We start from the raw sequence: 70,732 nt of genomic DNA on the forward strand, positions 1-70,732 counted from the left end.
CAGTATCTGTTGGCCGTTATCTGGTGCTCGCCATCGTCACCTGTGCCTACAGGCATCACCCGGGATCCGTGGTGACCGCCTCGGACCTACGGGTCATCACCCAGTGCCCACCGTCATCACCTGATGCCTGGGGGTTGTCACCGGGTGCCCACGGTCACCAGTGCCCCGGGGACCAAAGGCTCACAACTTTGGAAGCTTTCCCCCGGGAATATTTTTTCAGGATGGAGTTTCGCTAGCATATACTGAAAAATTTTAAAACAAAAAGCCCAGCTTGCCGCGAGCACCTTTTGTGAACATTGTTTGAGCAGAGTCCAAGTATATTTTATTTAAAACCCCAAATTCCATGCATTTTACAAATTACTTTTTGTTGTTGTTGATGTGTGTGCTTTTTTTTTTTTTTTTTTTGGTAATTCTTAAGCATGTGGTTCCCTCTATAGGGTTTTTCTAAACCCCAGTCCCTTCAGCTGCCAGAAATTAAAACAAAAAGACTGTATGATTCTCTTGTTCTGACTCCTGAGGTTTCAAAAAGGCAACTATTGTTAACTGCAAATTACATTGAATAACTCACTCGGTGTGGGTTTTTCACTCAATTCTAATTATTAATAATTACCCTAAAGTTTGGGAGCTGGGTGTAAAAAGAAATTTCTTGTTCTGCACACCAAAAGGCCATGCCCCCTTCCTTCTTACCCCCGGTGAACCTTCCCAAGGGAGAGGAAGGGGAGGAAACAGCCGTCCCTTGTTTTGTGAAGCAGATTCATGGGCCACCGTGCCAACTCTATCTGATTTCTAGCGGACCAGAAGAGTTAACGGACCCCGGCAGCAAGCACTTTGACACGGCGAACACCCTCCATAAATAATCACCCTTTCATTTCTCTGGAGGTTTTTCGTCCTATCTTTGTGTACGGGGTTTTAGTACACAACCATAAAATAGGACGACTCTGCGATGCAGCAAGGATATCGTTTACCAGGCGACGGTTTCACTTCGAAAGCGTAGGCCTCGCGCAGAGGTTTGAGATACAGGCAGGTGCCCCCACAGACGGGCCACCAGGCCGTAGTGTCTGCCTGTAGGCGGAAGGTCCAAGAAACTGCCCTCCTGAGGCTGGGGTACACTCGGCCCGCCCCCCGGGCCCTCGTGGTGCCCAGCAGCCACATCCTTTAAGACGCGGACGCCTCTCGTTTCAGATTTGGATTCCATAAAAACGTACACAAGATAGAAATAAAGCTGGATGCACAATGTTCGGTTTTCAAAATTGCCTTTCCAGAAGAGAAAAAAGACTTGTATTGATCAAGTATTGATGAAGTTTACAGATCTGGGATTTTTGCTTCACTGTGGTTTCTCCCTCCTCCCCCCTCCTCCTCCTCCCTCCTTCTCTTCCCCCTCCTCCTCTCCCCTCCCCTCCATCCTCCTCCTCCTCCTCCCCTCCTCCTCCTTCTTCCTCCTCCCCCTCCTCCTCCTCTTCTTTGGGTCGATTGACCTAAAACACATAACGGGAGGGAAACCCGAGTGGTCCCTCACAGCTCAGTCACAGCACTCGGAAAGGCATGGCCAAAGGTGGCAGCCGTGTTGCCATGACAATGACAATAACACCAAAGAGCGTCCTGTTTGGAGATCCTGGTGGGGACAGAGGGCAGAGAAGTCACCTCTGAGGGCCCGAACCTTCTGTAGGAAACTACCAGCCAGGTTATGCTGCCTCCTGGAAGCTATTTCAGGGACAGACAATGAAAATCAATCACCGCCCCTGATGAGCAGAATCAGAATTCATGAACGTGGCGGTGGGGCACGTTGACAGAGCCGCTGTGCCAGAGCCCGACAGGAGGAAGGGGGCCGAGCGTCCCCCCCGCCCCTCCCACGGCTGCGGCATGTACATAATTGACTTACAATTTTTCCCTAATATAATTCTTTATGAAACCCTGCCTTGAGCAATGGATCCGTGATTGTTCACCGAGGGCTGTGCCTCATTTGTTCCTGTAGATTGTGCCTAATTAACGCTAACTTGTCTGTACATAAAAAGTACAATAGGCTGTCCTTTCCAATTTAATTCCGACAGTTTAATCGAATCTGTATTCTTTCAAAAATAATTAGATCATTTACACTTCATTAACATGTAATGTAATGTTGAGACATTCATCATAATGATTTCTTATTTTTCTTGTGCAATATTATCTCCTCTAATGAAACCGTTAACACCATGCCTTAATTAGCTGTATCATATCACTGACAATTTCTGAATAAAGCCGCATTTTTACGGATGAAATTGAATCATCTCGGTAGGTATATTTTCTGCAGAATCTGTTCTTTGCTTGTTGAAAAACACCTTCCCACCACCCCGTCTCCGACCATGGCGGCCTCATGCTGGCCTGCTTACGAGGCAGGTTCCACAGCTCTCCCGCCGGAAAGCTGGGCAGGAAACCCACTGAAGACAGACACGCGGCCCAGGTGGGCGGGGCTGAGGGCGCTGGCCAGGCCGCATGCAGCTGTCTCTCCAGACGCAGGGACAAGTCACCCTGGGAAGGGTCCCCCCGATCCCGCTGAGCTGTCAGCTGGCACTGGCCCAGCAGGACAGGTGAGTGGGTGGGAGGGGCCACGTGGCAGGTGTCCTCCTGGGCGCGCGTGACTCCCCAGGGAGGAAGCAGCTCGAACCGGAGGAAGGGGAGAATGGGCAGGAGATGTGCCCTCCCAGGGAGGGGTAGCTGTGCCCAGTGGGGCTGCTGCTCTTCTCGGAACCCCAGGTGCATCCACAGCCCGAACAGCCCCAGAGAGCCGTGCTCTCTCTCTCCCGGGAGGCCACGCACAAATCCACAGCTTAACTGCTTCTACGCAAGTGACGCCCGACCCATCTTCCAAGACCCAGCGCCCCCCACCCACACTCTGCAAGAACTACCTGTGCATCTCCCGATGCCCACCCCACGACCGCGGCTCCACCTGGTGAAAAGCAGGACCATCCCATGGTCCCGGCTGGGAGCCCAGCGACACTGGAGACGCTCCCCTCCCACCTCCGGGCCCTGTGAGGCCTGGCCTCGTCGTGAACCCGCCCCTCCTGCCTGTCCAACCACGGCGCCTCGTTCTGCACCGGCACCTGCCTCCTGCATCCAGTCTGGCCGGGCTCCAGTCACACCCATCAGGGGTCTGTCAGCGGCTCCTCACGCCCTCCAGGATGCAGGGTAACCCCTGGCATTAGCTCTGAAAGCCCCCTGCCCACCACTAGCTCATCCACATCAACACTTGGCTCCTCGCCTCTGTGCCTTCACAATGCTGTTCCCTCTGCCTGCAATGCTTGTCCTCAAGTTATTTACCCAACTCCTACTCATCCTTCGAAACATAGCTTCATGGTGCCTCCTCCAGAAACCTCTTCCAGACTTCAAGTCTAATTCCAGGGATGCCGTATTTCTCCAAAACAAACTGTTCGACAAGGTCATTTACTGCCCACACCTCCAGACAGGAATCTGTAGATTCTCAGTATAAAATGCGCTTCTGGACTCCGCAGATCTTTTCTCGTGAACTGGTAAGAAGCTAGCGGAGTGCGCAGAGGACGGGGGAGAAGTCCCCATCCTGCCGGCGACCGCCTGCTGTGGTCCCTCTGTCAGCCTGAGCCCGTCTTCTCACGTGTGCCCCGTGGGCTCGTGAGGCTCACAGGGGATCGCTCACCTGAGAGCACTGCGCAGGCTGCAGTAACGCCCCGTAAATAAGAGCTGATACCCCGGGAGCGCAAGCATCATTTGCAACGAGAATTCACCGCGCACCGGCGGCGTGGGAGGCGTTGGTGGCAAGAGCACGAAGGAGACTCGCGTGCCTGTCAGTCTAACTTGCGGGACGTCCAGCCCTCCAACATCGTATAAAATCCCCGGATCTAGAAACAGGCTCCTAGACACAAACGTTCTCCTAGCTCCTTCTTCCGCAAGGTCTAGCTGCACAGGGCTGCTCGGGGCGGGGGGGGGGGGGGGTGGTGGACGGGGGGGGGGGGGGGGGGGGGGGGTCCTGTTGTGGTCGCGCGACCCGCGTGTAGGGAACCGCACACACATCCTGGTCCACAAAACTGTGTCCCTCCCTGTGCCACTGCCCACTCGGCTGACACAGAAGCCACGGCCAGAGGGCAGGCGGGAACCTGCGAAACACCAGCCAGGTAGAGACCTGCGCACGCGCGGTCTTTACTGTTCTGGAAATGGTAGGAAAGAGGAAAGGAAAGGCATCCGTGCAAACCTGGGTCTGCAGGCGGCACGAGTCCGTTCGAGGCGCTGCTCTTGTCCTAAGACACGAATCCTCCGCCTTCATCCAGCGGATGCTTCAAAGGCACAAAAATGAGAAAGCCCTTAGGGCCATGTGATCGTTGCGAATACATCCGCGTCCAGAGAAATGCGCCATCCCTGTAGGGGGCGCACAAACAGCACAACCCCATTGGCTCATCCCATGGCGCCTGGGGCTCTTGGCTGCGGGGTCGCGGGACAGCCACGGGGGCAGCGCTCAGGCCGGTGCGCTGCTCTGGCCGCCGGTCTTGTGTCGGAGCGCTTCCCGGCCCCGGGGCGTTCTGTCTTCTGCCCACCGAGAAACACACAGAGGCCGGAAGCAGATTTGTATCTGGGCAAAGAAAACAGGGCGGTGTGGACGGTGACACCTCCCGTGTCATTCCCCAGCGCACGAGGCATAAGCTGGGGGAACACAGGACGGTGAGCGGAGGTAGAGAAATACCGCCCTTAAATGCAGAGCCTTTTGGAAGCAGCTCAGCGTAATTGTCCTGCGAAACATTTGGAGAAGCCAGGCTACTAATTAGCCGCTAGTGCATCAATTAGTTATAATAGCTGTAATAATACACAAACAATGGTGTGAAGTTATGTGCGGCTCGCTGGGCCTCTCTTGCCATTTGGTAAGCTTTTCCTTCTTTAAGCTTTTGCTTTGAAGATTTAACTTAATAATTTATCCCTAATGAATTTGGTCTTTCTGTGTCCCCAGTACGTAGGGCATTTAAATGGCTGCAAGAAACAATGCCGTTAGCACAGTTTTGCTTTGAAGAAAACTTTCAACATGAAGAACAATATTTTCAAATGAATGTTCCTGTTCCCGATTTCCAGAGACGTCTCTGATAAATTTAGCTAGTTTGGCAGAGACATTGGAAACAGGCCAGAGTGGGCCAAAATTAGACAAATTTGCTTTTCCTTTGGTTGGTCACTGGACATTTCATGAAAATCTGGTTCATCCTCTGTAAGATATATGAACATAGGCAGCACATTGATGATCTATGAATAAAAGTGATCACAATAAAGGAGAAGGCCTAACTTCTTCCCCCCTTTTCTCTGACAGGGAGAAAATGATACACAGAAGTAAATCTATTTGCTGAAACAAATTCCAAGTAGTAAAATCCCTTCCAAGGCGCATCTCCAGCTGTCCCGCCCTAGACAGATGTTCTCATAAACAAAGAGCCGCGAGCCACACGCGTGCCTCCCTCCTCCCAAGGCTGGATCCGACAGCAGCGCGAGGCCCCCCAGGCCCGCTCCCTCGGTGCCTGCAGACCCCTCGCGGCCGCACCCCCTCCCCTCCGACCAGACGCCCCGTGAAGGCAGCCCCTGGCTTCCAGCGCCCTCGGCGCAGGGACACACAAACCCGCTCTCCCGTCGCTCGCGAGAGCAGGCCTGGCTGGAACTTAAGCAGGCAGGGTGTCTGCGTTCAGGAAGAAAGGGACTTGGCGGCATTCACATACGGATATTACCCGATTGTTTCATCTGAGGAGCAGTTTTTAAGACAGGGAAGTGTTCACATGAAAAATACTAACAGGGTCAAAATGCTTCAGTATTTTTAAAATTTTTTTTATTAGTTTTCTTTATTTTTGAGAGGCAGCGAGAGAGAGACAGAGCGTGAGCAGGGGAGGGGCAGAGAGAGAGGGGGGGGAGACACAGAGCCCGAAGCAGGTTCCAGGCTCTGAGCTGTCAGCACAGAGCCCGACGTGGGGCCCGAACTCCGGGACCCGTGAGATCATGACCCGAGCCGAAGTCGGATGCTTAAGTGACTGAGTCACCCAGGCGCCCCTAAATGCTTCAGTATTTTTGAAGCTTCGAGAAGGCGAACCCCAGGTCCCCACTGATTGAGCGCCCCCCGCCCAGACTTCAGACTCACAAGCCACGACAGCCCCGAGTCCTGACTTGACAAGCAGACCGATGCAGGCAAAATAAACGCAGCCCAGGTGGGAAAAGTATTTTTTGGTTGTTTACACTTTTGGTTTGGAAAGAGTTACAGCTTCCCGAAAGGTGGTGGAGAGCACGGCCGGCGGGGGGCGGGGGGGGGGGGTGATCTTCACGCAACTTCCCCCAACGGCTGCGTCTTCGTTCCCAGCTGCACTGAGACATAATGGACGCATACTGAAAAGGGTTTGCTAATGTAAAATCTTAACACGGGAGAGTCCTTCGAATCTTTTAGTTTCTTTCCGTACTTTTTTTTAATTTTAATGTTTTGTTTGAGAGAGACAGAGACAGAGCATGAGTGGGGGAGGGGCAGAGAGAGGGAGACACAGAATCGGAAGCAGGCTCCAGGCTCCCAGCTGTCAGCCCAGAGCCCGACGCGGGGCTCGAACCCACGAACCATAAGACGGTGACCTGAGCCGAAGTCGGATGCTCAACTGACTGAGCCACCCAGGTGCCCATCTGTAATTATTGCTTTTTACTAATGATTCATGAGACAGTTTTCTGGGCACCTTCTTTGACCAACTCTCAGCTCTGAGCATTAGTTGTAGAGAAGGAAACAGGGTGCTGAGTGAGGCTGGGTCCCACTGTCAGGTGGCTGGGAATCCAGGACAGACAGACAGCTGTCTTTGAGTCACTTGAGTCACTCAGATACCAGCAGAGTGGCCCTGGGGTGGGGGGCGGGGGTGGGAAGGCGCACAGGAGACCCGCGTGGATGTGGTGCTGACACCTGAGGGGTGTCCAGGGACCGATGCACAGGGTGGGTTTTCAGAATCGACGATTATGGGAAGGATGTTGCAGGATGTCCCCGGATAGTCGAAGGTACAGACCTATGACGAGGAAAAAAAGAGCAGGTTTAGGAAATCACGGTGACATGACCATCACCGGGCCCAGGTCACCGGGCCCAGGGCAGCAGGAGAGAATGTGCCGGAGACCAGACGGAGCTCTCACACTCCGGGCTCTGGGGAGGGGTCTCGTGCACACACAGCCCGGGGGGGGGGGGGGGAGCCTCCAAAGCGCCTGACCCAGAGATAACGGCAACGAGGACCGTTTAGACTCAGACCACGGACGCCGCCTGCGGGAGCAGCGGTGAGGGTGGGAAGGCGTCCGCCGTGCACTGTGGGCCCTGACTCCAGATGCCCCAGGCCACCACCTGGGCGGGAGCCTGACGGGCTAATGGCCCTGCTCCCAGCACTGCACCTTCTGGGTCCAGTGTCCCCACCCTGTCCTACACATTTGGGAGAGGCTGGTTCGGCCACTGAACCGGTAAGCGCTTATCTGCAAATAGGCTTTTCTCAGATGGGAGTCTCCACACACATCACCTTCTTTCTATTGGAAAGAGCGGCTCCCGGTGGTGTGGTCGAGGCACGCTGGTGTCGCTGTGTAGACGCGGGGTCTCACTTTCAGTGTTGAGGAAGTGGTGTGATTTCAGTGGAAGAGGAGCGTTCACCTACAACCATGGCGCAGGGAACGGTGTTGGCATTTGTCTCCCGGGGCCGTACGGGTGTGCGAACTCATCATACCCGCCTTCGTGGGATCCTGTGCCTCCTTTCTAATTTTCTAAGGAATGTGCATTATTCGTGTATGAGCCGTTTAAAGGACTGGCGTGGGCCTCGGGAGGAGAGCCATGCAGGGCGCAGGTGCGCAGGGACAGGAAGATCGGGCGTCGGGCGCCGGCTGGAATGTTGGTAGGGCATGCTGGGTGGGACCAGAGTGCAGGTGGGTACAGAGGACCCTTGAGCAGAGGCCCGTGTGGGCGAGAGTGGCCTGAGCTGTCGTGCGGTCCCGGTGCCTCCGGGTCCCCAGCACGGCCCCCGGCACACGCGGCCCAGCTGGTCACTGGCTGCAGCCCCAGGAGCGAGGGGCAGCGGAGGCTCTTCGCCCCTTTCTGCCGCATCCTCGCCTGCGTCTTAAACACGCGAGCCTCCCTCGCCCGCGGGCAGGCCTCCTGTGGGCGCCGCGCGGGTGGGATGCGGCCCAGGCCCGGCGGTCGGGTGCTCCGTGGGCGCTGCGGCAGGAACGGGCGCGACGGTGGCGGTCCTCGGGGTGAAGGACGACACCTCCGGGGGCGCCGACGGGGACATCGGGGACGGCGCCCGCCACCGGCGAGCCTGCCGGACGCAGGTCGTAGCCACATTTGCAGGACAGGGGGTGACACCAGACGCAGATGGCCGTGGGCGCCGGCCCTGCAGGCAGGTCCCTGGGAGGTGGGGCCCCTCCGTCCCGCCTGCCCTGGCTGCCCCGCTGCCCGACCTGTGACCTAGGGGCCCGTGACCTATGAGCCTGTGACCTAGGGACATGTGACCTCCGGACCTGCGACCTGTGACCCCGGCTGCCGGCATGCATTCCCTGCACGTGACCCGACAGGACCGCGCTGACTGCGAGGGGCTCAGTGTGACCCCATGTGCTGGCCGCACAGGCCCCACAGGCGGGGGAGACGGGGAGCGGGCCCTTTGCCTTAACCCGGCGGGCGCTTTCCACGCCTGTGCAGCACCCGAGCCCCAACACGGCCGTGGGTGCCAGCTCGCGCTCCGGGGGTGAAGTGTGGCCTGGCTCGCCCACGAAAGGACACATTCTGGGGGTGCCGGCCGCCCTCTCCTCGCCGGAGCCTGGGCCTCAGGCCATGATGGAGAAGCATGCCTGCTCTCCCTCGGTCCCTCCCCCGGGAGGGACCCCGAGGCAACGTTTAATCCGGGTCACCCCTCACCCCACCGGGGATCATTACGGGGTACCACGTGGGAAACTCGGTCCTGTGGCTTTCTGGAGTGGGGGCCAAACTTGACTCCACACTGCGGGCTGCAGTGAGGTGCTGTCCACGGTGCCCAGACCGCCCGGGGTGGGGGGGGGGCGCCAGGAAGAGCCCGGGGGTCTGCGGAAGACCCACGGCTGCCGTGCCTGGGCCTCGGGCCGCCGAGCTGGCCGCCGGAGGACGTGGCCGCCCGAGGACGTGGCCGCGCTTTGCTGAGTGCGGGGCATTGATTCTGTGTTTGATGTGAAAAGAAATTAAAGCTCTGGTCTCATTAGATAAACCGGTTATGGCTGCAGATCACAGGGAGACGCTCACCCCTTTTGTGTGACACGAAACGGCCACAGCAGGCAGCTCCTTGCACACAATTGATTTCAAGCAGAGTTTTGTCTGAAAGATGCTTCTAGATTATGGCAAGAAAGCATTCCATAATCCTCCTGCCAATGTCGTTATGTTTAACAGACGTGCGGCTCTTATCACTGATTGATAACGCTTAACTCCCAGCCTGTCCCGGCCCTGGGAACGTCGAGGTCTGCCTCCGAGTGGGCTGACCCCACGCTCTGCCTGTTTGCTAAGTGTGCGGCGTGCTTGCTGGCAGATTTGTGAGGGTGGCCGTGTGGGCCGGCTGTTATGGATTTGCTATCTTAGCCTGAAGTGTTTGCTGCCGATTATGTGATTAAATCAATAATAATTTCTGCGTGGACCCGCTCCTCCCGACTCGTCCGTGGGCCCCCGGGTTGGAGCAGAGCCGTGGGCCCGGCACGGAGGCCTCGAGGGCTTTGTTGCAGAGAAAACGCTGAAGGTGTGGCAGGTGGCTTGCAAATCTCTCTAGAAAGCACAATACCGTAAGGGCTCTGCAGGTAAACAAGCAGGCAGGCCTCGGCCGTGAGGAGGGAGCGTGACAGGTAGGGGACGGGGGCTCCGGCTAATCGATGTGACTGTTTATTCTGGCTTTACCTGAGGTCACGCAGACCCTCCCTTCGTTCCGTGCAGGAAACAGGCGTGGGGGTCGCTCCCGTGTCTGGTGGGTCTGCCATCCAGGCGGTCGGGGTGCCGCGACCCAGGGCACACCTGAGCTCCCTTTTGTGACCCTCTGGGGTCCAGACTTGGGTCCAGCAGATTTCTTCGTTGTACTGCAGATGGCTTCGAAACTGCGGTCTGCTGTCTTTGACGCGTCAACGTGCATCATGTCGGCAGACCCCGGGCTCCGGGGGAGTTTTCCCCTCCCCCCCGACACCCCAGGCGCCCTGGTGGCTAGAAGGCTTTCACATTGCCCGTGACCATGGCGCTGGCCTGGTTCTCCGCGGGGAAATCGGGGACAATTCAACCTCCCGTTCGAAATCGCAGGGACACCGACAGATTTTTTTAAAGCGCGGAACATCTGGTCAGTCACCTTCTCCATATGGGCAAACAGAGCTTTGTTCGCAAGCCACGTTAGGAAACCAGCCGAGGCGACGGTGGTGGCACCGGGTCCCGGACGGCCGCCCTGGGAGAAGCGTGTGTGCCACAGGCAACGACAGGGCTAATCAGTTCCTTTAAACAACAAACCGTTTGTGGTGGTGTTAAATATGACTTAAAAAAAAAGGAAGACAGCCCCAGGGATTGTGTTCATCAGTTTGTTTGTAAAAGGCAAGTTTCCTGAGGTTCCTGCATTGAGAACCAATTCAGCATTTATTAGGCGTATGCAGTCGTAATTGTAATTACTGCTTATCTATCGGGAATTGGGCTTTCAAAAGAAGTATTATTTTGTCGCAAGAGGGGGCCGGGGAAGGCAGGGCGCCGTCTGCATCCCAGGAACCCAGCTGAACCTCCACGTGGGTGACCACGGAGCCGCGCCTCAGCCACGGACGGGCCACGTGTCCGGCCTGCCTTCTGAACTGAGCTGGCCTGCTGGTGGGCGGGCCTGAGAGCCGGTGCCCTCCGCTGGTGCCCGGTTTCCAGCCGGCAGGCTGTGTCCCAGGGATACGCACACGCGGGGCCCCGTGCCGCCTTCACGCACTGGGCAGAGGCCAGAGGACGGCGACTTTGGGGAACATGACACGGGGGGACACTCTGTAGGGCGAGCGCTGCAGTCGGAAGCAAGCCCCCAAACGCCAAGGAGGCCCCGAGGCCCTCGGGCCCTCGCCCTGTGCTCCTCGCCCGCTGGCCCGATGGCCGCTGCCCACGTGGCACCCTTCTGCACCACGCCCAGCTAGCCCCTGAGAGTTAACCTGAGCGCACCACCGCCTGCCCCACCAGGGTGTCTGCCAGGGTCACACGGAGACACACAGCCCTGCCCGGGGCTCTGCAGCACCTCCAAGTTCACTGCAGAAGACTGATACCCCAACAAAGCTCCCGCCCTCTGGGGAAAAGCCTGGGCTAATGTCCTGCAGCAGAAGAGCCCAGGTCCTGCGGCGGTCGGAGCCGGGGTGGGGGACCCAGGATGGGCAGGCTGTGCACGCCCCCCAGAGCACCCCCAGCTCATGCCCCCTACCCCGACCCCCTGCACACACCCCCACCCCCTGCTTCCCTCCCCACCCAGCACACGCACGCCCCCCTACCCCAGGCACACACCCACTGGTGCACGCCCCCCAGCACACCATGCACCCCACCCCCCCCCAAGGCGAACGGGCAGTCACACCCGCCTCTAGGACTGGCCGTACCCTCGTATCCTCCAGGAGGAAGCTCACCCGGCACACCAAGCCCAGCGGTGCCACAGGCCCCTGAGGAGGTGTGGCTGGAAACAGGCTGTTGTCCTTTATTTTTAACTCGGTGACTGTCCTCCGGGCACAGAAGGGCAGCTGCTCAGAGCTCAGCTCTTTTCTTTCCTTACTTCTGCCCTCCCTGTGTGTGGGGGACAGGCAGGTACTGATTTGGGAAGATGAATTTTCTCCACCCGAGCAAACCTGGTGCTGCCCCCGTCCAGCCCCTGACCTATCGGTGCACTCCCGGGGGCACATCCTTGATCCAAGGTCATGGCCGGCAATTCACACGCTCCGTGTTTTCCTATTTTTAAATGCATTCGAGTTGCATTTGGGACACTTTTACCTCCTGCCTTTGAGTTCGTACTCTCGGAACTGGAAACACTTTCACCAGCCGGGGGATGTCCGCAGTCCCAAAACGGGAGGTGGCCTCACAGTGTCAGGGGAAAGCCCTGCAGTGACACCTGGCTCCCCTGGGAGCCACTGACGCGCCACCACCTTGGGCCAGCGGCCCCTCCTGCCAGAGCCCCAGCCTCACCTGCGAAAGGGGATCACGGTGCCAGCCTTGGAGAGCTAGAAGGGCCGACCCGGTTGTTAAATCACAGCCCACCTAACCCCAAGTTATCCGAACTGGCTCTGCTATAAAAACCGCAGTCTGAATTTCAAAACATTTTCAAAGAAAAGGAGCTTGTCATGAATTATTATTGAGGCAAATAAAGCATTCTATTGGAATTAGCACATAATACGTGTGCAGAAAACACTTCCTTCTCTCTGTATTCCTCCCATAATTCTGTCCAGATTTTCTATTGTTAGGCAGGAACATTTTTGCTTCAATGACACACTTAGAAATTTCTAGCCCTCAATGACTTGACATGAATTCTGAACTAAAATCCAACTTCCGTGGAGTTTTAAGTTTTACCGTTTCCACACACATCGGATCTTCTAAAACAGCTATTTAAATCTTGTGGCTCAACGCACGTCGGAAACGCGAATCCCGGTCCCCAACACTCTCACGTTCTGCCCCCACTGGAGGGCTCATGGGGCTCGACCGCACTCGGGAGGGAGGACACGGCCGCTTCTCTGGAGTCACCCTGTGGTTGCCGCCCTCGGACACTCAGCACCGGGAGCAAGTCCCCGGGGGGGACCGCCCGCCTGGACATGTCTGTCCCTGGGGCTTTCCAAGCGCAGGGGTGCATTTCTGGGTCCCACACCCGTGCTCTCCTCCCAGTGCTCTCACAACTGTCTTTCTGTCCCTGTGAGGAAGTTCAAGACATGATGAGCCAGAGCCAGACAACTGAGCAATTGAGGAAACAGCCTTTTTCTCTTTCTTTCTTTCTTTTTTTTTTTTTTTTTTTTTTTTTTCAATAAAATTGGCTGGACCTCATCCAAGGTGAGTTGTCCCCGGATGTGAGGCTGCAACCGACACCCAAGCTCCATTTACCAGGCAAATAAGGAGAGAACATCACTGCTCCAAAGGCGGGATCTCTTTGAAGACTTGCATGTCACCTTCTGGAATGTTCACGGCGACTAGAGATCTTTCCAAATGCTGCACAACATTTGCAAACTCCCAGCCTCCTCGTGAAATTTAACACCTGAGGCTTATGAACAAAATCTGGGAAAGACCTTCCCAGCCCCCACGGGCGCTCGGAAGCGCCTGCCCCCGGTGCATGTTACTCAAACCGGGCAGGGCCAGGCATGTCACATCGCTCCCCTTGTGCAGTTAAGGAAGCAGCTCCTCTGGGTTGTCTTAGGTCCTGTCGGGAGAGCAGAGAAAGCAGATAAGGCAGGAACGCTCCCGCCCCCAGGGAGGGCACCTCTCGGCCTGTAAGCCGCCCGATTCCTGCCCAGGCAGGCTTTATGGCGAGAGAGCTAAGGTGTTCCCAGGGGATGATTACACCCACCGAGTCTCCTGCCGGGCTATCTTCCTGCGATCAGCAGTGACCGGAGTCCCGAGAGAGTCCTGGCCCCCGGCCGTCTCGCCAGACAGCTGTCCCCACAGAGTACCTCAGAGGGAAGCAGGGCCGGGTGTACCTTTAGCGGGCACCAAGTGCATTTGCACATAGACTCCTGGGTCTCATGCCCATGGCTTCTGCAGATCCGGCCCCTCGGCTCTGCTGGCCCCATGAGGTGGCCCGCTGACCTGCGGGCCGAGGACTCAGAGAACGAGCGTTCTACGCGAGCTGCAGGACACCGGGAAGTTTCGCTCTGCAGAATGCAGCTGTCTCACCCTGCGTCCTGGGGGAACCAGAGCCCTGAAGGTGAGTGAGCCCAGAGAAAGGCGTTGGACTTACTCATCTGCATTTCCAACAAGACGCCTCTTCGGAATTCGGGGCCTGGGGATGCACTGGTGGCTGAAATTACTAGAAGCTCCAGCAAGCTGCTACCTGGCACCCGGCCTGCACCTCCCACCCAGCGGGGAGCCCTGGCAGGCGGCTCTGGTGGGTACTGCTCAGGGCCGGACATCAAGCCACATGTCCCGTGTCATCCGCCCCGTGTCACGTGACAGTCACCGGAGGGAGGGTGCTAAGACCCTCCAGGGACAGCGCCGCCCAAGGGGGAGGTGGCAAAGTCCCTCACCCACAGCCCCCCCACCCACTCTGGGGATCAGCGAAAGTCAGAAAGGAGAGCTTCTCCGGCCCGGGTGTGGCCGGCGGGGTCAGGGTGGCCGGCCCCGTGCCAGGGGACCGATCGGCTGCCCAGCTGAAGGGTCACTGGGCATCTCTGGGGAGACGTGGCAGACACCAGGCCGGAGCCCAGGGCGAGGTGAGCTCATGAAGGGCCTGCCCCGAACCCCTGGGGCCCCCGTGCTTCCCAGCACAGACCTCTAGGTGGCACGGCAGGGCGTCCGGTGGATCCGGGACCCTGAAGGGAAGAACACTCGGAGCCCCCGGGGACCCAGCCACCCGCCAAGAGCCTCTGTTACGGACGGCAGCTGCTAGGAGGAGGGCATCCGTTGAACAGGGATACCGTTCGTCCCCAAAGGGGGCATCCCCGGGGAGAACGTTTGCAAGAGAAGGGGGAGGGCCCTGTCCTGACTGCGCCCTTGTGTCCCTGGGCCCCTGTCACCAACGAAGAATCCGGGACCCTCCACCCTGTCTGCAGGGACCCTCACCCAGGGCCCTTCTCAGGGTCCCAGCCAGACTTCGTGGACCACCTTCCCGCTGGATGGGGGCCCGAACACCGCGCGTGGTGGCCTCACGCCCCTCTGACAGCCCGGCCTCACCTCTCGACAACAGGTACAGACCTCACCAAGCGTTGAAGAAAACAGGAGTTACAATATAGGAGGGAAGATCGAGACTGTCCAGGAACCATGCTCCCCTGGGCCTGCCTGTTAGCAGACGCCCCGCTCTCCCCCTGGCTCCACCAGCCCAGGGCAGGCACCCCACGCCCCGCTCCAACCCCCGCCCCACTCTGGGTAATGCTCACCCCAAGCCCAGGGCCGTCCTCCCTGCAGAGAGGAAACCAACTCTGAATGTGATCCCGTGATCACCCACTGTCTGTCCGCAAGCAGCGACCAGGAGGAACATGAGAATATCCTCTAGATAGTGAGTATCTTCACCAGCAACAAGCGTCTAAAAGTCGCCTACAAAGAAAACAGTATTCCCTCACGCGAAAGTCACTTGGCATTCTGGAACTTGCCACTGTAGGGTCACATCTGAGCCCAACGGGAAAGGCAGGAGCCTAAGAAGACTTGGAGTCTATAAGCTCTCCTGATAAGGTTTCTCCTCTTCTTTTCTCTCCCTTCAGACTCTTTCTTCACGGGAGACCCTGGGAGACCCTGCAGAGCGGCCTGTCACGGGGAAGCCGGCTCGTGTCCGGGATTTCTGGGGACCCGGCTTGGCCTCCACGACCTGCCCCGCGCCCGCCCGTGGCTTCGGGTGTCTTCAAAGCGGCATTCGGGGCTGTGGGACCAGCTCGTCCCAGCACCCTGGAGACAGCCTCATCTTTCAGGGGCCCTCCATCTGGCAAGATGACACACGGCCAGGGGCGCGAGATCGAGCACCAGGACAGGTGCCACGGTGTCCCCCCGAGTCAGCGAGGCCCGGGGACGGCAGCTCCCAGCAGGGCAGGCCGGGCGCAGCCTCCCGCACATGAAGGGGTCTCTTCCCAGTGAGGCTTTAGGTGTGTCACGTGCCCGGTCACCGAGACTTACAGGCCAGGCCAGCGCCATCGGTCTCAGACGTAAACCGTGAAGATGTTTACGCTACGGGAAGTTCATCCGCTTCGACCGTGACGTGCCTGACAAAATACCCCTTCTCCTCATTTGTCCCCAAAGAAAACCCGTCGTCTCTACCTGTGAAGACCACTTGAAATCGCACGCAGGGCTGACCTAGAGGCTCTGAACTTGAGGCCAGTGCATGAGTACATGTGCGTGGTTCTTACCTATGGGAAGAGACACTCGTGTAGTGACCACGTCCACGTCAGAGGTGTCCTGGTGGTTTGTAAGTTCCCCCCGCCCTTTGGACAGTAAACTCAGGGCTCCTACAAACACATCTGCCCACCGAGTCCCTCTCGACTAGACCGTAACCAGGGCGACGTGCACTCGAACTCCTGTAAGATCTCTGAAAACAAACGCTGCGTTCGGAACGAGTAACGTGGGGAAATGCAACAAAATGTTCCTGCCGAAATCCACAGCCCGCCCTGAGCGAGGATGCAGCCCGTGTCCGCGGGGGACGCGACGCGCCTCTCGGGCTGGCATGTGTCCCCGGGCCGGGCCGCCGCGCTGCTGTCGGGGGGCCGTGGGGGAGCCCGACACACCCCGCCGCCAGCCCCAAGCCCATCCCGAGCGCGTCTCGGGACAACGGGGCAGGGAAGGGGCGTCGCTTGGTGCCCCCTGTGTCCGCGGCAAACCAGGTAGGAGGCGTTCCGATTAAATCAGTAAACTAAACCAGACAGCCCTTCTCGCCCTCAGAGCACTGTCCAGTCCCTGTCACATTCAACATCACTGTTTTAGATTTTCTCCAGCACGCGGGTTCTGGGGCGATTTATTTTCAAAGCCAAAAAGTACGCCGCTTGGCGATTTTATCACTCCGGGTATAATAATTAAAAAAATCCCATTATTGTATGTCCTTTGGTTAAGTCTCCATCAAAGTCCTCGAATTCAAAGCAGCGAGTTCCACAATCAGTAACTACAGCCCAGAATTAGTGATCCCATTTTTTTCTTAGAGTTAATTGAAACTGATGTGTTTTGAAATCATAGTGGGGGTTTCTCAAGAAAAGTGCTATGTGTTATTCAATCGGCAGGCATGAAACAGGTCGAAGTCAGCAAGGCTCACGCCCCAGGATTAGTCCCCGTTGGCACCACTGGGCCCAAGAACCACAGCCTCTCCCAGCGGATAAATATTTAAATTATATGTATGTCAATGCACAGAGCAACCTGAAAGAAACCTGTTCTTTTTCCTTCTGTCATCCGGCTGTGAATTTTGAATAAAACCGTAGGTCAGCGCAGACGCCCTTCTGTAAATCACAGAGCTAACTGACCTGTTGGGCTACAGCGTCCCTTCTTCTGCTCCCTAAGACTAATTTTTCCAGGCATCGTAGGGGCATTTCCAATTAACAGCAGCGTAGTTTTAGATCACAGCTTTGCAAAGGTTCAACGCTAAGAAGTAAATATGGGACTACGCGGTGGCAATAATTCATAAGCCACAGGAAGGAAAGCGCGTGCCTGTCTTGTGGGGCTGGCTGGAGCTGGTTCCATTTTATAGAATCCATGCCAGCCACACTCCATCAATTTCCCACAATGATCATAAAATTCCTTTTTATTTTACTCTCGCCGCTCCACCCCTTCCGTTGCTTCCAGAGTCTATTCACCACCCGTGAAGTCTGTCTGTGCGCAGACTCCTCTAGGAAATGCCCGCGGACCCCTCCAGGCGCTTCAATTTGCACTGAATGGAAAAGGGCTCCAGCCTGCTAATGTGAGGACATTTGAGCCTGCTAATCACCCCCATAGCCAGGTCACATCTGCAGCCCCGCGCGGGTAAACAGATGACCTGGGGAGTGGGCGCAGCCGAGTCGGGCGCGTGCGCTCAAGGAGGGCGGGGTGGGCCGCAAGGTTCGTGGGTGCCCATGTTTGGGGCACCTCCGGAGAGACGTGGCCCCATAAGCAGATCCAGGCACTCAAAGGAGAAGGGCCCGGTGCCGGGCTGGAATCAGCAGCCGCTGGGGACGCCGCTGGGCGTGACTCACCCTGTGCTCGGGTACACTTCTGGGGCCCAGGACCAGATTCGGAGCCCACAGACTAGACAGACTTCTCAAAACCTTGTCTTTTCGCGGGTGAGGTTAAGGTCAGCGCGTGTCACGGCGGCCTGAGCAGAGCGGGAGGCCACTTGTCTGCTCCTGCGCTGCTCAGATGAGACCCGTGCCAGGTCCGCTCTTGTCTTGCCCTCAAGCCCCCTCTCGAAACAGGTGCAACGAGGAAGTCACACTTTGCTTTATCAAAGGGCTCTCACTGGGCTGTTCTACCAAGACCCGGAACCCGGAGGGAAAGTGCCCTGTCCACCCCCCTGGCTGGCGTGATCGCACGGACACGGGTACCAAAGAAGGGCCCTCGAACTCTGTCCCCTGCTGGGGCTCACCGTCAGCGGTGACCTTTGCTTCTACAGGATGAACTCAGAATGGACACTTCCTGGCACTAGGGATCTCTGAGCAAAGCTGTATTTGTAAAATAAGTAAACTTTGTATTGAACTGTCTAATTTAACTTAGCCATCAATCCCCACTTCCCAGCCAATGGCAACCACAAACACGTGATGGTTTTTTTGTTCTGGGACAAGCGAGAAGGTGCCTCTGCTCTCTGCCACGCACGACATGTGCGCTCAGTACAAACCCTTCCTGGGACTCTCCCGACTCCCCACTGTCCTCTGCAAACAGAAAGTCCTACAGCAAGAACACCTAACTTCTCCACGGGAGAAACCAAGCTTCCCGGAGAGTTCCAGCCAATCGTGTCCCTGCTTGGCACGGTGGGAACCCATGACGTTCATGTCAACGTCGGCAAAGGCCCAGCGAGAAGAAGCTGGCCACTCTTACTACCTGTGGATGCCTGTGGCTCTGATGTCACAGAGTTTTAAAAAGCTAAGGTCTGTCTCACGGGTCAAACAGAAGTTATCAAAAGTCCCTGCCCTGTGGAAGCACTTTTCCAGTAGGCAAGAGGACACGCCGCCCAGGACCACCGAGTGGGAACTGACCAGGGAGAGGTGCCGGTGGAAACGGAGGCGTAGGGACGTCTGGAGAGGGTCGCGGTCTGACGCCCGCCTCTGCTCCTGTCCGGGGAGAGCCACCGTTTCCCCTCACTCCTGGCCCTGGGACTTCTGGAAAGACCTGAGAGAAGAAAGGAGCCCAATTATGGCTCCCGCAGCCACAAGCCAGGCACTCCCTCACACGCAAGCAAGCAATATGGGCCGTAAAGGGAAAGTCTCTAATGTTTTTGAAATCACGATTCGCCCAAGGATCTGAAATAGGTAAATAACATTTGTCTCCTAAAGCCCATAATTACACCGTGTGCTTGTGCACTGAGCCATAGCAAACCGAGAGTCGTGTGTCGGTGGTGAACCTGCTTCACTGGGAACAGCAAATTCACAAACAGCTGCAAATTTGGGAAGGTTTTCTGGGGGGCGCGGGGGCATCTGCGTTCAGCGATCTGAATGAACCGGTGAAGGCCAGTGACTGACCCCCACTCACTTTAGGAATATTCAGCTAAGTGCTTCTAGGCATTTATATTTATGGCCAAAACACTGCACACGGTTCTTACCTTGGTTGAAGTCCAAAAGTTTTTCATTTCTCCTCAATATAAATAACTAGCAAATGAAGGGGATATTTTGTGGTTCACATAAACTTTCCACAAATTATCAACACAGCATGTCAGCCTGCAATGTAATTTTTGGTTGGGTTTGGGTTTGGATTTTTAATTATAACACTAAACCGGCTTGTATGGAAGAATCTGACCTATTTTCACTGTTTCAGTAAAGTTGCTGATGATGGAAAAGCACACAGTATTGAACCGATCCTATTTTTACCATCTCCAAATTTACCGAAGGCCTGGCCCTGAGCCCCTCGAGCATCAGACATCTTCACCAAACCTCTGGAGCCTCCACGACGCAGAACAGGTCCTCACCGAGAGGTGGGCGCACGTGCCCTGAGCTGTGCAGAACCTTCCAGAAGCTGCAGGTCCCCCTGGGGATGGCTCCCATCCGAAGGCTCCCTCTCCTAAGGTACGCAGACGTGTGCGTGATTGCCCTTTTTCTTTAGGCCACCTAGAAACTGGAAAGGAAGGGCCCGGTGAAGGAGATCCCGGAAACGGCGGCGGTTTTCAAGAGAAGCCTGACTATACAGACCGCGGCTTCCGCGCCGTCAGTCTGAGGCGCCCCCGCCTCACCCGGGCTTCTGTCCAAGATGGACGAGGACATAGCTCCCGGCCTTCCCCAAGCCGGTCACACACCTCCTGTGTGTGTCCTGTGAGCGCCGACCCACAAGCCAGCAATGGGGCCGAGTGGTGGCCAAGAGCCCAGGGAGCAGCGGGCCGGGGACGCGGGCCAGAGCCGCATCAGGCTGCGAGGCCGGGCCGGGCCCTCCACGTTGTCCTGAGTGACCGTCCCCTGCGGCCCGTAGCAGGGGCAGCGCCTGGCACTCCGGCACCCCTGGACCCCACGCCCAGGCCTCCCAGAGGCCAGCTCCCAGGGAGTGGCTGCCCCCGGGCCACTGGGCAGAGCTGGCCCCAGGCCCTTACAACTCTCAGAGTGGAAGATCCCAAACCCGCTCCGCTCGGGACCCCTGGCGGCACCCCCAGCCAGAGACATCGCAGACCCTTGCATTTACGAGAAGCAGGTCCTGTGCTTGGTACTTGTAGTACCAAGTACAAGCTGGTACTTGTGGCCTACAACTAGCAGCCACGGGAGAAAGCCACACCCGTACTTGTCAAGAGAACGGGTGTGCTTTCTGTCTTAGCCCCAGACACCCACTGTGGTGCATGCCTGTTAGCCTGCCCACAGCGTCCAGGGCCTCGGAGCCCGCAGGCTCCCGCTGACGGCCCAGCCTCACAAACCGTGGCATCTTGAGAGGGTGCGGGGCGCACTGACGTGGACACCAGCCCTCCCTGCAACGTGCACAGGCTACCAGGCTTCCGTGGCCTCCTCCACGCGGGCCACACGAGCGTGCAGGTGACCAGGACTCCGGACAAGGAAACACTCAGGTCAGATTCCAGCCGTGTCTCCCAGAGTCAGCCGAGAGGGGCGGGTGTGTGTGATGAGTAAACTGGGGGAGAGGGACGCTCCCCTGGGCCGTCCTCCCCCTCCCCCAAAATAGCCAGGACCTCGCACACACGCGGCAGGCCTGGCGTGCGACCCGGAGGTCCCGAGGGAGGCACGTGTGGCCGCCGTGGACCTGTGGTGTCCCTGGACCCGAGGGGAGACTTGTGCTGAGTAGAAACGGTCACCACGGGGCGTCTTCCCACTGGGATGCTGCGGGGTCCAGGGTAGACTCAAGGAGAGGCTTCTCCCTGAGCTTGGTCCCAGCCCTCAAGGCGCAGTTCCCCGATGACGGAAGTTCAGAGCAGGTTCGTGTTCTGCGCAGAGATGGTACCTGGAGGACAGGGCCACCCGAAGCACCTGCGCTCTGACTCAGACCCAGGGGGCCGGACTTCCTGCCGTGGAAAGTTCCGGGGCCCTTCCCCCAGAGAACGGCAGCTTCACTGTGTGACCAGACGCCGTAGCACAGCCTGGCGCCGCGCGGATCTGCAGGGCCTCCTCCGCGTGCTGGGCGCCGAGAACCCAGCGGTGAGGAAGGTGTCTCTGCCCTCACCGCCCACACGGTCCGGAGGCTCGCACGAGCCGGGCGTCGCTTCCTCGCTGCCCCCAAAGGCCGAAAACAAAGGTGCAGGGTTGTCAGTGCACGTCCTGTCTCCAGCTTCGCCTTCCTGCACGTCCGGCCTCAGCATCTTGCACAAGTAAGGCTGAGAGAACTCGGCAGAGGCCACTGCCCACTGCAGACCTGCTGCCCAGCTCCCCCACCTGCCACCGCACTGCAGGTCTCCTCCCTGGTGGACAGGGGCCCCTCCCCCCGGTGGACAGAGGCCCCTCCCCCCTGGTGGACAGGGGCCCCTCCCCCCTGGTGGACAGGGGCCCCTCCCCCCTGGTGGACAGGGACCCCCTCCTCCCTGGTGGACAGAGGCCCCTCCCCCCTGGTGGACAGGGGCCCCTCCCCCCTGGTGGACAGGGGCCCCTCCCCCCTGGTGGACAGGGGCCCCTCCCCCCTGGTGGACAGGGGCCCCTCCCCCCTGGTGGACAGAGGCCCCTCCCCCCTGGTGGACAGGGGCCCCTCCCCCCTGGTGGACAGGGGCCCCTCCCCCCTGGTGGACAGGGGCCCCTCCCCCCTGGTGGACAGGGGCCCCTCCCCCCTGGTGGACAGGGACCCCCTCCTCCCTGGTGGACAGAGGCCCCTCCCCCCTGGTGGACAGGGGCCCCTCCCCCCTGGTGGACAGGGGCCCCTCCCCCCTGGTGGACAGGGGCCCCTCCCCCCTGGTGGACAGGGGCCCCTCCCCCCTGGTGGACAGGGACCCCCTCCTCCCTGGTGGACAGAGGCCCCTCCCCCCTGGTGGACAGGGGCCCCTCCCCCCTGGTGGACAGGGGCCCCTCCCCCCTGGTGGACAGGGGCCCCTCCCCCCTGGTGGACAGGGGCCCCTCCCCCCTGGTGGACAGGGACCCCCTCCTCCCTGGTGGACAGAGGCCCCTCCCCCCTGGTGGACAGGGGCCCCTCCCCCCTGGTGGACAGGGGCCCCTCCCCCCTGGTGGACAGGGGCCCCTCCCCCCTGGTGGACAGGGACCCCTCCCCCCTGGTGGACAGGGGCCCCTCCCCCCTGGTGGACAGGGGCCCCTCCCCCCTGGTGGACAGGGGCCCCTCCCCCCTGGTGGACAGGGGCCCCTCCCCCCTGGTGGACAGGGGCCCCTCCCCCCTGGTGGACAGAGGCCCCTCCCCCCTGGTGGACAGGGACCCCCTCCTCCCTGGTGGACAGGGGCCCCTCCCCCCGGTGGACAGAGGCCCCTCCCCCCTGGTGGACAGGGACCCCCTCCTCCCTGGTGGACAGAGGCCCCTCCCCCCTGGTGGACAGGGACCCCCTCCTCCCTGGTGGACAGAGGCCCCTCCCCCCTGGTGGACAGGGACCCCCTCCTCCCTGGTGGACAGAGGCCCCTCCCCCCTGGTGGACAGGGGCCCCTCCCCCCTGGTGGACAGGGGCCCCTCCCCCCTGGTGGACAGGGGCCCCTCCCCCCTGGTGGACAGGGACCCCCTCCTCCCTGGTGGACAGGGACCCCCTCCTCCCTGGTGGACAGGGGCCCCTCCCCCCTGGTGGACAGGGGCCCCTCCCCCCTGGTGGACAGGGACCCCCTCCTCCCTGGTGGACAGGGGCCCCTCCCCCCGGTGGACAGAGGCCCCTCCCCCCTGGTGGACAGGGGCCCCTCCCCCCTGGTGGACAGGGGCCCCTCCCCCCTGGTGGACAGGGGCCCCTCCCCCCTGGTGGACAGGGACCCCCTCCTCCCTGGTGGACAGGGACCCCCTCCTCCCTGGTGGACAGGGGCCCCTCCCCCCTGGTGGACAGGGGCCCCTCCCCCCTGGTGGACAGGGGCCCCTCCCCCCTGGTGGACAGGGACCCCCTCCTCCCTGGTGGACAGAGGCCCCTCCCCCCTGGTGGACAGAGGCCCCTCCCCCCTGGTGGACAGGGGCCCCTCCCCCCTGGTGGACAGGGGCCCCTCCCCCCTGGTGGACAGGGACCCCCTCCTCCCTGGTGGACAGGGGCCCCCTCCCCCTTGATGGATGGGGACCTTCCCGGAACTTCCAGGGTGACAGCAGTAGCAGGAGGTCTGAGAGAAGCAGATGGTCCTTTCAAGTGTCCCCAGCAGCATCCTGAGTCCGGTGTGGAGGTTGGATGGGGCATCTGTGGGGTCCGTGCCCGTGCCTTCCTGGAGGAGCAGTGTCCAGGAACTTCAGTGGTGGAGGACCGTGTCCTCGTCACCAGCCCGTTCTGACCCCGGAGCCCGGCTGGCAGCTTCCCTCCATGAAATCGCACGTGTGTGCGTCCCTCCCACACACGTGTCCACTCAATCCCTCTTTTCACCTCCTGTCCCGAGACCCTAATGCCACGTGTGTTATTGTTTCCAGAAATCGGACCCAGTTTTCCTCATGCTCGACGGTTGCTGGTATGACTGAGGAGCTTCCGGAAGGTAACTCTAAGCCCCCTGTGGTTTCCAGGCCTGCGAACCACGAGTGTGAGGTGAAGTCGGGTCTCACCGCACTCAAAGTTACTCTGTGTGGAGTCGTCACTGAGTCCAAAGAGCAACCAAATGGCTCTTGGACAAGAGTCTCAACACTCACCCCATCCCTGTGACCCAAGGTGCCTTCTGCAAAGAGCGATGGGATCAGGGAAGGCCCCCCGCAGTGGGCGCCGGGCCGGGCGTGGTCTACACCGCCGGCGAGCACCATCCACTCACGTGACTCGGAAAGCGGGTGACGAGCATCCAGACCCACTCCAACCAGCGAGCTCTAACGTCCGTGAGCACCGTAGACAGTCGTGAACGCCTCCTTCCGCATCTGCGGCTCGAATCACTGGGACACGAAGAACTCACAGGAAAGGAAACACATGTGGCCCACACACGTTTTTTAAAATTCACCTTTGCTCATCACTTAAGACATGAATTAAGGCTACAGTGACATGCTGTGCCTCCTCACGAATTAGGGAGGGTTGTTTGAGACGGTGACAATTGAGGCCAACAGGTGTAGGACACTCTCACACCTGCTCCTATGGATAGAAACGGGGTCAGTCTTTCTGGAAAGCCATTCAAAACTGTGCATCAAGGGCCTTAATAATGCTCCCACTCTCTGACCCTAAAACTCCACGTCCGGCATGGTCTCTTAAGGAAACAAGCAGAAATGTGGGGAAAGATTTACGTACAAGATCTTCACAATGATGACAATGGCAAGTCACTGGAAAAATCCTAAATTTCAGGGGAGCAAAAGTTTATGTTAATTGTGTTACGTGCGTGTGACAGGACGGTGGTGTGCTGGTGTGTGAAAAGAGTAAGAGCGACGACAATCCCTGAGGAGTAAATTCTCCCACGACGGCCACTTTCCAGCTCCCGACAGGGAGCAAGGTGGAGAAGACGCGCTCTCTCGTGCCGGTGTGGACCCTTTGCAGGTTCACGTACCTGTGAGCAGGTGTCACAAAATTTTGGCAGTGTCTCAGGATGAAATAGTAGCGGGAGATTCCTTAGCTTTTCGCACATCTCTCATTTCCAATTTTTCTAAAACGTGCTTGCGTTGTTTTTGATTCAGAAAACAAAATGATGTTTTTGGGACAAAAAATGATTGAGGTGCCAGCTTTTTTTTTTTTTTTTAATTTTTTTTTTCAACGTTTATTTATTTTTGGGACAGAGAGAGACACAGCATGAACGGGGGAGGGGCAGAGAGAGAGGGAGACACAGAATCGGAAACAGGCTCCAGGCTCTGAGCCATCAGCCCAGAGCCCGACGCGGGGCTCGAACTCCCGGACCGCGAGATCGTGACCTGGCTGAAGTCGGACGCTTAACCGACTGCGCCACCCAGGCGCCCCAAGGTGCCAGCTTTTTTTACAAGAAGTTCTTCAAGCAGAGTTCAGAGAGCTGGCAGACTTTACCCATAGTGACTTAACCCTTTACAGCTCAGTCCCCTCCAGGGAATGAATCTCACGTCACACATTTTCCCCAAATGTCCAAAGGCCACAGTCTCCAGTGCAATTGCTGACTAAGCGAAAGACAATTACCATTTCGGAAAGAGAGGAGAAGCATCAGATTCAGAGGCGGGATAGTGGACCTCCGCGTACCTGGGGAGCCCTCCCCGCGGCCCGGCGACCCGGCCCTGAGCGCACGCAGATGCGGGGGGCGGGTGCCTCCCCTGTCCCGTGTGTCAGGCTTCAATTGCTCTGTGGAAATGCGGTGGTGAGAGAGATATTCTCCGTCTCTGTTGAAGCCACTGGAAACGAACCAGAAAAAACGTAAACTTGCATTTCTTTGGGACCCTCCTGATCAGAAAAGAGCCTTCCCCGGGGACAGACTATGAGACCATGTGTGATTTTTTTAAACGTTCACACCACTGTGGACGAGTCCCGTGTTTTGTTCAGAGAGAAATATGTGTATTTTAACACTAACGGGAAAACCTCCCAAGACAAAGCTTGGGCTGCATTCTTCGGGAAAGTCAGAAGCCAGGGTAACTGCTGCCTCCGGGTTGGAAACAAAGACGTGTGCGGGGTGGGGGCTCCCCCCTCCCTGACGTGTCATGTGATTTTGACCACCTCCAGATAAAACTTGTTGAACTGCCACAATCGCTGCTTCCTGGCTCCTCGAGCCCATTAAACATTTATTACTTCCTACACCTGTGTAACCAGAAGATAAAAAGACAGCCTAGGATTTTGCTCAAAGAGAACTCAAAGTCATTTCTTTTTGATTCCTTCCTTCACCCAATGGACGCTTGCGTTGTCCCCTTGGACCCTCGTGCATCCTGGGTTCTGTGCTTGTGTGTGTGTGTGAATCGTTCACACGTAGATATGGATGCACGTGGATGTAGGTGTGTGCATGTGTGTGTGTAGGGGTGTATATGTGTGTGTATATGTGTGTGCAGATATAGGCTTGTGCATGTGTGTGCACAGATGCGTGTGTGCATGTGTGTGCAGAAATGTGTGTGCAGAGACACACGTGTGTGCGTGTGTGTGTGCGGAGGGGGTGGGGGAGGAGGGGTCACAGTCACCGTACGTCCCTCTCGTTTCTGCATCCACCAGGGGCCCCCAGTCTCCCCACCACACCTGTACCCCCTTCCTTTAATTGAATGTGTCCCTTCTTCCAGCACCTTCCTGCCCCGTCCCCGGCCCCACTGCCCGCGGCACCTGCTGTCTCACCGACGCTCCCACCTCAGGAAATGCCGCTGCCGAAGCCGAGGCTGGTGCTGCCGGGCACACAAGCCACGACCCCCTCCTAGCTGGCCTCCTCGAGCCCACTCTGGCCCCCCGCACGCAGCCCTGCCGTGATCTTTCCCATCTACAGACCCAATTACGCCATCTTAGCCGTGACTTTGCAGTGGCTTCAAAGTGCCCTAACGGGAGCACCCCCAGCCCCTGCCACGGGATGAGTCACCAGCTGACTGTCCCTCACCCCTGCCCCGACCGCACCTTCCCGCAAGGCGGCCGCTCCAGGGCCTGAGGCGTGTGCACCCCGACCGGCCAACGTGGGCCGGTCCTTTGCCCTCTGTGCCTTTGTCACGCCCAGACACCCTCCCGGTCACCTCTTTGGCTAAGCTCGCCGAGAGCCCCGGGCCTCCTCCTCCGAGCCGGCTTTTAGAGCCGTGGATGAGCACGGGGGGCCCGACGCAGCTCACTCACGCCTGCGCTGGGCATCGGGATTGCCATCAAAGCGGCCGGCCTCACGGTGGAAAAGGCACAGAGGGCGGGGCACGAACCGAGAAAGCGAGAAGACAGGGGCCACCAGGAGGGTGTGACGCCGTCACCTCCCGGAGCACAGTTTACGTTTGCACACGCGCACGTATCCGTCTCGTTCAGCTGGATGATGGGTCGTCAGGGGACTCACCGCCGCTCCAGTTAGTCCTCCCCACGTTCTCTAAAACGTTTGCTCTGAGTTGTTTCTGAAAGAAAGACAGAAGAGAGAGAGAGAGAGGAAGGAAGGAAGGGAGGAAGAAAACTTTGCAAACTGGAGTCTTCCTGTGGGCAGAACAGGGAGACCCTCCCCCACAGCCCACCCCAAACTGCACAAAGTCCGGTCCTCTTGATCTCTTCTCATTCTTTGCCCTGAAAGATAACTGCCACTCTGTGTCCCTTTGGAAACTAACGAGCTCAAAGCCATCGTGATGGGCTTCCCGTGACGCACTCCTTGTGAGACATGAGGGAACGAATCTGACTTTGGGATTTTTGATGAGAAAACTAGAGGCTCCACAGGAGAAGGGGGTGGGTCATGCAACCGGGCTGCGGAGGAACCACTTTCCAATGAAGACAATATTTAACTTGGAATTTGGGATGAGATGCTAATGATAATGTGCGGTGGGTGTCGAGAATAGATTTGGGACATCACTGTGTTTGCCCAAAGTAAAATTAATAGCAAAATGAAATACATAAGGTCGTTGGAAAGAAGCCATCCTGAAAAACACGTTTTGTTTCTGAAGTGATATTTCCCTCTTAGGAAATCAAATAGTTCTTAAAAACTCTCTCCATGAGAAGGAAAAGTCTCATTCTCCAGAAGAGACTCTACGTACCTTCTCCACTGATACGATCCATCAAGACGGAGTGATTTCCCTGGTTCACCTGCGGTGCTCATGCCACGGCTGGTGGCTTGGCGACAGTCCCCCCCCCCGGTGCCCCCACCTCCCTCGGGGGATGAATTGTTGACTTATAACCACTGTGGGTTCATCACAACCTGACACGTTCTGTGTTCTCCCACAGTCTTTGTGATGCAGTGAGATTCAGCCAGAGGGCCCAGAACTCCTGCATGTTGGATCTCCATTGAGTATTAGTAATCGGTAATTCCATAACGAAGCCAGAAGAGCCGGTGTCTGGGCCACCACACTGCCGCCAGGGCACCCGGCCCTTCCAGACCCCACCCTGCAGCTCAGTTCACAGAAATGGGCCCCGGTTTCTCACCGAGACAACATTGTGAAAGGTTTTGCTAGGAAGTTTGTGACAAAGTCAACGTTTAATGTGCTCCTTTATATTCCTTCATTCCTTCTTCTTGTAAAGCACAAGGGAAATGTAAATTTTGTCACCCAACTTCTCACGGGTGCCCCGAGCCCCCAGCCTCGCTGTCCCCCCACACTCCTCCCCCGAGTCCGCGGCCGCTCTTCTTGGTATAAATCGAGGACACAGGCAGGTCTGACTGCACTCGCTGGACCTTCACAGACTTTTCTTTCCCGCGATGGTGGACCGAGCTCGCCTCTTAAGTCGGCAGCCCCACTGAGCCCTTCTGACTTCTCCGGGGCGTCAGAGCACCCCTCGTCTGGGCTTCCCAGGACTGCTGCTGGGCTCGGGTGTTCTTAACTCCCCGCGCGACAGTGATGCCCCAGCCCCACCAGAGTGTGAGCCCGGGAGAGTGGGCGTCCTGGCTCCCCACGTGGCTGGTGCCCGACAGACGGACGCAGTGCTGAGCACAGGGGCCCCGGCCGTGGAGGTGGCCCGGCCGTGGTGGAGCGAGGGGGCCTGGCACCAGGACAAGCCCCCAGGGCTGCCCCTTTGCTCGCTGCCCTCCTCCGGCGGCCCCGTGGCTATGTTCCCAGGACCCAGCAACACACCCATCTTACGAGAGCCTCGAGTGCAAGGCCCCGGGAGGGGTGGGTGTGGAAATGTGAGGGCTGTGCCTCCGCAAGGGGCAGGCAGTGTTCTGGCATTTGGAGGGACAGCCTGCAGTGTAGACGGCGGTCCCGGAAGAGCCAGGAATACTGCCACCAGCGTGACGAAGGTGACCCTGTGGACAGACGGCGATCGCTTGCGTGTGCCCTTGAGATTGCTTTTTACAGGAACAGGTGCACCCCACCTGCTCGCTCAGTAACTTGGCCAGACGTCATACCCGAAAATTCGCGTGGTGGGTGGCAGAGGACTCTCTACCCACCAGTCCTGTGAGCACCACACAGAAGGGGGGTGGGGCCTGCTCTTGGGAAGGGGGACAGAGGGGGGCAGGGCCAGACACGGCGTCATGTGTGGAGAGAAGAAACGAAGGATGGGAGCTCAAAGGCAGGACAGGGCAGGGTGGGCGCTGCCGGGAACGTGGGCACTGATGCCCACCTTGGAAGACCCTTTCCAGGGTTGATAATGAGCCTGCCATCCACATGCGTGTCTTTGTGACCCCGGTCTTAGCGTCATTCACACACATAAGGTGATGGCTCGTGCCACTGCCCCATGAACGAAGTCTGCGGTTTCTGCCCTGGGACAAGGAAGGGAGCATCTAATGCATGAAGCCCCGGGCCGAGGGGATCGAGCTGGAGAAGGCAGGTGCTCGGACAACCACCGGCACCAGGGCTGGAGGTAGGGACGCAGGGCTCACCGGTGGGGAGAGGTCGGAATTGAGAACCAGCGGGACAAATCAGAAAGCAGTGGCAAGAGGAGAGCAGAGGGCGAAGGAGGGGCTTGCAAACCGAGCACATTAAGGAAGAGGGAGGAGAAGGAAATGTCGCGGGGAGAGGGAGGAGTCTCCGGGACAGAGCCGCGACGGGCGGCGAGGCACCAGAGTCGGGGGCGCTCGAACACTGAGCCGTGGTAGCGGGCATGGAGGGCCACGGGCTCCACCTCCACTAGCGGGAACCCCGGGTCCTCACACGTCTAACACGCCGACCTCAGGAGGCACGTGCCCGAACGCGGTCGGCGTCCACTCTGGCCTGCGGTCCCGTGTGACTGTTCCGGCTCCAGCTTCCACACGGCCGTCTGGGGCGCAAACTCTTTCCGTCTCGTGGCTCTGACCTCCCGTAGGACCCCAGCCGGCTCTTCATTCAACCACCCAGCGGAAAAGATGGTGAAGCCAGAGCTGCTGGGCACCAATGACGCTCAGACGCCCTTGGTGACAGCTAGAAACGTGAACTCGTCTGGGTCGGAGCAGGACAGCACGGCCCCCGGGCACAGCCACCTCCGAGGACCCCCAGACACACGGAAGAGAGACGACAGCACAGAGGGCGAAGTCACATCTGCGATCGCTCGCTGGCGACCAGATACCCGCCTCTCGTTCGAGCCGCCCCAGACCCCAGCTACATGCATTCAGCTCAACCGCAGGCTGTCCCCGACCGGGTGCAGACGCGCCTCCGGGTCTGGAGACCTGGGAACGCAGAGGCAGCACCTCCCGCTGCTCCAGCAGGCCGCGTGGCCGGCACTCTCGTGGCCCCTGGGTCCCCTCCCTGGAGAGAACCCGCACCCCTCCGTGGCACGGCTGAGGTCCTGGGGCAGCAGCTGCTGGTGCCACCCACTTCCTGCTCGTGCAGATTTGGGGGCTTGACCCCCCAAGACCTTATAACCTGGCGTTCGCTCCTTTCCCAAAACAACGCCTCGGAGGGTCAGGACGTGCCCGGCCTATTTGTGTCAGTCCCTTCGTGTCCCCGTCAGCAGAGGCAAGAGCCCTCCGCCACACAGGTCCTCACTCCTGCCATGGCCCCTGTTTGCAGGGAGGGCTGTGCCTGCTCCTTCCCCAGACTCCTCTCATCTTATGGCTTTGCCCTCCTCCAGGGCCCTGCGCTCGGCCGCAGGAGCGTGACGACCACAGCCGTTACCCGTCTCAGGCCACAATTGACGCACACACCTTCCACTCCCGTCCCAGTGGCCAGAAGTGGTCTCTGGGCCCACCTCGATGCAGGGGGGTGGTGACGCGGGCCCCCATGCACGCAGCCCTCCCTGCAACTGTGGACAGAAAAACCCAGTCCCCAAAACCATCTCTTCCGAGACCCTCCCATTTTCGTCAAAAGCAGTATGAAAAAACTCACAGGGGTCGCTACATTTTGTCCTCACATCGTTCTGTGCAGAAGAATCACTGTTGGAAGCAGAATAAAAACAGGCTCCTCGGTCCCACGGCCGGAGGTGTGGGTTCAGCGAGTCTGGGCACGGGGCTCTGAGAGTCTGGATTTTTAGCGAGTGCCCCAGGAGATTCTGCGGAGGGCGCTTGGAAACGTAGCAAGACGGAGTCTAAAGTGATTCATAAAAAGGATCGATACGTAGCATTGATTGGCAGAGGGAGGATTTGCTTCCAGGGGGCCCAGCGTGGTGTCGAGTCTCTGCACCCCGTGCTGGGAGACCTTGGGAGAGAAGGTCATCGCAGCCGCCAGGTTGGCATGACCCTGGAGACCCCAGGGTCTCCTCTCACTGGTGAAACCAGAACCACACACGATAAACTGAGGAATCACATGCCCCTGCCCAAACTTGGCTCAACATTTTGTAAGTAATAAAAATTACCTCCACGAGAACAGCTCCTGCTCGGGAACAATGGAACGTTTTGCCGACACGTTTCAAAGCACACCCCAACTTCTCACAGGCGTCTAACAAGCACCTAGCAAATGTCCAACCTTGTGCTAACCGCAGGCGCTAGGGAGAGGAAAACGCAACCCGCCGGCCAAGACGGCGTGTGGAAACACGTGCGGCGAATGGCCCGTGCCACCGAGAAGCGTGAATAACGGGTTCGGGGCAGCCAACGAGGAAAAGGCTGGGAAGCGGCTGTGGAACCACTGTGATGTCCGTTCAGCCTCACTGTGCACATCGGAAGGGCACGCTCGCTGCTTTGTGACAGTCGCAACTGGAGAGAGAATGAAGGCATCAGACAAAACCGGAGCAGCTGTAGAGTGTCACCTGGTAGCCAGGACTGGCCATGGAGAGACGCACAGCTTTCCCTGCTCGTTATGTCCAGACCTCGTGGTGCAATGATGGCAACAAGGTGCCCAAAACTAAACACGAGCTGGGGCCAGCGCTCTGCCGGAAGCTTGCCATCCTGGGACAAGTTACAACTTTGGACGGCTCCTCGTGTGTACTGTTGCTCCAGCACGCTCGTCCATGAAACCGAGACGCTCACCACACCTTCCTGATTTGAAGACGGTGCGGCGGGAGCCCTGGTTCCTTGAGGTGATGGCTGGACGCAGAGATTCTCTCCACCCCACTCTCTTCCTGACCCCAAACCCACGGTCTAGCCACGGAGCTGTCCGTGGTCCTTGGCGTTCTCTGGACACCTCCTCTGAAGTATCGACTTAACACTTCAGCTAAACTTTTCTTTGCGTAAAAGGTAATCACCTGTCCCCCTGGCACAGGAGTGCTGAACGACATTAGCGGGGGCTTCCACACAGGTGGCATTGCAGCAGAGATAACTGCCAGTGTGCCTGAGGGACCGGTCCTCTGGAAAGTTTATTTGCTATTCATCATCCAAGCAGAAGAAAAATAGGACAGGAAGTTTTAATTATCCTGACGGCCAGGTTTTCAAAGGCACGGAGACATTTGAGCCTGGCTGACAAGAGTATCACAGGAGCTGAAGTCACCAAGGAGAACAGGTGTGTGTGCAAGGTAGAATTCTCTCATTTTTCAAAAAGATGGACCTTGATTTTTTTCTCCATGGTCTCAGTCAAAACACACTATTTCAGCCTGTTTACAATATACTCAGAATATAAGTGAGTGGAGACCGGTTCTTTATAGGGCATTTCAGTATATTCAAAAAAATGAACTCCTTCCAACATCTGCCGTCCGCTGGGCTCCCCGGGAAAAAGCCTGAGGTGGGAGTCGGTGGACCAGGCAGGGCTCCCGGGGACAGCACCCGCGAGGGTGAGGGAGGCGGGGACAGCAGGGCGCGTTCAGCTCGGATGCGGGCGCGGCATCACAACCCGTATGGGCTCAGGATCGCTCTTGAGGATGGTCAAGGCGAGTCAGCCGGACGCTTGCCACCCATCTGGGTCAGCCTCATGGTCCAGTCTGCACGGGGCTGCCCCGGAGGAGGGGCGGCACAGGAGGGTCCTCACTGCAAGCCCCTAGCAGCCAACACCCCAGCCTCGGGGTCTGGCCCGCAGGCCGCTCATCCGGTACAACCACTACCTCTGGCGAAGCTGTTTGGTCACCGTGAAGGTGACCTTTTCGATACAGTCACCGGGCCCCCCACAGCGGCTCTGGGGTCTGGCCACCGAAGACTCCCCTCCTGGCTCCTGGATCTGGATGTCAGCCCTACCGGCTTCACAACAGAGAATCCTGATTGGTTAGATTTCTTTGCAATGGTTTTCAGTCAAATTAATGGGGAATGAAAGTACAAAATTTTATCTTCTTCTTTTAATGTGATATTTTATGTACAGAATTATGTTATAATAAAAAATTCTCTGTGCTCTATAAAACAACTGATTTAAAGCTTAGGAAGAACTATCTTGGTTTCTTGGCTAACACCAGCTGCTAAAGGGCAGTAAAACGTTTATACGCACAAGAACACACATCCGAATCACCCAATCTTGCAAAAATATTCTTTAATATCCACGTGTCATTTCTTTAGAAAGACTGAAGAGTGGAGACGTGTAGTGCCTGTAAAGATGTTTTTTTCCCCCAAAGTTCTTACTTGTCTCCGTCATTTCTCAATGAACCACCCCCAGGCATAATTTCAGATTTCTCTGCATTTTTCTCCACGGTCTCTACTTAAATATATGAATTTATAAACATACTTTCTGTGATTATTTAAGAGAATTTGGGTTAACGCCTGCTTTTAAATCACAAGATGGTGTTATACGTGGACAGCAATCTTAAAATCCATTTAAGTGGATGGTAGCTAGTTGACCACATTATCGAGCAAGAAAGGTACAAAGTAGAAGGGCATGAGAAAAATGTCATGAATTCACACAGAAAATAAAATGACACCAGACGTGTGAAAACTTACAGAATAAATCCCAGAAAAAAAGTTAGGGGTGCCTGGGTGGCTCAGTCGCTTAAGTATTCGACTCTAGATTTCAGCTCAGCTCATGATCTCATGGTTTTGTGGGTTCGAGCCCCACATCAGGCTCTGTGTTGACGGCGCAGAGCCTGCTTCAGATTCTGTGTTTCTCCCTCTCTCTGCCCCTCCCCCAGCTCTGAAAATAGATAGACTTAAAAAAATGTAATCTCAGTACACGTTTCCAGCCAGTACAACCATGCCAGCACTCTCTGGGACCCGTCTACAGGTCCTCGGCCCCCACGGTGGGGGCGCGTATGTTAAACGAGGGAGGACGGGGTAGCACTTCCTCAGGGAACAGTTCCAAGCAATAACGTGGAAGGAGGGAGAGAAGTAGGCCACGGCCATCACGACAGCACCGCAACAGCTGTGGCCCGAGACAGCCTCGCGAGACCCTGAAGGAGGTGCCCACAAGCTTGAGGACAAACTCGACATTGGTCCAATTTCAAGTACCGCTCCCTCCCCAAGGCATTTCTTAATTGCCAAGCAAAATACAGTGACCTCCCTGTGGAGAAGTCTGGCCGTCACCACCTTAACCAAGTGGCCAGGTTTACGGGACTTGCCGACACCACGTCCCTCCGGATATGATGCCCTGGAAATCGTACAACATCACCTGTCTGGTCCTCTGGCCAAAAATGCCAGGAGGGAACATCCCCCAAACCTAAGCTGAGGAACGTCCTACAAGGTAACCCTCCAGTTCTCCTCACGTGCGTCAAGGCCGAGAAAGACAAAGGTGAGGGAAGCTCGTGGACCAGAGACCTGGGCTGGATCCTGACACAGGACACGGACGCACTGGGAAGACAGGTGAGACCCTGATGTGGTCTTCAGGTTAGCGGGCAGCATGGCGCCAGGGCTAATGTCCAAGTTTGGTGGCTGTACCCGGTTACACACGGTGTTCACATCAGGAGCAGGGGGGTGGGCTTTCCACAACGCTGTACGACCTGTGCAACTTTTCTGTGAGTCTAAAATTATTTCAGAATTGTTGTAAAAACAGCCGGGGGCACAGGTTTCCTACTAGCCTCTTCAACGCCCTGGATGAGCGTGGGCTAACACGGGCGTGAAGGGAAGCAGACTGGGGAGCAGAGCCCCAAAGCCAGGACAAGGTTCCCGCCTGAGGCCCAGCTGGAGATTCGGACCTCTGGTCTTTGCCCCGACAGCAGAGTCTTCTGAAACCTCCATCAAAAACCGCAGGCCTCGGGGGCGCCTGGGTGGCGCAGTCAGTTAAGCGTCCGACTTCAGCCAGGTCACGATCTCGCGGTCCGTGAGTTTGAGCCCCGCGTCGGGCTCTGGGCTGATGGCTCGGAGCCTGGAGCCTGTTTCCGATTCTGTGTCTCCCTCTCTCTCTGCCCCTCCCCCGTTCATGCTGTGTCTCTCTCTGTCCCAAAAATAAATAAACGTTGAAAAAAAAAAAACCGCAGGCCGCCTTGGCCCCAGCCTGGCCACCGGACACGCCCACGTGGCCATCCACGTGTCCTGGCTCAGCTCTGGTTTCGCTGCGTGAGACCAGGGCTCCGTTACATGAGTTTCGGCAAATGTGAAACCAGAAACCCCATCAGCTAGAAAGGGGAGAGGAGTTAAGTACAGACACAGAAGCTCCGTCGCCCATATTCAGAACCGCCAGGGAGTCAAAAGGCTCCTTGTTATACCGTTAAGAGAGTCAAAAACCGTCCCTTCCAAAACTGGCCGGAGGGGAAGTGTCTGGGGCTGATAATGGGAAGAATCCTAATTATGTAAAGAGGTGGGTGGGAAGGCCGGTGATGTGAAGGTGGTGGCACACCCCCCAGAGCCTTTGCAAGCACGTTTCAGACCGGCCCCGACCACAGGTGGCCTGCCACGACAGGAGCCGTGAGTGAGGGCGAGCCAGCCTGGGGCACCCGGGGTCTCCCCGCTGGGCGCCTGCTGGGCCCCGCTCCCGAGGGCCGTCAGCCTGTGGGGTCCGCGTGCCCTGCTTCCCATGTGGTGGCAGAATGTCTGTCACATGCCTCCCCTGCCCAGCGGATCGCGTTTCCAACGCTGGGCACGACGACCCTCAGATCAACACCCAGAAGGACGGCGACAGAGTCGCAGCCCTGGAGCCTCCACCCGCCGAGGCTGCGTCGGAAGGGGCGCTGAGGGCCGTGAGCCCCGAGGAAAACGTTACAGGGGCGGCTCCGTCGGGCACCAGTCAGAAGGAGAGCAAATGCTTCCTGTATGAGTTAAAGGGAGGAGAAACGGGATTTGCAAAGTAAAATGGCTCGGTGACCACGCACTAAGGAAAACCAGTTCCACGGGCCTGTTGCACGCGGTTTATCGAAGCTCGCAAGGAGCTGCTGTCTGTCTTTAGGCAGCTGACTTCCTGAGGTGGCGAAGGGAGAACCCCGAAATATTTACGGGAATACACCATGACAATTAATGGTGACTATTCAGTGACGTGCATTTTCGTGCTGCTGCGGGAGAGAAAGCTTCTCTCACTGTTTTATAGGTGGCAATTCCCAGCCGGGCCCCGTTAGGCCCCTGGCCTCTCCTGTGAAGGCTGCTTGTCATTTATTATGTGATGGATGTGCGACCGGAAACTACACGGAAAGGTAAAAAAGAAAAAAAAGTTAAAAAACGTTTCCATTTTACTCTGGGATCGTGTTGCAGTGTGATAGTTAGGTGAGCACGATGCTAACTTTGTTGACAGATTTCAGAAAATATTTTTCTTCCTCCCGAAACATTTCCATAATCTCACGGAAGCGAAGCATGGAAACTGTAGCTACTGTAATTCTCTAATTCCATCGCGAGTCGTTATAGACTGTGTTTTGCCGTGACCTTTGGTATGGTTTTGGTACTGGCCATGCCCTGGCCCTGTCCAGCCCAGAGCGGGCACCTCGTCACGGGGGAGAGAGCCCGGCCGTCCCCGGTGCCGCAGGAGACGTGCAAGGGACACTCTGTTCTCGATGCCTGTGCACATCCCTAATTAGCGTTAATGAGAGTTACACATGCGTATCCAAAAACAGGCCCCATAATGTTTAAGTTAATGTGGGGTAAATTATAGTACAGGAAATATCAGTGCTTCTTAAAGTGAGTTCAGCAGGCGGAGACGTTCTGTTAGCCCAAGTGTCACAAATGCACCAATGCCCACAGGCCTTTGGAGAGCCAATCAGACCCACGTGACTGCAGCAAGGTGCATTTAGTGGGCATCTACTAGTGGGAGGAGAGCTGGGGGGCCCACGTTGGCATCACTGCCGCCAGCTGGCAGACTGCAGAACCGAGCTCACCGGGTCCCCAGGGGGGCTTCGTCCCTGGCCCCTCGATTCGCAGAGCCCCCCCAGGAGCCTGACCTGCTTTGACCCCGCACAGCTTCCCTGCTGGGGGTCAGTCAGGGCTCGGAGATGTCAGGGTCACTGCTAACAGTTGAAAATGCATCCCGTCCGCCCTAGGACGAGGATGCCCCAGCCCCACATCATCATCTTCCCAGCGAACCCAGAGCCCTGCCACGCTGCGGTCCTTGCCGAGAGCCCTGGCACCCTCCTTCTCAGGCCCACCGCCCCTCATCAGCCCTCCACTCGCTGCTCTTGGTTTGCACGTCCCAACTTCTGCTTGCGTTCACCCCCTGCCCTTAGCCACCAACGTGGCCTCGTTCTAGCTGCCACTGACACCTTCCCCCAGAACACAGCAGAGGCCTCCCCACGGAACCCCGTAGCCCAAACCGCAGCCACCGGGACGGCCAAAGTCGTCATGACGGTCCCCACCCTCGCCCAACCTCTGCCTCTGAGAGAGGATTCCGACACTCGTCCGTGGAGTCTCAGGCAGTGGGATCAGCAGCTTACCCCTGAAGTGAGAGGCACCCAGACTCACAGACGCTTGGAAATAGAAGAGGAATCCTGAAATCAGACTTGCTCGTTAGCACAGCATGACCTGGCCCGTCCCGACTAAATGCAGCCCTTTGTCTCACTTGCCCTGCGTCTCCCCTCTTTCCTCCAGCCCACGAGGGTGGACGCTTCCCCAGATCAACTTTTCAGGGACTTAATAACCAAAATCTTTGAGGCAGGCTCCAACATCTCATTTATGGGTGTGAGGTTTGCGACACAAACACAGGCACGATCTTCTAACTGATGACTTTTTAATTTAATTTAATTTAATTTAATTAACTTATCTTATTTTATTTCATTTGCTTTTTTGGTGCTGATTTCCCTAAAGCAGCTTGGGTTGTAACATTCAAACCAACCTGAAAATATATCCTTGAATGTGAAGGTATTTTCTCAGTACGATTCCTACAGGGTCTCAGTCAACAGGTGTATACATAATATTCCTGAAACCTCACAGACCTCAGGCTGCTGACCTCCTGCTGGCGTGTGACGCCCGACCCCGTGGCCCAGGACGGACCTCACTCCTCGGGGAAGGTGGCTCAGACACCCCACTTCTGTTGCCAAATACCGCCAGCAGCTCTCGTCAGGGGACCTCCGAGGGGGACGCTGGTGGCCACGGAGGGGAAGTGGCAGGTGCGAGGTGCCCCCCATCTTAGGGCCAGAGGCGACGACAGGACCCACACGGCCCTGGGGAGGCATCGCTGAGCCGCTGGCTAGGGCCGTCGCCTCTACGGACTGGTGGCCTCAGAGCCCCTCTCCCCTCGCCTTGCCGAGGCCCCCGCTCTGGGGTCACGTCCTGACCTCCGGCGGCAACGACCAGGCCCCACTCTGAAGCAGCCCCGTGACCTTGTCACCGCCCAGTGCTCACCCAGGATAGGCCCAAGGCTGCTCCCCCACCTCCTCGTTGGGCGAACCCGAGGCCACGTCACCGGCCCCTGCTGAGCCTTTGCCCGTGGGCACCAGCGGACCGAGCCCGGTGGCTCAAGGCCCCAGGGAGACGGCGGCTCGATGCTCCGCCCACAGAACCATCAGCGAGGTGTCGCGGGGTCGCTCAGGGCAGCAGGGTGTGACCCGTCCCCCCCCCCGGGCTGATGGTTGTCCCACGGGCACCAGGCACAGCACGACGCACCCTCTCTGCTGGCGGCGTGCCTCGAACAGCAGCGCACCGAGACCGCGAGTTCCCGCGGGAGCCCGGCCCTGACCAGCCGCTCAGGGCCGAACTGCAGAGCCGCCCTCCAGGCCCCGGTCCAGTGTCCCGCAAAAATGCAAGACGCTCAGAGAGGTGGGAAAGGCGTGCCACGCTCCAGAGAGAAAGGCTCGTTCCATCCTCTCCTGACACCGGCCTGGAAGGAAATCGCCATAAGGAGAGGCCTGGACGCCGACCTCACCGTTCGGGCCGCAGACCCGGAGACCGGTTTGCTCAGAGCCACACACACAGGCTGACAAGAGAAGCTGGTGTCCTGTGCCCCGGGGCGTGCGACAGTCCCCCCCCGACCCCAACACACACGGCCCTGCATCTCCAGAACGCCCGCCCTGGGGCGTGCGCCCGGGGACATCACCTACACGGTCGGGTCAGGACCAGGCAGAAGGGAACCTGAAGGCGTTTTCCTGAATGGGGGCAGGGGCCTTCGCAGCTCCGTCCCGTCGTCTGGGGTCACTGGAGGTTCGCTGCCCCAGGCAGACGGCGTGACGTTTGGGGTGATTCCCGGGGAGTGTCTGGGACCCTGTCCAACATCCCCTCGGCCAGGGGAAGGAGGGTTTGTCCTGGGGGCGGGGACTCCCGGGAACCAGTGTGCCCAGTTCCTCCCGCGTCTGCAGATTCTCCTCTCTCACGAAGCTGAGAGTGAGCTCTGACTTTTACTGTCTCTCCTGCGGGTCGGGAGGCCCCCCGCCGAGCTGCTTCTAACCTCGGGGACCTCCGGTTCCCCAGTTCACGACCACGGTGGGGGTGTTACCTTCCCCCCCCCCCCACGACGGGACCCCGGCGCCCACTCATAGTCCGTTGCCCAGAGATGGTCATGTACTCACAGCTTCACGTCAAGGGGGGTACAAAATGAGGGGGACACGGGGTGAACGGGACGCCGATCTCTTCCAGGAGCGCCCGCGTGTCACATCCAGGATAACGTTCCTCATTATTACAACGTGCTCCAGTTTGCTGAGACGACCCCCCTGCGGGACCACCCGGGACCGTCGGTAAGGGGGCCACACTCTGCGCACAATCACAGCGGCCCGGACACGGAGCCCACACATCTCACCTTCGCTTCAGCGACCCCAGACTCGGCCCGAAGAGCTGCGAACGGGGGCCTGGAACGGGGCCAGCGTCTGGGTGTGGGGTGGACAGGAGCCCCAGCACGTGTGATGACCTCGCCCGCACGGCTCTGGAACTCGCTGGCCCCGGAAAGTGTGTCCTGGGACCTCATGGATCCACCCGACGGGCTCTCGCTGAGCCCCTCTGCTCTGCCAGACCCCGTTCCAGGCGCCGGGCAGCCACAGACATCAGTGCCAGGTCGTCCGGGCGAGGACAGCGAGGGGCACAGAACAGGAACACGGAGCCGGCGGGTGGGAGCCAGCCCGAGTGCAGGCGTGCGTGGGCGAGTTTGCAGGAAGGCTGGGGGCGAGGAGGGGCCGGTGGAGCTGGCCCGCTGGCCTCACCCAGGCCCGGCTCTCCTGTCACGGTCACCGAGAGCCACCGGGGACCCCGTAGGAAGAGGAAGGAGGAACCACCCTGTGCTCGAGGCCCAAGGTGGTCCTGATCAGCACCTGCCTCCTCTTCGCCCCGGAGGCCCCACGGGTGCGGGCCTGTCACACACCGGCTCCTACACCAGCAAGTCCCTGCTCGCCCACACCTGCTGCGTGTCTGACCCCCGCACCCCCGAGGGCACGAAACAGACACGCAGGTCAAATCCACTCCACGCCTGGGGGGAGGAAGGATCCAGGATACGGGGGATCAACTTCGTCCGTTTTCCTGTGCTTCTAGGAATGACCCAGGCAAGGAAGTACAGTGTTTGTTTGCGAAAGTTTATTTAGAGAGAGACAGAGCTGGAGCATGAGTGGGGGAGGGGCAGAGAGAGGGGAGGAGAGAGAGAATCCCAAGCAGGCTCCGTGCTGCCGGCGAGGAACCTGACGTGGGGCTCAATCCCGCGACGCTGGGCTCACGACCTGAGCGGAGATCAGGAGTCAGACGCTCAAGCGACCGAGTCACCCAGGCGCCCCACTGCATTTCTTCTTTGGCTCCGCCTTGGTAGGAATTTGTGGGGAAACCGGGAGTGCCACCTGCAACGTGGTCACGGCGCGTGAGGCTCTCTCTGCCCAGCGCCCTGGGGAGAGCACAGCCGGTCGCCCCGCCGTCGCCTTGCGCCCACTTCCGGGAGGAACCGGGCACCGGGCGAAGCAGCAGCGACAGCTGAGGGTGACATCGTGTGTCCCCCAGGCCAGTGGCGGGAGGAGGGAACGAGGTCACCCTGATCAGGGTCATTGCACACGAGCAGACAGAACACAAACACTGCAAAGACAAGAAGCTCACTCCGCCAGGACGACTGGCTGAGGCACTTGTTTTCAATGCTATTGATCAAATCCCCAAAGGTCATGAATCACAGGAGGAATTATTCTTAAGATATTTGCTGAGCCTGACCTCGTGTAATGATTTTCCTACCACCGACTAGTTGGTTCAGTGGGACTTTTGTTCCTCGGCTGCTGTTAAAAAGGCCCCCCCTCTCCCTTGTGGAGAACCCCACTTCCCGAGGCCGACGGCAGGGGATAGACTGGATACTCAGCTCGAGGGCTGTGGAGGCGTGGCCCCCGGGGACCCGGGAGGCCGCTCCCGAGGGGCGGGGGGGTGGGGGGGTGTCAGATCTCCACGTGGGGACCACCTGCACAAGGGAAACAGGCATTAGAGCACTTCAGGGCCCCTTCGGCCGCTGTTTCGCACCAGACACAAGTACAGAAGTCTTCACGTGTCCCCCCAAAGGCCCACGTTTAAAGCAAGGCCATTTTAACAGCCCCTCGCACGGAATAAGCCTGGTTTGAGGCAGGTCACCAAGTGCAGAACAGACAGCAGCCAAGAGGGACGCTGAGTCTCTCCTGGGCGTCCCCTTGCTTCGTTTGCAACTGACACACAGAGGCGACAAGGAAGCGCATAGTGCAGCACCACTTGCGTGTGCCTGGGCCACCCTCCCTGGGCACAGACACCGTCCTAGCCTGCCCGCCGCGGATCGGGGACTTGCCCGCGGCGGATCGGGGACTTTGTTACCTTCCTCGTAAGAGGCTTATTGTGTTTCTTTCTGTGATCACTTGAAGTTTGGCAAATGATACAGTGTCATTTATTATTTATACAGTGTCCTTCATACAGAGTATCACAAAATGTTTTGCAGCAAGAGTGAGACAGAGAAGCGGAAAACTCTGCCAAGTTGGCGAGACCTCTCCCCCGACGGGGGCACGGAGGCCACGGGCCGCTCTGTCCCCACAGCCCTCTCCATCTGGGCCCACTGTCCCGAAACCGGGCCCAAAGACACACCTGTCAGAGCCTCCCAGGACCCAGCGCTGACGCGCACCCTCTGGTCCTTGCCAAGCGCGCTCTCCCGACGAGGTATCCCCTTAAAACAGACACAGAAAAGGAGCTTCTCTCTGCAAGAGCGCGTGCGACTCTGTGGGCTCTGTGATTCCGTGGTTGTTTGTTCTCAGAGGCAGATCAGATTAATTTTACTGCAGTTGAAAATCATGCAAATATAGTTGAGGAAGAGGCATTTAATTCTTTATTGCTCTCGAACACAGCACAACAGCACCTCCAGCAGCAGCGCCGGGCAGCGTTTCAGTGCTATTCTGCTATACAGTACATCACGATGTTAATTTTCCACATTACTTTATTCCTTCTCCAGACCATATTTTACAACAGAGAAAACGAACTGCTTGTAATTACACTGCATGCCAGGACAAATTAAGTAAACACGCATTTTTAATGCTTCGGGCTGTTAGGGTACAAAACAAAGGACTTCAGTTAAGGTCAATATCGGAGTTATGGGATTGCCCAGGGAGACAAAGACAACCCGTGATTGAACGCGGGCCGAACGGAGGCCCCGCCACTCGAGGCCGCAGAACCGGGTTCCGGAAAACGGTGTCCTGCCATCGAGGCCAGGACATTCTCCTGTGTGATACTCATTTTCCTGGAGATTAATGCTAATGGCAATGATCGGAAAAATCATAACAAACTCACAGAAAACTCCATCGTATCATTAGCAGGGACACAAGGCCAGTGAAAGAAAGTCCGCGGTCCTCCACACCTGCCTCCTAGACTCACATCTGAACCATGACGTGAGACCGATAGAACCTGCAGACATTCACACTTCTGTTCTCCTTTCTTATCCTTTCACTGCAAAATATTAGTTTACGATCACCACCCCCCCCCCCCCACCGCTTCTGTCTTCAGTGTCTTCAGCCCCACCGCGGGCGGCACCCCGGGGGCCCGTGTGGCCTGGGCTCCCCTCTTCACCGAGAGACGCGCGTCATTTCCTCCCATAAAACAGGAACGTTTGGCCCCCCGGCCAGGAACTCCTTCAATACAGTCCGTCCTCCCAGCCATGGATTCCATGTTGGCACATCCCCCACTCGCTCAAGTTTGTCACCTCAAAACCAACTCTCGCGGTGCCTCGCGGTCACCCACAGACGTGTGCAGGGCAGTGAGAGGTCGAGGTGCCCGACGTGCGTGCCCCCAGCGGAGGCAGAGCAAGCTGGCGGCCCCAGCTGTGACACCGCGAGCACGGGCCCTTGCGGCCTACTTAGCGCCACGGTCCGCACATTTGGGTGGTTTTTGTGGGCGATCTCAGGGTTTAAAACGGCCCCAGGTCAAGTGCCGGAGAGCCGTCTAAGTGCTGTGAGCGCAGGAGGGGAGAGAGAGAGAGAGAGAGAGAGAGAGAGAGAATCCCAAGCAGGCCCCAGGCTGCCAGCACAGAGCCCTGTGTGGGGCTCAAACCCACCATCACAACTTGAGCCGAAGTCAAGAGCTCGACGATTAACGGACTGGGCCACCCAGGCGCCCCCAACGAGGCGTCTGTAAAGACATATAACACGAGGTCATGCGTTGGCTTTTCGACAAGTAACTTGTGACCAGAGGCCATCAGGGACCGATCCCTGTATCTTTGCTGCTCGCTGATTCGGCATTCACCGTGACTTTACGGAACCTCCCCAACTAGTGGTGGTGTCTACTTCACATAGATGTGCAGAAGCACACGCGTGTGTGTGTAAACACACCTATAACTGGGGACCGGACGCGAATGGGTCCTCCTTCGGAGGAAGCTCACGCCGTCAACAGCGTTGGGCCGCGACCCGCCTGCCAGGCCCCCCCCCCCGCCGGGCCCCGGCTGCCCTCACAGTCACCATCACACAGACGGTGCCCGGGGTTCACATCCCATCCTCACACCCCGAGGAGCATTGGAAGGCCCAAGGCCGCTGCTGCTCGGCTAACTTTCTAACCCAGGATTTTTAGGTCTGTGATCCCCTACCTGGCACTGAAATTTGTTTTTGCACACCAACGCCCCGCTCCACGGTCCCGTCCCCAGCAGTCACACACACAGATGGATGGCCTCTCCTTTATTTCACTGCCTGCTTGATTCTTTGGTTTCCCACAGCAAAAATTAAGGTGTCTTATCTTCAGTAATGAGGACAAATCTGGGCTTAACAGTGATGAGACGGGGCTAATGCACAGTTGTCTTAACTATTAGCAAAAAAGATTCTGCCTGTGCAAGGACCTCAATTTTAGCCCCATCGTTCCCTGGGGGCCATCTGATAGTTTGGGGGCAGTGAAGGCTCCCTTGGCCATTTCTCAAACCTGTGGAGCCCCGTGGAAAGGCTGTGCGAGCAGAGCGTCTGGAAGGTTCCCCCAGAAGGCCCAGCACCACGCCAGGATCTGAAGTGGTTTCTCTTAGCTCCAGATCTCTTCGGCCGCCCCCAGTATTTCCAGCATCAGAATGTGGGCGTGAACAAATGGCCATTATGGAGACAGACTCCCTCCAAACGGCCCCAGCAGCTCAGTGACCATCCCAGCAGTCACCATCATGTCGCGGAAGCCTTTCAGATGGGAGGCAGACGCATGGCGAGTCTCAGAGACGGGATCACATCCTGCTTCTGGGCATCCTGAATCCGACCCAAACTGCCGGGACCTGGAACATCACAAAAGCCCCCAGGACACGCTCTCCGTCCACAGGAACCACGTCGTCATTTGTTAAGACATCCGAATACTCGCCAGCTTGTCAGCGAGACCTGGTTACTGAAGTCCTTACTTGTGAGATGACTTTATTCATGAGTAACTACACAAAGCCAGACAATATGCAGCTGAATCAACCCAACCCAGCAGCATGCACCACACACGTGCATGCACACTCATGCACACACCGCTCACAAATTTGCACACATGTGTCCACACACAAGCACACACGCACACACTCACAAACATGCAGTACTGTGTGCACGCCTGCACACCACACACGTGGACAGTCGTGGTCGTGCCCGTGCACATTGGCACACATGCACTCACTCATGTGTACTCGCTCACACGTGCCCACACATGCACTCACGCTCATATACGCATTCACTCACGCTCACGCACCCATGCACTCACACTCACATGCAGTCACTCACACAGTCACGTACACATGCACTCACATGCCCACACTCGCACACACATGCACTCGCACACATGCATTCACACTTGCACACGCATGCAGGTTCACGCACATTTATCTGCCAGAGGTGACTCAGGTGTTTTCAAACGTTGTCCGGAGAGATAGCACTTGTGTAAGAAATATTTTGTGCACAACCTCGATTTTTCAAAGTGACGGAGAAACTCCAGACAGCACTCCCTCCAAGTCACTGCTGTTCGTGGTGTTACTGGCGTGCAGAACCACCTCCCCCGCGTGCCCCACACCTGAGTCTGGGTCTCCTCACGGGCCCCACGGGGCAGGAACTCGGAGCAGCTTCAGAAGGGAAACACCTGCCTGGCGGGGCCCAGGCCCACGCGGGGGCCTGTCAGCGGTGCCGCCCCAGCGGGCAGCCCGAGGAGTCACGGAGCACATCCGAGTCTCAGATGAACGTGAGCAGCCCCACAGCCGTCCCCGGAGAGCTTAGGGCCGCCCAGCTTCACGTGCTCCCAAAGTTGTCACCCGCACACGCACAAAACCTCTCTACCATGAGAAGTTCGTCCACAGGAGAATTTGATACAGATTTGCGTTCAAGGAATCGCACCAAACACACCCGATCTGATCACAGAGCTGCCGCTGGAAGGGGGCCACCTGCCCAGCCGTCTCACCTTACAGACGGAGAGAGTAAGGCCCGAGACCGTGCGATCAAATACACCCCAGCCCCGTATCTTCTTCCTTTCTGGAGGTCTCTGCTGGGAAACATGTAAATTTAGCAAGGAGATAAAATCGGGGTTTCCTGGGCCCGGAACAACATCGTTCGTGCCATCAGGGCAAAGTTCTGCACCAAAGTCAGGGCAGCGTCTCCAGTCAAACTGCAGTGTCCAAAACTACAAGGGTTCATAAATGCCAGCAACTTGGGTCCCTGTCTGCTACCCCAATTAAGTCAATAAAACTCTAATTAGTTGTCACAGGGAAAACCGTAAAGAGCAAGCCGCCAAAAACGCAGACTCACATCGTGTACTGGGGGCCTGGTAAGAAGAACAGGCAAATTTCAGGGTGGGAAAGTTTCACGGGTACTCACAAAGCCAAGGAGCTGACCTTCCTCCGGCTGGAACATTCTAGAACTCACCCTCTTGTTCCAGGCCCGACTCTGCCTGTTTGTACCACACGATTCCCACCCCCACCGTGCTCCCGCAGCTCTGACCCGGGTAGACCTCCCGGGCACCCGCGTCCTTGTGCAAGTGGCCCAACAGGTCCTACGCGAGACCCAGTGCAGCACATCCCCCTCCCCCCCAAGGAGGGCGGGCACTCGGGTATTGGACGCACCCCTGCTGGACTGTGCCTCTGCCCATGCCGCTTGTGCGTGCAGGACACCCCAGGGGACAGGAGTCTGGGGACCGGCTGTGGGACAGGCTTCCGGCCATCACAAGCCCCACGGCCTCTCCTTGGGAAACGTCAGCCCCCCACTTGCTAACCTGCAGACCAGAGAAGGTTCACGAAGAACGCCTTCCTCGTCTCTGTGCTGCCGTCTCGCTCACGTCCACGTGCCGGCTGCGCTCCTCCCATGGGCTGTGAACCCGGGCTTCACGGGCGGAGGGCGCCTGGGAAGGTGCCCCTGGGGAGTCTACACTCGGTCTCAGACCCGGGGGTTGTGCGGACGATGTCCGGGTGGAGGCAAGGGGGGCCCAGGCAGGGGCGTGTGAGAAGGGCCCTCAGGATGCCCCCCCCCCCAGCCCACAGCGGCTCCAGACGGCCCGTCCTGACGGTGACACCCCTGGGAAGGTGCAGTTCACATTTGCCCACAGGGGTGATTGTCCCCAGGTGATGTGCTGTGTGACCAAACGGCGCCCCTGAGCCCTTGGAAGACACACGTGTGTCCCCGGTTTACTTGACTGGGAAGGGCACGAGGGGCCGGGACTCGCCCTGAACGCGACACGAGGGCAGAGGCCTTGGGTCCACGCGGGACCGTGCGGGTTACCAGGCACTTCCACGGAAAGGCGCCTGCGCCGGCCGCGGCCTCGAACCGCCTGCTGAGCCACCTGACCTCCCGCCCCTGGGAAGCAGCAGGGCTCAAGTTCCTGCCTCCCTGCTGCTCAGAGACGGAGGAAGGCCGGCTGTCAGGTGCTGGCTGCTGACCACGGGCCATGTCGTCACCGTGACGCTCACAGCAGGTGGGCAGCAGGCGTCCCCGGGACGTTTTTACACGGTCAAAACCGCGTTATTTGGGGGCAAGACTGCAAATGATCTGAGCAAGTGTGCAAGACAGGAAGAGTGTGTCTGTCACCCTGCCACACGCCTGTGTCTCGAGGGGCATCTTTCTCACTTTACGGACCCCCGGCTGACTGCCCTCTGCTCATCCAGGGGGGCCGCCTCACAGCTCCCGGGGCCCCAGAGGGTGAGCCTCCACCCCCAGTGCTGGCGGAGAAACACCAACTCTAAGGCCATAATCTGGAAGCCACAGTCTCATTCACCTGCTGTTGGCAAGCTAGCAAGCTTTCAAAGTCAAAGACACGGCTCATACTTTACCAGCCAAGTAAACCTGCAGCGGATAATTGCTGCACCGCCACTGACCAGATCTGGGGAGACGTGGCTTTCCCGTCAATCGGCACAGCCTGCCGCTGAGTTTTGTCAAATAGTACGTCCAGAACATATATGACAGCAAAAGACCTTAGCAAGTTGTTCATTAAGCCTGTCCTTGAGTTAAAGGCAGTAGATGTAAACATCCAGAACTATTTGGTCCTCGGAGGACACTGATGGCCTGAAATGAAATGCTTACGCTCTAGCCCTGGACAGCACGGCCGGCTTTCAGGATGGAACCGCTCCGAGATTCGCGGGGCCTCCGCAGGCTTGGGCAGCAGGGCCGGGCTCCCTGAGCCCCGTCTCTACCCACCCCCACCTTGGCCAGTCCCAGGGCCTGACAACTGCCCCCTTAAACCTCTCTCTCTACACCCCACTCTCGCGGGTTCACAGGGGCCGCCACACCGGCTGGCCACTGCCCAGGGCCTCGAAGACTGAGAATTCCATCTTTAAAAATCTAGTTAACATATCAAAGAGCAGTAAACGTGCAAATTGCTGTCCTAAGGAGTCCTTTATTGCTGTCCCTTTTCAGATAGCCTCCCCACCCCCACGGGCCAGAAGAACAAGCTGTTTACCTTCTTCAGATGTTACCTTCCGCAAAGACACTTCAAAGAAGGCCTGTGGGGCTCACCCGGCCCAGCAAACACTGAAAACCTTCTGCCCTGATGGATGGAGCCTCTCCCCACATTTAATAAATATAAGCGGCGGCCTGCTTCCCTTTCACAGCAGCTGTTTTCCTCATGGGCCTGCAGCTCACGGGTGGCCTGGCTGGCACGGCCCGGGAACGAGGGAAGGCCGGGCGAAAACCCGGGGCCCTGAGCCCCCCAGCCTCCCCCCCAGAGCAGGGGCCCTTTGTTAATGTTTTCTGCCCGAGCATTCCACAATCTTGACTTAATCTTTCTATAGTAGACGATCCCCATAAAGATTACTCCTTCTCTTAATATCAAGTTGCCCAAATGGATTTGATGAGCATCCTTAATTAAGTATAGAATGTAAATACTTCCAAATGGGACCTCACCAAACCCATTAAGCTGCTGTGCAGACTCAGGCTGGAGCCCTGGGCAGCTCCCGGGGGCGCGTCTGTCCCCGGGCCGAGCGCTCCCTGCAGGGCGGCCCCCAGCACTAACCACCGCTCCTGCCTGCCGCGGAGGGTTTGCAGAGGGACGTGGCCTCTGGGGGGCTTTGTCCGGGAGGCAGAGACCGTCTTGCCACCCATGCCCATAATCACAAAAGCACCAACGGCTCACAGGACGCCCAGAACACCTGACCTCGACTCACCTTCACAATCCCTGTGTTGCTTGCCCCCTTTCAAAGTAAAGAGTCTGAGGCTCAGAGAGGTGAGGAATTGTGCTTGGGATCAGCTAGCCGGCTCCTATCTCCCCGAATTTCTGAACCTCAAAACGTGCCATCTTTCCGCTTGATACGCGTGGCTTCCCGATGGCCCTTGACACCCTTGCCCCTTGCCCGGCGGGGGGAAGGACCCCCAGAGTCACCACGGACGTGCCTTCCGGGGCAAGTACCCCAGCCAGTGGCACACTCGGGGCATTCAGTGTGCTGGGTGGGACGTCAGCCCTCACGCCGACCCTGTGCCGAGTCTGTCCCCATTTTGCACGTGAGGAAGCAGCCACACGGGTTACACCATTTGCCCAGGGTCATATGTCCAGAGGCAAAGCTGAGATTTGAACCCGAATTCAGCTCACTTGGCTGCTAAGCCGTGCTCCTAACTGAACAAACAACTGGCCTAAAAAGGGTTGTGTCTAAATCTCCGGTCCTTGCGACGCAGGTGCAGAGCTGACCCCCAGAGCGCCCAGGCCCGGGGGAGGGGAGAGGGGCTCCCAGCAAGAAGGCCAGCCCCTGGCTGCTATTGCCCAGGGGTGAATTCCACAAACGTCGTTCATCTGTGTTCGAGAAACCAGTGCATGTGGTGGGGCCTCCGCTCAGACACCCACTCTGTCCCCACTGTCCTGGTTCCCACCGGGGCCCCTGTCATTCACGCCCCCCACTTCGGACACTAACTCTGCGTGCAGACCACCCTGTCCCCACGCAGCTGCGTCCCAGGAGAGGGTCCTCGACTACCTGCCCCGGCCCCCCGTGCTGGCCCACCACTTCCTGGCTTGACCTTCACCTGCTCGGTCAGCACACTCCACCGTGCACCTGCTGTGTGCTGGGACCAGGGACGGGCTTGGTCCGCGTGGAGGCCGTCCCGAGCACAAACAGCAGGTGTGCAGGCCCTCCCTGGCCCCGTCACCTTATCCGCGGTCTCCCGCTGGCAGTGTGGGAACCCAGGGCAGGGGCGGTTTCTCCGTGCCGAAATGTGCTGCGGTGTCGCTGAGACGATTAACCCCATTAATCATCAACATTAGTATCATTATTATCCTTCAACAAATAGTAGTCGCGTCTCTTTAAGAGGAAGCTTTTAGGGCAAAGACTTTGGACTATGCTCCTTAATTAGACATCAAGATCATAGAATAAGTCAAACCACGAAGACGAACACGCTGCCATCACCCGGTTGGAGAACGTGCCTGAGCTCGGCCGCCATTTGCGGACACGCTGGTGCGGACGGGAGGGCTTGTGCGTCTCTGCCCCGCCTCGCATCCGCTCTGAAACCCTGAAGTCTGAGCACAAGGCCCATAAATGAGCCGTAACAGAGTGTGGCCCGAGTCTAGCGATGGGACTCTCCAAGGCGCACAGACAGTCCCTGGCCGGGCCCTGCCTGTGTCCGTCCCGGTCCGGCCGCGTGACGCTTCCTCAGACGTATTGGATCAAAGCGCAAGCAGCGGTAAGATAGCTGAGTGGCAAAGTACTCGCCAAAAAGATCAGCTTGTAATTGAAACCTAAATTCAATTAAAGGGAGAAAAATACTTGCCGCGTGCTCAATGAAATGAAGGGGTCCGCGCATCGGGCCCAGAAGAGTGTGCCGCCCGCGCCTTCCAGAAAACACAGCGCTCACGCCCCCGCCGCTGGTCCCGCCTTTGCAGATGAAGGACAGGAGGGCCGTGGGCACCCGCGACGGCCAGAACCTCCAGCGGTGTGTGCCAAGAGTCAGGCGGGAAGGGACCAAAGCGACTTTCCGCCCGGCGTGGGGCCCGCTCTGTGCAGAACGTGCAGACGCAGCACCGGGCTGTGGGAGGGCTGGGAGGACACAGCGGGCAAGGGCAACCTGGAAAAGGCGGGTGAATGTCGTCCGCTACAGCAACTCACGAACACCCCCGGAGCCCTCGAGAAGCGCGAGGGCCAGGATGACCCCTCTGTCCTCTTGCCTAAAGCCAGAAGCCCCCCGCCCACACGGCCCCCGGCCCCACACGAAAGGGACGAGGACGCCTGCCATTCACGAACGAGGTTCCCTCCCCAGGGACAGACGGGCCAGCTGGTGGGGCTGGGAGGGGACCCTGGGAGGCCCAGCGCTGTGCAGCCGGTCTGCCCCACACCCCACTCCCAGGGAAGGGACAGAGAGTGCAGGACCCCGGGATGCGCCCGTCAGCGTCAGCTTGCCTCTTCGTCATCCCCACAGAACCACAGTCCTGGGGGCTCCGGGTCCAGTCCAGGAGAAGCAGGAGCTAGTGAGCAGGAGCCTGGCCGGTGCCCCTGCAGTGGGCCCAACCAGCGTCGGCGTCCCCCTCGGCCAGGCAAGCGTCCGCTCCTGGGTCTGGGGTGGCGGCCGGGCATGTCCCGCAGGAGTGTCTGTGGAGGAGACACCCAGTCCCCGCCCGGATGCCCGGCCCGTGCACACGGCCGTTGGAAGTGTCGTGGGGCTCCGCAAAGCGAGGAAGATGCTTGAGAACCGGCAGGACACGGCGGGTGGGGGCGGGGGGGCGCATCTGTGCCGGTTCCAGGCCCCGTCAGCACCAGAGGAGCCTCAGCCTCGCTTCGGGCTCACACAGGGTGTGGCGTGTGCACGGTCCCTCGGAGGGGAGCCCTGAGCCCCAGGTGCCTGCCCGGCCCGCTCGGCCACCGTGCGTCCTCGTGCCCCTGACTCTTTCCGGCAGAGTCCAAGCTGCTCCCGACTAGCACACAGACCACGCTCACCGTCCCCTCCCTCCCCGCAGCCCCCACTGCCCCGTCATCCCGAGGATTTGCTTCCCGCCTCCCCCGGCCCCCGCTCTGCTCTCGTCCACCAAAACAGCACGAATGAGGAGCCTGTAATCTTATGCCTTCGCTTTGGGGACTTTTCAGCAGGAACGTCCTACCCACCCGCGACCTGAGCACGCAGGATGGTCGGTCGACGGGGCGGGAGTGTGCGGGGCTCCCGGCGAGGCCAGGGCGCCCCGCGCACACGTCCTAGTCACAGGAACCCGCACGAGCCCGGCCGTCTGCAAGCAGCTGGCGCGGGAGCCCAGGGGAGCCCGGGAGGGAGCTGAGGAGCAGAGTCTCGTCGGCTCGTCCACGGAACACGGCTTCGTGCAGCGGCGGGAGGGCCGCGTCCGAGGCAGCAGGCAGCGAGCCCAGAGCAGGCCACAAACCGCGAAGCTGCCCTCGGAACACAGGAAGCCCCTTCAGCGGAGGGAAGGTGCGTCTGGGGCGCCGGCTGCCGGGGCGGGGGGAGGGGAGGCCGTGAGGCCTGCAGGGCGCAGACGCTGGCAGGAGCCTGTCCGTCGGCCGCACGGCCCCCAGGCTGTGCCCCCCAACCAGCCACGTGCAACCGGTGCAGGGCCGCGGGCGGCTCCGCGGCCGCAGCGGCCAAAGCCACGCGGTCAGTGTGGCGAACGGAGAGGTCTTTCCGATGCGCCAAGAAGACCAGTCCCTCGAGGAAGCTGACACTTGAAATCCCCGTGCAACGGCCCCTCCGGCGCTTTCCTCCCCTGCTGCCCCCGCTCCCAGGCCTGGTCCTGACGAATCCGTCTCAAGTTCAGGGAGGTAACTTTGATTCTTGATACGGGTCAAGAGCAGGAGGCAGGGAAGCAGATTTCCGAGGCCCCCGGCCACCGGGGCCTGCTCTGTCCGCGGCGGGTGCTCGAGGGCGCAGCCGCCTTCCCGTGAAGACAGCCCTCCCGTCCAGGCTCCCCCCGGAGGGCGGCCCACACGTGCACAGAACGCACGTCGTCTTCAGTCAAAATGAACCCTATTCTATTTCCAGAAGGCTGCTTCTCGCTAAGGAAACCATTGTAATTAAGAATTTTAAAATGCAAGAAATGTAAAACTCAAAAGTCCAATTGTGGCTGCCAGGTAATTATTAGCTTTCTGATTATAACTGTGCCTTACCTATAATCCTGTCCGCTTGGTCACGAGTGTTATTACCGCCATCGCTGGAGTCTGATGCTAAACACGTGTTTCCATTGGCTAAAACGGCAACTGGCTAAGCTACCTCCTTTCCGTGTCCACTTGACCACAAATGAGCCCAGGAAGGAGCCCTATACACACAGCAGAATATCAGCTGCAAAAAAAAGGGTCCTAAAAATGTGGCCTTTGTGGGGCGAGGGCAGGAGCGGGGCCCCTGGCCCCGGGGATCGGGAGCGAGGGTGGGGAGGGGCAGCCCTCCACTACCTTAGGGAAAGTGGGCTCCTTCCAGACAGTCCGCCATTGATGACGTTGAGATCAGCTGGCCCCCCTTGGCTCCAATGTCTGCCCTGCGTCCGAGCTGGACGGACAGGGGTCCCGGGAGGCGAGTGTGAAAACCGCTCTCTGCACAAGTGCTGCCAGGTGTCCGGGCTCAGGTTGTGCTGCCGGAGCCGTGGCGGTGAGCTCAGCGGGGGGCACGGGCAAGGGCGAGGGGCCGCCCCCAGCCCCCAGCAGATGATGACAGCCGATGTGCGGCGGAAGGCATTCACCCCACGCCACTCCACCGCAATTACAACTTTGCAGCCGATGCCCCGCCCTGACGGGCTCCGTCCCGTCTGCCCCGTGGCACCGCGGCACTTGCTTCGTTCTCAAGAGCGTGTCGGGGACGGTGAGCGTGCGGACGTCGGGCGGCAGTGACGGATATCCCACAGGAAGCCCGCAGGGGCACGGGGCAGGCGGGGCCACACCTGCTGGAGCCAGCCTTCCAGGCGCCCACAGTGCGCGTGTGCAGGGGGAGGCGGCTGAGGAGAGCCCGGGAAGCCCCTGCCGGGGCCACCGCGATGCCCACGGCGGCCACTGGCCGCACCTCAACCAAGTCTGCACCGTGTGGCCTGAGAGCCGGGCGCCAAAACCCGGAAACAGAGCCACCCCCTCCACCTGCCTCCTCCCCCTCGGGTCCCCCGAACACTCTCTCCCACAGGCTCCTGGGACACGAGGGCAACGGCCATGACATCTCGTCCTTCCTCTACCCACCACGCGACCCGCGGGCATCCTGCCGCACGGTGGACACGGAGGGACGCCGCGGCGTATGGAGAAGCTACAGGCGCACAGCTCGCGGCACAACCAGGACGTCCTGAACATCGTGGGCACCGGGCCACCCAGGACTGCTCTGCCCACGTACAGCCCGAGCCACGGAACGCTCCTGAGAAAATCCCCACAAAACGCGAGGCTCGGAGCCCCACATCTGAGAGACGAATCACCTAATCACGTTACAGGAAAGTCTGCACGTTCCATTTAGTAACCCATTTAAAATAATTTATTTAAGCTTCGAGAATCACACCTTACCGTAATTTAACGCGTAAGTGGCTGTGACGCGTGCTGCAATTCCGCGTGCGTATCCAGAGCGTGAGAAAGGGAGCGTGAGTTTCTGGGAAAACTTGTCTCGGCTCATGCTGTTCTGTGGGTTAGTTGGGCCATCCGTGACACGGTGTGGCGGCACAGCCCCCACGTCGTGTCACCGTGGCCCTGCCAGGGGGCAGCTGAGCTGTTCGGAGAAGGGCCCGGAGCACAAGCAGGGTCCTCAAAGCCTCCCGCGTGTCTGCACCTGAGCAGACGGCCGTTGGTAGGAAATGCTTTCCTGTTTGCGGGAGCATCGTCGCCGCATAATCACCTGTGGCTCCTGAACGTGGGGAAATGTTTACAATCGTCGAGCGGTTGGAACAGGCGACCAGCGGCCAACGTTACACAGCACCGTGGAGTATACAAATACACACATAAGAAGGCTCGCGCGGGAGCACCGAACTCTGAGTGACGTCACTTCCTTTTTGAGACCTGCTCACGCAGGCACCCAGCGCCTACCCCTCTCAAGCGCCCTCCGGTTTGAGAAAAACCCTTGGGATTTCTGCCTCACTGAGAAAGACTCATCAGGACTCTGTCGCTTAACAGATGGACACGAGCACCCTTCTCTCTGCCTTCCAGCCGTGTCCACCTTCCGGCCGTGACTGACCCACGGCGCTCTGCCTGTCACCTGTCAGGGGGCATGCTGGGAAGAAAGCAGCCCCAGAAAGGGGCAGCTGTGGGGTCTCGAGGTGGGGTTAGGAATGAACCGTCAGAGGGGGAGCGTCCCAGCTCCGAAAGGGATTCTGGGGTCCCTGCCTGTGCCGGGCCACCGTGTGCGAGGGACGGTTGGCTCTGGGTCGCCAGCCAAGGGTCCCCAGGCTTCGCTTCCAGCTCGAGCACAAGAGGATTCACAGCTGAACAGAAAGGGAACAGAACTTCCTCTTCCTCTTTTGAGCACGGTGCGCTCAAAATCCCACCAGCCAGGCCGGTGGCACAGGGACAGAGGGGACTCCTGGAATCGGGGTTGGGTGGCCGGCAGGCATCCTCTGGCCGCGGTCTGCGCAAATCCCAGTCAGATTTAGAAAGTGATGCGTGAGGAGAGAGCCTGGTTTGGTTCCTGTAAAGCAGTGAAGATTGTCCGATGACACCGTCACTCTTAGGGGAAATGAATGGTAATTGCTGTCTAGACATTTTATTACGACAGCCAGGCATCGGCCATTGGCCACCTCCCACTTTCCGCGTGAAGCACTCAGCCGGCCTGAACTGCTCGTTTCAGAAGAGCACAGCCCAGGCTCAGAGCGGCAGGGGGCTGGGACCCCTGGGCCCCTCCTCATACTCTGGCGGGGGGCCCCCACAGTCTGCCTCAGGGCCCCGGGCACAAAATCCTCTTGCGTTGACCTGGTTGTTAGATGCGGACTAGCCCCTGGGACTGTGAGCAGAACCCACCAAGCATGTCACTTGTCTTCAGCTTTGACACTTGTGTCCTCTCATTACTGTCACCAGAGTTTTGTCCAGAGATCGCTTTCGACCGCTTTCCAAGCTGTGCCTCCTTCGGGGTTTGAGACGCGCTGTGGGGACCAGGGACTGAAAGGGCCCCCGCTTCCTGCTAATGCTGGGCCGGACAGAGCTGACGCTCTGGGAGGGCCTGAGCGCCTCGGGGCCAAAGCCACCAAAGCCACCGCCAGCTGTCCCCCTGTGCCTCGCCACAGGCTCCTCCTATCCCCTTGAATTGCAGCGGGTGGGAGGGGCCAGAGGGAGAGACCCTGGAGGCTAGTGGCCCACACGTCCTACAGAAATTACAGGGGCACCTGGGTGGCTCAGTGGGTTAAGCGTCCGCCTCTTGATTTCAGCTCAGGTCTGATCTCACGGTTCATGGGATTGAGCCCTGAGTCAGACTCTGACCTGGCGGTGAGGGCCTTCTTGGGATTCTCTCTCTCTCCCTCTCCGTGCCCTTTACCCCCTCAAAATAAGTAAATAGAAACTTTAAAAAAAAAAGGGGGGGGGGGAGTGCCTGGGTGGCTCAGTGGGTTAAGCGTCCGCCTCTTGATTTCAGCTCAGGTCTGATCTCACGGTTCATGGGATTGAGCCCTGAGTCAGACTCTGACCTGGCGGTGAGGGCCTTCTTGGGAGTCTCTCTCTCTCCCTCTCCATGCCCTTTACCCCCTCAAAATAAGTAAATAGAAACTTTAAAAAAGGGGGGGGGGGAGTGCCTGGGTGGCTCAGTCGGTTAAGCCTCCGACTTCAGCTCGGCTCGTGATCTCACGGCTCATGGGTTCGAGCCCCGCGTCGGGCTCTGTGCAGACAGCTCAGCCTGGACCCTGCTTCAGATGCTGTGTCTCCCTCTCTCTCTCTGCCCCTCCCCCGCTGGTGCTCTGCCTCTCTCTGCCTCTCAAAAACAAAATAAATGTAACAAAAATAAGAAAAAGAAAAAGGAATTACGGAGGAGACGTTCCAGAGCCGCGCACACAGTGTTACGGGGGCTTTACTCTGTCCCCACGGCCACCTGAGGCCGGCAAATACCGAGCAAGATGCAGGAGCGGCCCTGGGAGAGAGTGCAGGATGACCCGGAAGTGTTTGGTCTGCGCGTGCGTGGTGGCTCCGTGGTCGCTTCCCAGTCCCGTGGCCCGTGACAGAGCCTCGGGACGGGCCCCCGGCCCAGCTCTGAGCCTCGGGACCGGCGTGCCTCCCCTCCCTCCCCCCCCCCCCCCCCCGGGTTCCCGGGCACACGCACCTCAGGGCTTCCCTCCGGCCCCGCCCCCCGCACCCTGCACGCCAGCCCGGAGGAGCCCCCAGCCCGGCGCCTGGACTGTCCTCGGGGCGGAGGGGTCGCCTCCGGCCGGGCCACAGCTGCTGAAGCGACTTCGCAACCGTCTGGGCCGTTCTGTGTCCGCGCGCCTGAGCGCACGTTCCCTCCGCCGCTTAAAAAGCCAGCGCGGCGGCTGTGAGCCCACCAGCCCGCGCGGGCACTGGCGCTCCGGGCTCACACCCTGTCCCAGGCCGCCTTCGAGAACGACCAAAGCGGGGTGCTGTCGGGGCCCTGCTCACGTCATCGGCAACCCCCGAAGCCCTGCACGCCCCCCACCCCCAACAGAGGGAATCAGGGGAAGGGAGCCAAGCACCCCCCCCCCCAGCGGGGCATCCTGGCCCCACCTGCTCCTCCCCGACACCGCAAGCGGCGCCCCCTGGCGGGATCCCGCGGGCCGGGGCTCCCTGGGACCTCGGCCACACGCGCACCGCCTCGCTCTTTGGAAGAAAACCCGAGGTTCTGTGTCCCAAGCACCAGACGCGCTCGGATCTGTCTCAGCGCGTCCGGGGCCACGTTCACCAGCCGCCCCGGCGGTGGGGGGGCCGGGGCTCCACTGACCCGCGGAGGAGCCCGTCAAGAAGCCCGTCCGACCGTGTGCCGTGGCGGGAAGATGCCCAAGCGTGTGGAGGGACGCACCCCCCCTCCCCGGGCCGTGGCAGCGCCAGGCTGTCCGCAGCCGGCAGTGGACACGGCAGAGGAGGGTCCACGGGGGGACCCCACGGGGGGTCGGCCCGGCACGACGTGGGGGGAAGACCCACGAGCAGGGGCGCGTGTAGAGTCTGAAAGCGCTAACGAGGGCAAAGATCTTCAATAATCAAAGGAAGGTGCTCTTCTTTGGACGCGTTTTCTCGTCTCTGACAATTTTCTTGAGATACAACCTACACGCCACACAGGAGCTTAACGTGCCCAATGCGGCATCTTTCCAAATTCTCAGACTTATGCAGCCACCGCTAACTGCCGATGCTGGAATGTTCTCACCCCGAGAAGAAAGCGTGTGCCCCCCCCACACCACCACCGGGCGACCACTGATAGACTTTCCGTGTCCCAATGGGCTCTGCTGTGCATTTTACAGAAATGCTACCGGGCGACACGTGGACTCTTCCTGAGCAGGACGTGTCTGACACCATCCGGGCTGCAGCGCCCCTAGGCCCCTCGCTCCTCTTGTGGCCGGACGGCAGTCCGCCGTGTGGACGTGCCTTTGCTTCTGTGCTCGTTGGCTGGGCCCTGCCTGGCAGTCGTTTCTACTTCCCCACGCTCGTGCACGATGCCGTCCTGACCTCGCACAAGCCCAGCGTGGACGCCTCTGCACCGGGGAGCGGGGCCACGGGGCCACGTGGTGACTCTGTGTGTAGCGTTTGGGGAAGCCTGTCCAGCTCCAGACCTTCTCAGAGCCCCCCGGCCTCTCCCTGCCTCATTATCTGGGCCAGCAAAGCTGTCACCTGCGACTTTTGTCCTGGTCTGCACGTTGCAAAGCCCCCGCAACACTCCAGTTCCACCCTGCAAAGTCCCCAAGTGTTCGGAGCACAAGTCCCAATTAACCCGAGTTAGCACAAGTGTGGCTACAAGGGACCCGGACAATGGGTGTTGTTTTATTTCCTAATCCACGGAGGGTCCCGAGAAGGGCCTCGGTCTGAAATGACCTAAGAGGCACTTGTCCCAGAGGCTAACTTGAAGCATCTCGGTGACGCGAGAGCTTTTTATCCCAATGCTTTGTGCATTCCTTTTATGCATAATCTGCTCCTAACAAGGTACCTGCTTTTGCTAATTCCTTTCTTCTAAAAAAAGCAACGGGAAAGTGTAGATGTTTACCATTCTTGTTTGCATGCCACAAAGAAAACTTACTTTTCAATAAGGGAAAGACGAAAAGAAATGTGTTAACTCCACCCTAACAGTACAATTTGTAAGACCGGTGACCCAGGTCTGAGACCACAACGCTTCTGTCAACTGCCTTGGTGCTCACAGCTTTGCAAAAACACCTCCTCCCGCTTCGGGAGGCAGCGTCCGCTGAGCCCTGCCAGCGCCCCTCCCGTGGGCCGCGCCTGCCCTGCTCCCGTCAGGAGACACGGCTCAGCCACCGGGTGTCAGATTTTTGTGACCAAGTCAAGCAAGTGAGTGAATAAAATCATTGTGCAAGTAAGAGCCTCTGGTCCTGGGATGTTTTCGGTCACGGCCGCCAAGGAAAAGCCAGCCACGCACTGCCTCTGCCCAAGAATGTTCTCAGGAACTGGGGGAAGGGCACAGGCCACCGTGCATGTCCCCACGGGGAACCCCGGGGGGCGAGGCCAGGACCCTCAGGGTGCTCCTGGTTCACGCTGGCCACGGCCCGCCTGTGTCCGTCTCCGGTGTCCCGGGTCTACGGAAGGAGCCGCGCTCTGCGTCCCTGGGCTCCGAATGCCCTGCGGCACGAGGCCACTGGACCCTCCTCGGGCCGCCATCGTCAGGCAGAGCTGCGCCCGATTGTCCACGTCTAAGCTCCGTTGCATGAGGACAGTGAAAGCTTCAGCCGATTCACGGCTCCTTCTTTCCTTGTCTCAAACTGAGGCGTCACCAACTCCTCTTTTCTCCGGCCGCGTGAATCCGTCGGAGGGCAGAGGAACAGGAGACCGGGAGGCACGGCTGGTGAGAGGGGCAAACACCCGGGGGCGTGCAGCTCCTCACCGGCCCCCACGCTGGCCACCTCCACCCGCGAGGCCCCGTGGAGACACCGAGGAAAGGGGGCCCTGTCCAGCCGGGCCCGCGGCCATCAAGCACGAAAGCCAGCGTGGTCACAGGAGGGGCCGCCTCGGGTCACGGGTGCGCTGGCGGCCCCTTGCCTCGCCCGTCGGCCCCGCAGCCAAGTGCGCACCGGTGACAGCCCGGGGCCGGCACCGCCACCGTCACCGCCACGGGGGCTGGGGCTCCTCCGCGGAGCACGGCCGTCCGCCGCCCTCCCGGCCGCCACCGGGGGCGCGTCCAGCACTCGCACCTGTAGCGTCGCACACCTGCTTCCCCTCACCCGCCGGCAAGCCCCACGGTTCACACCTGCTGCCGGTGTGCGTGGATGTGCAATGAGCCTCACACAGGGTCCCCGCGGACCTCTCCCCATCCGCGATTCTCAGTGCTTAGGGCTTATTTTCATCTTCTGTGCCTTGTCCCTGCTGGGTTTGTGTCCCGGTGTGTGCTATTTGCTCTTAAAATGTATTTTGCCTTTTACCCACTGTCATCTTCTAACCCCTGGTATGTTTCTCACAGAACCTACTTTTATTTCAACCCGTTCATTTCCTCCTCTGCCCTCAGTCCTCACGCTCAGCATCTGCACCCACACGTCCGGTCAAATCCTTTCTGGAACACCTGCTGACCGCACTCACGGCCCCACCCCAGCTCCTGGGGCACATACACACACTCACATGCTCACACTTGCTTACGTGCTCACACTGCTCACATTTTCTAAAAATAGATGGAAAATAATGCTTCCTGGAGTTCCAGCATCACTTATTTAGAGTTATTGTCCCATAAGAATCTCCACAATTACTCGAGTGAAGGGACCCGTTAGCTGAGCCCAGAGGGGTGACAGGCGCAGTCACTATGTGTCCTTCTCCAGGGAGCCTAAAGGCAGTTTTTCGAAAACACAACAGTCCACATCTTCAGAGATGGAGAAATCTTGGAAGTCGATGCAACTGTCTCGAGGACAGGGCGGGGGCCGTGGGGGCCAGGAGAGCAGCCTTCGTGGAATTCTCTGAGGTGTCACGACATCAATTCCACGGACGAGGAAACAGGGACCTCAAAGAGGAACGACTTCCTCAAGGACACACGGCAGGCGGCCAGACGCGGCCCTGGGCACCAGCCTGGCACACTGACCCGACCGGAGCTCGGGCAAAGAGGCAGGGACCTCCCCTCAGCACAATCACAGACAGGCACGCTGCCATTCGATTAATAATAATTTACAGCATTGAAAAGATGTCTTCCTCTCTCTTTTGTCGATAATTAGCGGTTAAAAACTCCAAGTATTTACAGGCACAGTCAAGGAGATGGAAGAAAGAATGAAACCACTTTTGCTGTATAGAAAACACATCCTGGGGCACCTGGGTGACTCGGTCGGCTGAGTGTCCGACTTCGGCTCAGGTCATGATCTCACAGCTCATGAGTATGAGCCCCGCATCAGGCTCTGGGCTGACGGCTCGGAGCCTGGAGCCCGCTTCAGATTCTGTGTCTCCTTCTCTCTCTGCCCCTCCCCTGCTCATGCTCTGTCTCTCTCTGTCTCAAAAATAAATTAAAAAAAAAATTTAAAGGGGCGCCTGGGTGGCGCAGTCGGTGAAGCGTCCGACTTCAGCCAGGTCACGATCTCGCGGTCCGGGAGTTCTAGCCCCGCGTCGGGCTCTGGGCTGATGGCTCAGAGCCTGGAGCCTGTTTCCGATTCTGTGTCTCCCTCTCTCTCTGCCCCTCCCCTGCTCATGCTCTGTCTCTCTCTGTCTCAAAAATAAATTAAAAAAAAAATTTTTTTTTAATTAAAAAAATTAAAAAGATACTTTCCATGCTAAAAAGTAGAGGAAATATGTTTTGATAATGTCCATCAATGTGCCCCAGTCTTAACATCACTCAGCTACATATTATCAAAGTGAAATTTTGTTGATGGTTTCTGATACAGTGTAGCTCACAGACAAAAACAGATCTAGAATGTATATGATGAATCTGGTCTTAAAGTGGCATAAAATCAGGGGCGCCTGGGTGGCTCAGCGGGTAAGCGTCAGACTTCCTCTCAGGTCATGATCTCACACTCGGTGAGTTCGAGCCCTGTGTCAGGCTCTGTGCTGAGAGCTCCCTGCCTGGAGCTTCCTTCAGATTCTGTTTCCCTCTCCCTCTGCCCATCCCATGGTCATGCTCTGTCTGTCTGTCTGTCTCTCTCTCTCTCTCTCTGTCTCAAAAATAAATAAACTTAGAAAACACATCCTATGACCTCACTGGAGGCTTCACACATCGGCCCAGCCAGGCCATGGCTTCTGCCCACATGGGCTGGTTGTCCAGCCCCTAGACCTGATTCAGTCAGGCATTCGGTCATCGCAGCTCTGGAGGCAGATCTGGCATCTGGTGAGGGCCCAGTTCCGGGTTCACAGACAGCTTCTTCCTGTTGTGCCCTCACTGCTGGAAGGGATGGGGGGGGGTCTTGTGGAAGGGATGGGGGGTCTCGTGGAAGGGGGGTCTCGTGAAAGGGACGGGGGGTCTCGTGTAAAAGCCCCACCTACTAATACCATCATCTTGGTGAATAGGTTATAATATATGAATTTGTGGGGGACACAAACATTTAGACTATAATAGCCACAACACCTAGGTATTTGGTTAAATATGTTTCTAGAGGTTTCTGTGAAGGTATTTATTAGATGAGATTAACATTCAAATCAGAGACTTTGCCACAACACCTAGGTATTTGGTTAAATATGTTTCTAGAGGTTTCTGTGAAGGTATTTATTAGATGAGATTAACACTCAAGTCAGTACACTTTGAGTAAAACAGACTGTTCTGTGGTGTGGGTGGGCCTCGTCTCATCAGTTGAAGGTCCTAAGAGAAAGACTGACCTTTTCTTAAGAACAGGGGATTCAGCTCCGTGTAGTGTGAGCCCCTGCATTCTTGCACTGCACTAGATGGCGTAAATCTCCTGATGCGCCCACAACCCCGGTGGGGACGCAGCCCTCAGGGAGCCACACTTGACACCACAGGACTATCTGGACCAGGAGTGGACTCCTGACCCAAGAGCAGAAAATCAAAGGTGGGCAACGGCCTAGGAGGAGCGTGAGCTTCCGCGTGCTCCCTGGCCGAACTGTTTGCGTCTCGAGAGAGAAGGGCTTGACGCAGGAGGTGGAAAACTGAGGTGGGGTGGGCTCAGAAACCTGGGGTGAACAGTCGGCATGCAGGAGGTGACACAGAACAGAAGAGAGAAGGCGTCTTCTGGTGGTGGGCTGCACTGGGTGCCGGGGGGGGGGGCGGGTAGGGGGTGCTGCATTCCCAGGGGCCGGGGACTGGGGGTGCACACGGGCACTGGGGTGGGGGGCTAAGGTGAGGCTGAACTAGGACAGTGGTGTGACAGGGGCCGGTGCTGAGCATCTGGGCCAGGGAGGGGGGTGGTGTTGGGGGTGGGGGAAGCTGGGGGGGTCGGGCGGGCTAGGGGAGTGGGGAGGTCTGGGGGGGGGTGCCAGAGCCCGGGTGTGGGCCACACTCGGGCATGGGGGGAGGGGTGGTGAGGGGGGCTGGGTGTCCAGGTCGGGCTGGGCAGGGGAACAGTCCCCTCAGCTGTGTGGACAGGATGGGGGGCCTCCCGGGGGCCGGGGCAGGACCACCCCGTGCCCCCGCGGAGGAATCACCGAAGCCCCGCGCCCCACACGGGCGCCAGAGAGCCCTGCCCTCCAGGCCGACACCAGGGCTCTCGTGGCTCTCCTGACAGGTGGGCACACGTGTGACAGGCCGGCCCTGCGGAGTTCGGGGCCCAGGGAGGAGGGCATGGGGAGGAGCTCTGCAGGGGCTCCGGGTACCCACAGCGGGTCTCAAGCCGTGTCCCGCATGGGTCCTGCCGGCCAGCAGCCGGTCCGTGCGCCGGGAGCAGAAACCCCTGGCAAGACAAGGATGGCACCTTGCCAGACCGCATGGCCTGTCTCTCACGGTCACGGGCCTTTAAGGCCCTGTGTGTCGCCGTGGCATCACCTTCGCGGGACAGGAGCCTGACCACAGCCCGCCCCCCGGGCCACAGCCCTGCTCGCCCACCAGCCGCGCCCTTCATGGCAGAGCAGAGCGCCGGGCCGGGGTCTTGGTAAGCAGCCGCCTCTTGGCCCCTAGATCAGACTCTAGCGGGAGCTTCGTCCTTGAAGATTGTCTCCGCCGATTCGCGTGAGCTCTGATATTGGGTGACACAGAAATCACGAAGAATGTCAGAAACGATATCGGAAATCCGCTGCTCGGCTGCACACAGGGCTTCCTCGTTCTGTTACAAAGACCAAAAAGATTCCCCTTCAGATGCTCCAGATTTGCCTTAAAAAGCTGTAGGAAAGTAAAACCGTCTGAGAGAGACGGCACGAGATCATTAGTAAAAGCACGTGCTCTAGAATCGGGAATCCCAGCCTGGAAACCTCGGACAAGGCCCTGACTTTCCACGAGCCTCGGCCGTAAAACGGGCTCATTCATACCTGGAAAGCCCGCTGTGAGCGTGAGAAGTTATATGTGTCGTTCACATACGCGTCTTTCGGTCTTTACTTTGGTTATGTTCACTGAAGCATGAAAGCCAAGCCGCGTGAGTCCAAGATGCTCTTTTCGTACTAACTGCCGTGTTGACGTCTTTAGGCTCCTGGGCAGGGAAGGAAGCTGCATCTCACCTGAGTAATCACGTGGTTGGAAACTTCGTGCACTCACAGGTACTTTGCACGCCACACTCGTGTGTGTGGGAAGGGATGCGAGAGGCATTTGGAAGCCCTCTGTGGACGGACGTGTCCCCCGGCTGTGCTAAGAATGTCCCAGTGTGGGGTTAAAATGTTTTCACCCTCGGTGTCACCTAGCCGATATCCTGACAGCCGGCGGGCATGTTGGAAGTGTCCCGGGATAAAATTCCCTGTCGTGATCATCTAAGATGAATTATAAACGGTGGGCTGTAGGTCCACCCAGTACTTTTCTGTGAAGGGCCAGACTGAGCAGTTCTGGCTTTGTGGCCGGACGTCTCGGTCACAGCTTCCCAGCTGTGCTGCCATAGCCAGGAGCGGCCGCAGGCGACACATAAATGCGTGTGTGCTGTGTGCCAATAAAACTTTATTTACAGACACGGAAATGTGAACCCCGTATACTTTTCACTTGTCCGGAAATTCAATTCTTCTTTTGATTTTTTTCACCCATTAAAAAATGGAAAAACCATTGTGAGTTTGCGGGCCGTGCAAACACAAGCAGTCGGTGGGTTTTGCCAGACACCAACCTAGAAGATTATTTCGTATATAGGCAGATTCTCCATAATATCCCCAGCCCACATTGGCATGAGCAGAAAATGTCAGTTTACTAAAACTGTGAGGTCTTGCTGTAAACCTCAGTTGTCCGTGTAACAACCCAAAACAAGCAAACCTCCTGTCTGGACAGAACGAGTTCCAATCTGGATCTGTGGGACCCGACAGTGTAGACACCAGTCTGGGAAGGGAGGGGTTTCAGGATTGTGCTGCAAGGGCGAGGGGGAGCCTGGGAGGGGCCGGACGGGGCTGGAGGCTGGAGGAGGAGAGGCCCTGACCCCCAGAGCCCCCCAGGCCTCTGGCCTCAAGCAGCTTGAGGCTCGGCGGCCGTCCTGCCCGCAGCTCTGGGGCCTCACGTGCCGTGGCCTCGGCCTGTCCTCCCAGAGCCCGTCCATAACACCATGGGAGGCGTGGCTGTACCGGCTCCCGTCAAGCCCTCCCCCAGCCACACGGGCCCATGACGCCCAGGCAGGTCACTCCTTGTCACGTGTCGCGCCCCCAGCTGGCTGTCCTAACACCTGAGATGGGAGGGGCGTCCGCAGGTCCTGTGCCGCTGCTGTCCTTGGGGCGGATCCCCGCCTCCAAGCTGGAAAGCCTCCGTGAGGGCCTTGGTGCAAGTCAGAAAACGCCGAGAAAGGTCTGCCAAAATGTGTTGCTTTTCTAGACATTTAACAAGTGGGCTATGAAAGAGAGGGGACGAAGCCCAAACATTAATCAGAAAACCGAAAAGAACTAAACTGAAACCTAAATTTGGGGGAACAAGTTTCAACCTTTTTTTTTTGAAGAAATAAAAAGACAGCAATGGAGCGTGTGTGTGTGTGAGAGAGATTCTGTGTGCGTGATCATGCATGTGTGAGTTCATATATGTGAGTGTGAACTCCCGCCCGCGGGTGCGAGCCCACCCCTGTGTGAGTGAGTTCACGCGTGCATGTGAGCTCCCGCCCGCGGGTGTGAGCCCACCTCTGTGCGTGTGAGTTCACGCGTGCGTGTGAGTGTGAGCCCACCTCTGTGCGAGTGAGTTCACACGTGCGTGTGAGCTCCCGCCCTCGGGTGTGAGCCCACCTCTGTGCGTGAGTTCACGCGTGCGTGTGAGTGTGAGCCCACCTCTGTGCGTGAGTTCACGTGTGCGTGTGAGCTCCCGCCCGCGAGTATGAGCCCTCCTCTGTGCGTGTGAGTTCATGCGTGCGTGTGAGCTCCTGCCCGCGAGTGTGAGCCCACCTCTGTGCGTGTGAGTTCACGCGTGTGTGTGAGTGTGAGCCCACCTCTGTGCGTGTGAGTTCACGCGTGCGTGAGCCCACCTCTATGCGTGTGAGTTCACACGTGCGTGTGTGAGCCCACCTCTGTACGTGAGAGTTCACGCATGCATGTGAGTGTGAGCCCACCTCTGTGCGTAAGTTCATGCGTGCGTGTGAGTGTGAGCCCACCTCTGTGCGTGTGAGTTCACGCGTGTGTGTGAGTGTGAGCCCACCTCTGTGCGTGTGAGTTCACGCGTGCGTGAGCCCACCTCTATGCGTGTGAGTTCACACGTGCATGTGTGAGCCCACCTCTGTACGTGAGAGTTCACGCATGCATGTGAGTGTGAGCCCACCTCTGTGCGTGAGTTCATGCGTGCGTGTGAGTGTGAGCCCACCTCTGCGTGTGAGTTCATGCGTGCGTGTGAGCTCCCGCCCGCGAGTGTGAGCCCACCTCTGAGCATGTGATTTCATGCATGTGAGTGTGAGCCCCCCTCTGTGCGAGTGAGTTCACGCGTGCGTGTGAGCTCTCGCCTGCGGGTGTGAGCCCACCTCTGTGCGTGAGAGTTCACGCATGCATGTGAGTGTGAGCCCACCTCTGTGCGTGTGAGTTCACGCGTGCGTGTGTGAGCCCACCTCTGTGCGTGTGAGCTCCCGCCTGCGGGTGTGAGCCCACCTCTGTGCGTGTGAGTTCACGCGTGCATGTGAGCTCCCGCCCGCGGGTGTGAGCCCACTTCTGTGTGTGTGAGTGTGAGCCCACCTCTGTGCGTGAGAGTTCACGCATGCGTGTGAGTGTGAGCCCACCTCTGTGCGTGAGAGTTCACGCATGCGTGTGAGTGTGAGCCCACCTCTGTGCGTGAGAGTTCACGCATGCGTGTGAGTGTGAGCCCACCTCTGTGCATGTGAGTTCACGCATGTGTGTATGAGCCCTCCTCTGTGCGTGTGAGTTCATGCATGCGTGTGAGCTCCCGCCTGCGAGTGTGAGCCCACCTCTGTGCGTGTGATTTCATGCGTGTGAGTGTGAGCCCCCCTCTGTGCGAGTGAGTTCACGCGTGCGTGTGAGCTCCCGCCCGCGAGTGTGAGCCCACCTCTGTGTGTGATTTCATGTGTGTGAGTGTGGCCCCCCTCTGTGCAAGTGAGTTCACGCGTGCGTGTGAATGTGAGCCCCCCTCTGTGCGAGTGAGTTCACGCGTGCGTGTGAGCCCCCGCCCGCGGGTGTGAGCCCACTTCTGTGCGTGTGAGTGTGAGCCCACCTCTGTGCGTGTGAGCTCCCGCCTGCGGGTGTGAGCCCACCTCTGTGCGTGTGAGTTCACGTGTGCGTGTGAGCTCCCGCCCGCGGGTGTGAGCCCACCTCTGTGCATGTGAGTTCACGCGTGCGTGTGAGTGTGAGCCCACCTCTGTGCGTGTGAGCTCCCGCCTGCGGGTGTGAGCCCACCTCTGTGCGTGTGAGTTCACGTGTGCGTGTGAGCTCCCGCCCGCGGGTGTGAGCCCACCTCTGTGCATGTGAGTTCACGCGTGCGTGTGAGTGTGAGCCCACCTCTGTGCGTGAGAGTTCACGCATGCGTGTGAGTGTGAGCCCACCTCTGTGCGTGAGTTCACGCGTGCGAGTGAGTGTGAGCCCACCTCTGTGCGTGTGAGTTCACACGTGCGTGTGAGCTCCCGCCCGCGGGTGTGAGCCCACCTCTGTGCAAGTGAGTTCACGCGTGCGTGTGAGTGTGAGCCCACCTCTGTGCATGTGAGTTCACACGTGCATGTGAGTGTGAGCCCACCTCTGTGCGTGAGTTCACGCGTGCGAGTGAGTGTGAGCCCACCTCTGTGCGTGTGAGTTCACACGTGCATGTGAGCTCCCGCCCGCGGGTGTGAGCCCACCTCTGTGCAAGTGAGTTCACGCGTGCGTGTGAGTGTGAGCCCACCTCTGTGCGAGTGAGTTCACGTGTGCGTGTGAGCTCCCGCCCACAGGTGTGAGCCCACTTCTGTGCATGTGAGTGTGAGCCCACCTCTGTGCGAGTGAGTTCACGCGTGCGAGTGAGTGTGAGCCCACCTCTGTGCATGTGAGTTCACGCGTGCATGTGAGTGTGAGCCCACCTCTGTGCATGTGAGTTCACACGTGCATGTGAGTGTGAGCCCACCTCTGTGCGTGAGTTCACGCGTGCGAGTGAGTGTGAGCCCACCTCTGTGCGTGTGAGTTCACACGTGCGTGTGAGCTCCCGCCCGCGGGTGTGAGCCCACCTCTGTGCAAGTGAGTTCACGCGTGCGTGTGAGTGTGAGCCCACCTCTGTGCGAGTGAGTTCACGTGTGCGTGTGAGCTCCAGCCCACAGGTGTGAGCCCACTTCTGTGCATGTGAGTGTGAGCCCACCTCTGTGCGAGTGAGTTCACGCGTGCGAGTGAGTGTGAGCCCACCTCTGTGCATGTGAGTTCACGCGTGCGTGAGTGTGAGCCCACCTCTGTGTGGGGCGGCCTGTCCCCTCTTCGGTGCCTCTGGGCAGCTGGCTGTGTCCGTGCAAGTTGGGCCGAGAGGCAAGGTCTCCGGCAGGTTCTCCGGGTGTTGGGCGCGAGGGAAGGGCAGGGGCGGCGGCGGGAGCAGCGAGTGTCGGGGTGCAGCCCGTCTTTTGGGGGGGGGGGGACACACAGCCAGGCCGCCATCAGTGCTCCGTGGTGTCCCGCTCCCGCTCACCCCTGGGACTGCTTTGGGGCAGGACGAAGCCACGGGCCCCTCTGACGCCCACGTGTCCTGGCTCAGAGCGCCTGCGGCTTCTTTGTGTGCCAAGTTCGGGTCAGAAGAAAACAATTCTCAGACCGCACTTGTACTGCGTCCGCGAGCAGCCCCCCAACGACTGAAAACCGCAGGCCCTCGCCCTGGGGACACGCTCCGCGCTCTTCAGAAGCGGCGAGGGCCCACGGGCGTCTCTTTCTGCTGGTTGCCAGCCCGTCGATATGATCGAACCAAAATTTAAAACTGAGAGGTCTTTAAATCGTTTTCATTTGATTATAACAATAACGCAGCCATTCCGTATTAAGGAAAAATAAAGTTTTTACTCGCAGACTGAATTTCCAGAACCGGCAAAGGGTCGTGGGAATACGAAGGGGATGGTGGTCCGGGCCGGCCCGCCCCCACCGCCCGCCCTCGGCCTGCGCGCCGTGACCCCCCTCCCAGCCCCGGCCCTCAACGCCGGCCGCCAGCGTCCCGCCCACGTCTCCGCCGCCCCCCGCTTGCTCTGGCTCAGGGCCCGCAGGGAGGGCACACACACTCCTGGCCTACGGGCTTCACCCTCCCGACTGCAGGTGTCGGGGTGTGAGACCCCCCCCAGACGCCCCAGAGTATCTGCTCTGACCTGCGCTTGCCCGGACGGGGACTTGCTCCCAGACCCCCCCTCACCCTGGGGGCCCTTCTCCGGGCTCCCTCGCCGCTGCGTCCTGCCTCCAGTTCCGAGCATCTTCCTCCACCAGACCCTGGGCCCCACGAGAGCAGAGTGGTGGCAGTCTTGTCGGGGGGCCTGGCAGCACGTGGCCACGTCGAGAGCCCCAGTGGGTCTTCTGCAGGAAGGAGTGGGGGACGGGCGGGGTGCGGCGTCCTCCCCGTCACAGAGCAGGTGCCGCGCACGGGCCAAACCCCGCTTTCCCCACAGCGGTTGCTTTTCTCGGGCCGCCCTTCAAACCCACTGCGGTGGTCAGTGTGAACCATGAATTAATGGCCTGAAAACGCCTACTTTCCAAAAGAAAAGCCATTTGTGTCCAAGAAGTGGGGAAGTAGCCACGGGAACCTCCCCAAAGTGCCTCTAACTGCAGGGATGCCCCCCACCCCCCACCCCGTGGATGCCCGCGGGCGGGGAGCGCCAGCTCTAACGGTCCCTCCGTGAACGCATCGAGCGTAAATCCTGAGACGGGGAAAACCACCTGAACCCTGGCCCCGGTCGAGGCCTGACTGTCCCAGCTTTCAGTGCGGAGGAAACCGGGTATCGCCTCGCGGGCGTTTGCCAAAGGGAGCCACGGAACGGGGCTGACAGTAACCTTCCAGACCCGCAAAACACGCGTTCTCTCCTTGCGGCGAAGGAACGCGTCAGGGCGGGCCCACAGAGGCTGCCTGTGCGCCCTCCAGCCTCCCCCACGCCCCGGGCCAAGCTCCCCGTGCGCGCAGCCTGAGCGCTG

This window comes from Leopardus geoffroyi, chromosome D3 (genome assembly GCF_018350155.1).
Source record: "Leopardus geoffroyi isolate Oge1 chromosome D3, O.geoffroyi_Oge1_pat1.0, whole genome shotgun sequence".
In the NCBI taxonomy this organism is placed as follows: domain Eukaryota; kingdom Metazoa; phylum Chordata; class Mammalia; order Carnivora; family Felidae; genus Leopardus; species Leopardus geoffroyi.